At 43.4% G+C, this 72,089-nt stretch overlaps 1 protein-coding gene across 1 annotated transcript; it reads right to left on the bottom strand.

Annotated features, from left to right (window-relative positions):
• Positions 1-15,223: 15,223 nt before the first annotated feature.
• On the bottom strand, positions 15,224-43,360 carry NGF (nerve growth factor). The gene is made up of 3 exons (XM_063177810.1): positions 42,812-43,360; positions 19,824-19,951; positions 15,224-16,043 (listed from the first exon to the last, which is right to left on the bottom strand). The coding sequence occupies exon 3, from the start codon at positions 16,030-16,032 to the stop codon at positions 15,316-15,318; it is 717 nt and encodes a 238-aa protein (XP_063033880.1). The 5' UTR covers positions 16,033-16,043; positions 19,824-19,951; positions 42,812-43,360; the 3' UTR covers positions 15,224-15,315.
• Between the last annotated feature and the right edge of the window lie 28,729 nt (positions 43,361-72,089).

Genomic DNA, 72,089 nt, shown 5'->3' with positions numbered 1-72,089 from the left:
CTGGTGATTAAGGCTGCCTTGCAAAATTGCTTTTGCTCAAAAGATGTTGGAAATCAGGATTTCTGGTACCTCTGATCTTGGCTTACATCTGGCTTTCTTCTGTGACTTTCACAGGTCCTTGAGAATTGAGCACTTCTGCAGGAATTGAGGTGGTGTGGGAGGGTCACCATTCCCAAATCTTTTTTCTTCCCACCCACATCCCTTGGGTGTTTCTGTGCCTGCCAATTGTGTGTCAGTTGTGCCCTGTTGCAAACACTTGGAAAGACACAGATTTGCTCTGGCTCAGGATGTTTTAAATCTTTTAAGGTAAAAAAAAAAAAAAGTGTAAAAATATGACCGTCCACCAACCTTTCCTTCCCTGATGACTGCCAGCTTCTCCTGATCCTGCAGAGGGAAGGACCCAGACAGGGTGGGTTTAGATTAGATATAAGGAAGGAATTCTTCCCTGTGAGGGTGTCAGGCCCTGGCACAGGTGCCCAGAGCAGCTGTGGCTGCCCCTGGATCCCTGGAATGTCCAAGGCCAGGTTGGACACTGGGGCTTGGAGCAAACCTGGGGCAGTGGAAGGTGTCCCTGCCATGCCAGGGGTGGCACTGGATGAGCTTTAAGTTCCCAACCCAAACCATTCTGTGGTTCTACAATTTTACAGCCCCATCAATACAATCAATACAATGAATTCTGGGCTGAGCTCAGATATCAGGGCTCTATTCCTGGTGAGATGTCAACCAACATTTCAATGTGCATTGAGTCCTGCCTGATAAACCTGGCAATTTGCAACCTCCCCATAAGCACCACTTTGCATAGCAAAGATTTTTCAGTCAGTATCATCTGTCTTGCAGGTTTAGTTTCTTTCAGGATAACAAACCCCTCCTCTGTTTGCAAGAGTTTTTGCTCTTTCCAAGAGTTGCAAACTATTTACTGAGGCTACAGCCTCAGTAAAAGGAACCATAAGGCTGAGTTCAGATCCTCCAAGGAGGAATATGGCTGGAAGCAGCTCAGGTCTCTGCACTGAGCTGTTAAGGCTGAGCTTCCAAGTTTCTAATCAAAAGCTGAAACCAGATGGAAGTAAAATGTGAGGATTAATATGAAAAATATGTTTCTGAGGAGATCAAATGGAAGAAAGAAAATGAAAATGTTCTCAATTGACTGCAGGGTTCCTTCAGAAGCAGCTTTGGAGGAGTCACCTCGTTCCTCCTACACCTTTATTTTGTCCCCAGGTGCACCCAGGTGAGGCCAAGTGGAACCTGTGGAGCTGGAGCTCTGTCACAGTGCTCCTGCCAGCACGGAGCAGCTCAGGTTTTCTGTGCCACTAACTCAGATTTGGAAACCTAATAGGTTTTCTGTGCCACTAACTCAGATTTAGGAACCTGTCATGTTTTCTGTGCCACTAACTCAGATTTAGAAACCTAATAGGTTTTCTGTGCCACTAACTCAGATTTAGAAACCTAACAGGTTTTCTGTGCTCTCCAAAGGCTCTCCCTGCAGTCAGCAGCTGAAAGGACAATAATTGAAGGCGCCAGCTGTGCAGGTAAAACTCTGTTCTTGTTTCTTTATTTGAGGCAGTTAGGATGACTTTCTCCGAAGAGCAAGATTTTGAAGGACCTGAAACCTCCTGATCCTGAAGATCCAACAATTCAAGAAGGAGAAGGGAAAATAAATAATTAAATCTCTCTGACAAGCAAGATGTGTCCTTATTCAGAGAACAGGAATACCATTCTTTCCTTCTTTGGGGAATACATGAACAGAAAAATGAACCCGGAGACAATAACATAAGAGTGTTGTCAAAGTATTCCAAAAAATAACTGAGACTTGTGCAGATGCCAAGTCTAACTTTGGCTGATTCTCTTTTTTAGGAATGTTGTAGAGCAATTTTCTGAATTCTATTAATATAACAAGCAAACAGACTTTGGATGCTCTGGATCTACATTGTGGGAAGTAAAGGTGATTTCTTGGTGATTTTATAGAATCCAAGAGCCTGCATGCTTTTGAAATATGAACTTAAATGTTATTTATAAATTAAAAGATGGTTAAAAGTTTAGGGAAAGAGGGGCACAAGGCCTATGGAATATGCTGGTGATGGTACAGGATGTGTGCAGGCCGTGATGAGGGACGATTACAACAATAAATTCTGTTTATTCCAGCCTTGGCAGGGAGGATGGAGAGGGGAGGTCTGTCCATGGCTCTGAGCTGATTCCTTTCTGTAGCACTTTGCCTCCTGCTCCAGCAGCTCTGTGGGGATTACATTGCTGTGTCCTTGTGCAAAATGAGGATGGGAGTGAGCTGCTGAACCTTCCACCACCACTGAAGTGCATTTGCCTCTCCCAGATGTGGTTTCCCAGACTCCTGGTGACACTGGTGTGTCCTCAGATCCATGCAGAGTTTGGGTGGTGAGCTCCAATACAGGAGGCTGAAATGTTTCTTTGATTCCTTGCTCATTCCCAGCTCCCTCAGTGTCTTATATTTATTAAGGAAGAGGCTAAACAGGAGCACAGATTATTACTTTTACAGTAATACCAAAATCCTGTTTAGGTGCTAAAAGCAGCTGGTTTTGGCAAAGTTAAGAAGGTTTTTGGTTTGCTGCTGTTGGCTCAGGGGTCCTGTATCTCTTATCTCTGTTTTTCTCCCATTTTTCTTTCCTATGCTGATAAAATGAACGAAGAACCTTGAAGTTTTCCCCCTCTTTTTGGGACCAGACTGTCCCAAAGGCACCAGAATTGCCATGTTGAGAGCAGTGGGCTCAGCTTTCCTCTGTTACTGCTCCAAACCATCCCTCAGCTGGAGCCTGAGCCCCTGCCTGCAGAGACAGAGCTGTCATGGAGGAGCACCACCACCTTCTGCTGCTTCCATCACACTGATAATGAAGTATATACATAATATATATCAAAATGGGAGTAAAATGTGAGGAATCATATGAAAAATATGTTTCTGAGGAGATCAAATGGAAGAAACAAAATGAAAATGTTCTCAGCTGACTGCAGGATTCCTTCAGAAGCAGCTTTAGAGGAGTCACCTCATTTGTGCTACACCTTTATTTTGTCTATATATATAATAAATAAAAGAAATTTCACTTTGATCTCTGGTTTAGAGAGGAAGGCAACTTAAACACTAGGAATAAACATAAAATGGAAGATAATTGAAGCACCACCAAGTCATTCCTACGTATTCTATCTTTTGCTGTTGATTAAACTCTGCTTGACAAAGGATCTTCTGTGCCTTCACAGCAAAGATGTGAATGAAAGTAACAGGCATTTAACAACACCAGTGAATTAGTTCTTGTAATGTTACCTGTCAGCAGTGGCAGACAAGAAGCTGTCTCCAGATGATTTCAATTTCACACATCTTCTATCTTCTAAACAGCTTTAGGTAATATTCCAGCAATCAAAGAGGGTAGGAAAAGCTGAGTAATGGTGTCACCTGAGTCAGGAAATGTATTCCTCAGCATGCTGTCACAATATGACTGCAGGAATGCAGGTTTCATGAACTTCTAACAGTATGTGTGTCAGATTTCCAGGCAGAATTCACTGTTTCAGTGTTGTGTGGATGTGTGCAGAAGCCTGCAGAGCAATCTGCTGGAGCAGTGAGGAACAAACATGAATAAAACTCATTGGAAGGGGCTAAAAAGGCAAGGCTGTGCAGGTTGCAGAGTCTTCATTCCAAGTGAAGGAAAGGCAAAAATGCCTTTGAGAGTAGAAATGTCTTGAATGAGAAGCACAGCCTTGAGTGGAATCTGCAAACTGAACGAGTCCAAACAACTCTCACAGAAGAAGAAAGGGGAAACCAGAAGGAAGGAGGCAAAAACCCCAAGCAACTGTTAGGAAATGTTGCTCTAAAGTACTTGATGAGGATAAATGAGTAGGGGCTTAAGTTTTTAAGGCCTCAGAGGCTGGTTAAGCTCTGGCTGGTGCAGCACAGGGGAGGTGCTAAGACCATGTTCCTGCTTCCAATTTCATGCTGCATTTGCACTTTCCAGCTCTCAGTCCTGATGTGCTTATCTGTCCTGCTGGATCACTGAATTAGGAGTAGTCTTTAAATATTTCCTAAAGCTCTTGAAATCTAAAATCTAGTGAGTCAGGAGAGAGTGTTTGAAGACAGGGTTGAGTGATACCTTCCTTTTCTGTTCTCCCCATGTTTCTCCTTGTTCTTTATGGTTTCCATTTCATGATATTTGGGTAACATGAGCTGAACCAAATGGTTGGTATTGCAGATCTTAGAATTCCAAAGTGGTTTGGGTTGGGAGGGACCTTAAAGCTCATCCCATTCTAACCTCAAAACCTTCCCCTGTCCCAGGTTGCTCCAACCTGGCCTTGGACACTTCCAGGGATCTCTAGAAGTGAGATCTTCATTTTATTCCAATTCTTATTACTCTTTCTTTTAATTACTATCAATATTTTTTTCTTTATACCCTTTTAAAGTTTTAAACATATTCTACCTTTCTTCTAATCCTATCTCACACCAAAAAATAACATTAATACATTAATAATATTAATAAAATATTATTCTATATTGCTATCATATAAAATATAAAATATATAATATAAAATATATAATATAAATATAAATATAAATATAAATATAAATATATAATATATAATATATAATATATAATATATAATATATAATATATAATATATAATATATAATATATAATATATAATATATAATATATAACATATAATATACTATATATAATATAGTATATATTATATATATCATATAGTATATAATATATAAAATATAATATATAATATATAATATAATATAATATAATATAATATAATATAATATAATATAATATAATATAATATAATATAATATAATATAATATAATATAATATAATATAATATAATATTGTATTATATATAATATATAATATATAATATATAATATATAATATATAATATATAATATATAATATATAATATATAATATATAATATATAATATATAATATATAATATATAGAATATTTAAGTAATATGTAATATATAATATACAATATATTGTATTGTATATATATTATATATTATATATTATACATTATATATTGATATCTAATATAATTAATTATATATAATATAAATATTATAGCATTAATAGAATATTGTTGTTATAAAAATAATATTAATACATTAATAATTAACCAACACCCAACCTGCCACACTCTTTAAACTATTAGCCAAAAAAACCCTCAAAATCGAAAAAATCTCAAATTAACAAACCAAAACCACTACACAGGGGCAGCCACAGCTTCTCTGCCAGGGCCTCCCCACCCTCCCAGGGAAGAACATGAATGTGGCTGCACATTTGCTGGATGCTCCCATTTTTTCTTTTTGCTCCCTAAAACCAGACAGAGCATTCCAAGACACCTCCCTGTGGCACATTCCTCCAGGCCTGGCTGTAACCTTGCCCTGTGTCCTAGGCCCATCTCTCAGGAGTGTTCTTTGCTGCAGGACTTTGTCTAAACATTTTCCCACTGGATCTAATCCAGTCTGGGATCGCAACTGTCGTGAGAATGCAACAAATCATTCTGGGAAGTCTCTAGTTTTGCCCCTATTGGTCAAAGCAATGTTTATGCACAGCCAGAGCCACATGACAGAGGAGAGGGTACTCTTGAACCCTGTTAGCAATGTGTACTAAAAAAATACCAGAGGTCCCAAGTTTTTGTGTGAGTAAATGGCAAAACTACTGTTTCCTAGTTTGAACAAACCCTGATTTGAACATCACTGGCAAAAAGCCAGGAAAGCAACTGGAGCCAGCCCAGAAACATTTTTTATCCTTGTGGCTGCTTTATTTAATCAATAAACAAACAAACAAACAAAGTCCCTCAATAAACCAACAAAAAAGCCTTTTCAAAAATGTACTTTTTCTTTGAAAGGGTGTTTTAGGGCTTTACAATGATGCTTGAGATGTGGTACCTACACAGAGATTGCCAGGGAAATGTGAAACACAAAATAAATGCTATAAGTGCATGTGCTTTTGCTCATTTTCCAGGTCTGCCTCAAATAAATAAAGTAAATAAAACACTGTTCAGTTCCTCTCTAGGAGCTCCTTCACATTCCCCAGGTGTCTGCACAGGGCCAGCCTTGCAGAGAGCTCTCTTCAGCAGTTTTCCAGTGGAGGGGACTGCAGAGCTCTCACACATCCAGGGCAAATGGCCAAGAAATTGATTATTTCCATGGGTTGTTCTGAATCCTCGGGAGGGGTGGGCTTACCTCCAGCTCTAACTGATGCTTGGCTGAAAACAGAGAATTTAATAAATACCTGAGGGGAAGCTCTGAGTGACAGAGGCTGTGTCAGGGAAGAGCACTGGTGCTGTTGCAGCCTGTTCTGCAGGAGCTCTGCAGGGTAAAATGTCTTTTTTTCCCCCAGCCACCATTCATCAGAAACTGACTGGGGTGCTCCTGCCTCCAGCTGCCATTTCACTTTAGGATATTGACAGGGAAGATCTTTTGGGAAGGAATAAAACCTGGTTTGAAGGCTCAGATTGATGGAACACCCACCCTGTGCATGGTCACCTCTTAGGGAAGAGTCACAGCATCTCCTGGGTGACAATTTGAGAAATAAGTGAAGGTTTATGGCACGAGGTGCAAAGCAGGTAACTGAAGTATATTGCAAAAAATAGGGAAAAAAAAAAAAAGAATGAGAGCTGCTGCTGTTGAGGAGCATTTTAGAAATTATATTAATAAGCAAGATCCTGAGCACAAAAAAAAAAAAATTAAAATAAAAGAGAAATAAGAATGGGATGGGGAAAATTGGCTAAACCAAAACAGAAACTGAGCCATGCTGAGAAAGTGACAGTGTGAAGTGTTTGTTGATTCACCTTTGATGCTCAAACACAAGATCCTGTTACAACTGGTTAACACAAATGCAGGGCTGCTTGATGGATGGGAAGATAAGTGCTGTATACTTGTCTGAAGAATGATGGGTTGTTATGAACATTAAGAATAAACTATTACAGTCAACACCATTATTCAGCCCAGTGCTAAAGGAGCCAGAGCAAATCCAGTTTACAAAAATCCCATTTATTAATTTGATTCTCCCTGTTTGCCCTCCATGGCTTTGATGTTCTGAAGTTGGTGTTTAAGCCTTGCTGATGACAGCTGTATTGGGAGTCATTAATCACCAAATGAATCATCTCTTCACTCACATCAGACAATGTCTAAGCAGTTTGATAAAGCTGAAGGTGATCTGAGTTTAGGGAAGATTAGATAAATAATATTTTTTTTCAATTTATCCCAAATCCTTTGTAGATAAGACAATCTGTATCTTAAATTCTCCAAATAAATATCTGGCTGCTTTTAAGCAAATCAGACAATTAGGACCTATAATGTCTTTAATACATTGGAGAAATAGCAGCAATTTGTATTTCAAGTGCAGTTTTCAAGAAAATTTTGGGTTGGTTATACTTGAGATGCTGGGGACTCCATCTTGCATTTCCAGAAAGAAAAATCTCTTGATGTCACTTAATTGGATGGTTCTAAAGTGACAGAGAGTAGGTTAGATCAGATGTTAGCAAGCTATTCTTCCCTGTGGGGGTAGTGAGGGGCTGGAATGGAATTCCCAGAGAAGCTGTGGATCCCTGGAAATGTCCAAGGCCAAGTTGGACAGGGCTTGGAGCAACCTGGGATAGTGGAAGGTGTTCCTGCCATGGTAGGGCTGGGTTGGGATGAGCCTTAAGGTCCCTTCAACTCAAACCATTCCATGATTGTATGAAAATGGGGGTTTGTCACCAGTGCTGAGCTTCTACAGGATCTGCTACTCCTGGAATGTGTAGCCTTAATTTTCAGTTCCACTCTCCTCCCTGTGCTGGCTGTAGAAATTGCAATCAGAGTAACTGATTGCACTCAGGGCACAGCAGAAAACCTTTAACTTCTCCCAGAAGCTTTATTGCCACAGAAAACCTTTAACTTCTCCCAGAAGCTTTATTACCACCTGGTAATTTTTAAATAAATTATTCTCCTGGCTCTGAGCTCTCTCTTACTGCAGCAGCATGGATGAAGCATGGAAACTCCAACAGAAGAACGTCAAGAGCAAGTAACCCAAATGTTTGTTTTCTTTCTCTTTCCCACGTCAGCAATTAGTCACTAATTGTATCAATCCCTTCAATGCATAATGAGCTGCATTCTGTGCAGGTCACTGCGCTGATGTGGCCAGGGTGGAGCAAGAAGAGTTGGAAATGGCTTTTCTGCATCAGCTCCTGGCCTGGTGGCACGAAGGGTTTCTGCAGTTCTGTGGCAGAGCTGAGAGTGGCAAATAATGCTGCAGGAGCTCCTGCTGGGCTCTGGGGATGCTGCTGGTGCCTGGCTGGGCTCTCTGGGCTCACAGCTCCTGCAGCACACAGCTGAGGAGTTGTTTGCTTCAGCCTGACAATAACCCCGGCCAAGTTTGTTGTCTTTGGCTTCGGGGATCTGCTTTGGGAGCGCAATTTGAAAGGGAACTTCAAGAACTCTTGACTTCCTAGAACAAGAGGATTGGGCTTCCATCATTCTCCAGTAAACAGTCCCAGTTTAGAACAGCACTTTCCCATTAGATACTGCTTTTCCTGTGCTACTAATCATCTAAATTTATGGATATGATTCCAAAACCTCTTTTCTGCTCTCCTTGTCTATTCTGATTTATAGTCTTGAGAAGTTAATGGAGGACAAGGGACTTTCCACAATATTTTGCATTCTGGTCACCTTCACTTCTTCATTTTAGCTCATTACAGCTGTTCTGATTCAGAATATTTTTAACAAAGCCTCCAGTTTTACTGTTTGCTAAACAATATTTGTGGCTTAAAATTTCTTATAATTGTTGTCAGTGACGTAAAGGCTCTTAAAAAATTTGTGCAAAATCTGTCTGCTTGGCTTTTTACTACCTTAATAAGAAAATGTTTTCCATGACTTTCTGAAAAGCATTCTGGACCTTGTGTGAGAAAACAAAATAAAAGCTTGGGTTTTACATTTATAGGTTTGATATAGTGCATTGTCTAGCAAATTGAGCACATTCTCTTGTTATTTCCCTGTTGAGCAGCTCCTGCCTGTGTCCAGCATGTTCCACCCCACTTAAAATGTCAACTCACAGTGTCTGAAGGGTTGGACTGCACATGTTTTTAGAAATTTGGGTTCCAGTCTCTGTAAGGAGCCTAGAACCAAAGCAATCCTTTGCAGCTGGTGACACGAACACTTTTCCTTTCCCTTTTCTTCCTGTACATCATCAATCCAAAAAGAAAACAAATAGAGCTTGAATGTCACTACAACAGATCAAACTGAACTTTGGAATGAGCTCCTAAATCAGACAAGCCCTGTTCTAATTAGAACCTGTAATAAAAGGCTCATTATTTATTGCTTAATAGACCTGTCACCAGGGAATTGGGGCTGTGCACACTCCTTCCTTCCTGCCACAGCTTAACTTGTTCTCAGACTTGGACTCTGTGCAGTAGGACTGGAATGTACCCAAATCCAATGATTCAAGAGGAAAAAAGGGAAACGGAACAAAATCCCCAGAGGACACATCTGATCAGGAACAACAGCAGATGTGTTTTGCACAGAGGTGCCACGAGCATCTGTGTTCATCCCCGGCTGAAGGCATCACCTGGGCTGAGGTTACCCAGAGCTTTCCAGCCCCGTGAGTCACTCCTGCACCCATCAGCTTGGATCACAGCCCTGGGGGCAAGATCTTGCTAAATGCCTGTCAGGGCCCCCCCCCCCCGTGTGTGCTGGATTATGGAAATAGGGATGATAAAAAAAGAGGCAATCCGTGAGTCAGTGTGCTCAGTACAGGCTTGCCTTTTCCAGGCAGAAGGAGCCTTCACACAGGCACCACTTTGCACAGTGGGTCTGGTGGGGTTTGTGCTGGCAATATTCTATTTAAAAGCCATGTGTGCCTAAGCAATGCTTCAAAAGAAAAAGCCATTCACATTTGAAGCAGAAATCCATTTCACTGACTGTAAGAGCCTGAATGAGAGATGTGGGACTCCAGGCAGCTCTTCAAAATGCAGTTTATTCCATCCAAGAGGTCACAGCAGTCCAGGGTCATGGGTGACAGAGCTGTGCCCACAGATGTCAGCTCCAGCTGCAGGCAGGCCTGGAGACCCTTTGGTTTTGGTTACAATGCATTCTATACTTTTCTTTTGGTTACAATGCATTCTATACTTTTCTTTGTTGATCATCTCAATACAGCAGAACCAATCTATACCTTAACTTTTATCTATAGCCCATCATAAATACTGCAATTACCATATTCATGTTACTGTTCTCCAATCACTAAAAGTTAGTACATTGCAGTTTAAGCTAGACGTTGTTTCCCAGTTTTCTTGCAGTGGAAAATTCTGAGACCTTTCTTCTACTTATAACTTTGCTGACTTGTTTGCCTGTGCTCTCTTTCTTCTTGGTAAAAACATCTTGTTTGGGTGGGTTTATCCTTTGCTCTAAGCCATATAAACCCCTTCTAACCAACACACCTTTTGCCTCTTTAGTTTCCAGTGAGACTGGCTCAGCAATTCTTTTCTTCTCTATCAAAACTTGCTTCCATCTCTATCCCTTCATCAGTCTCTACATTTAAAGATCTTTCTGCCAAGCACACATATCTGTGAGACTTTCTTGTCAAACTTTCATCCTTCCCAACAACTGACTTAGACATGAGCAGGTCTGGATTGGTTTTATTTTTCTTTTGGTGCAGAGGAAGAAAAAATTTTCCTCCAGAACAGTTTGTCAGAAACACAACAGAATAACCTCCTACTTCATCCCACCCACTTTAATTGTCAGATTGCAGTGTCCCCATCATGCAGACAGCAAAGGTGCACAGCAAAACTTGGCAGCTTCACTGTTCCTCTTCATGTCTCAGAGAGTTTAGGGAAACCCTCCAAAAGCTATGAATTTCTGATTCCCTGGGGAGTATTTGGTGTTTGAAATCTAGAAGGACAAGAAGGAAAACTCAAAAGAACGCTGAGAAAGTGCTGAATAGATTGTTGAAGTAAAAACAATAATGGCAGAACAGTTATCACTGTAAGGATAAGGACTAAATATTTTATCTGGTAATTTGAGGCCTGGGTTCTGCTGTAAAATTGGGCATACAGGAAAGAGGTGTTCATCTGAGCTTCTTTAACACCAACCAAACCAAAGAACATCCATGTTTCTAACAAGATACTGGTCCTGCTAGGATTCCCTTCTGCTGTCTAAAACCAATGGATGATGTCTCCTGGCCAGATTAGAAACTGGATAATTCTGTATTTTCTTAGTTTTAGCCCCATGTGCCAGGCGTCCTGCTGGAGTGTTTTCTCTATGTATTAAACTGCTGCTCAGTGCTAATTCCATATTTTGTTCTGCCTTGGGCTGCATTCAGTGTTCCTTAGGTTTTGCTGATTCCTTTTCACTTGCCAAAGCAGGGTGATACTGAAGTGTCAATGTACAATCCTTGATGGTTTTACTGACCAAAGGATTCAGGATTGAATATCAGGCCCAATGATTTATATCAGGCTGGAGATGCCACAGCAGAACATTCGTAGGCACAGAGACACTGACTTCTCCAGAGCACAGAATCCCTCAGAAAAACAGACCGAGAAAAGTGAAAACACACACACAGCGATTCCAAACCCTGCAAGTAAATTCCCCAGTGGTTGTAATTGCTCTCCTGAGGTGTAGCTTGCTAGGGAAGAGCTGGCAAGGGTGTGGCTGCTGCTTAATTACATGTTTGAACAAGGGATTAGAGAGTGGAGCAGCAGTGTCATGTAAGGGGTGAGAGGAAACCGGGAGAAAGCAGGACTGTTATGTAAACCACCTCTTCTCTGTCAGTGTCAACATTTCCTGTCTGTTTTGCACTGAGTGAAAATAATCACCCAGGCCCCATGAAGTGCAGCCTGGTTACAGGTGTAGGGGTTGGAATGGGTTTTTTGGCAGTCCAGGCTTTCTGGTATTTCTTGGCATCCCCTCAGCAGCAGGAGTGACTGAGTAACCTATGGGGTTTTAGATGGGTTGTTGCCACCTCCCACACTCCCCTCAAAAAAAGCCCCACCAAACTAATTACAGCAGTGATTAGAGGATGAGTCCCATGCTGGCTGATGGAAACTGATTGTGATCCATCTCTCTAGAGATTGATCTGTTTTCCTCCAGGCAAAATTTAATCTCCACTCCTTAGTCAGACCCACTGAGCAGGAGTGAAATTGTGGGTGTCAGCCGTGTGGCATTTGGCTAAAGGTGAAACCAGATTGATCTGATTTGCTTTTTAAATGTAAGGATCTCACTTTTCTGTCCTCAGATTCTAAAGAGAATTTCAGATTCTTGAATTAGCAATGATGTAATTCTCCCAATCAAACTGCTTCATAGCAGTCTCTATAGTTGATCTCCTTTCAGATGAAGTAGCTTTATTTTTTCTTAGCCACAAATGTTTTCAGTCCTTATATTTAGAAGTAGGGCTTTAAGAAGAAATGAAGATGCTCCATCTTTAGAGAAGCAGTTGGTTATCATACTTATATATATATATATATATATATGTATATATAATTAAAACTGGTAGACTTCTTTTCTTAAACAGTGGGAAGAGAATTCATCACTCAGTGAGTAGCACTTGTTCCAAAAGCTGAGGGCACCAGAGGAACTGCTGGGAAATGCAGAGAGCTGTGAGTGAGCAGTTAGTGTTGAACAAAGTTGGTCTATGAAGATCCTTCCTCACAGGTTTTTCAGTTATTGTCACCTTACACAAAAAGCTGAGCAGGGCATCAGCTCCATTCTCCATGCTGAGCTGTAGTCTTGACTCACCATACAGATTTTAATGCAGCTTTTACAAGTGAAAGTAAATAGATAATTTACTTTCACTTGTAAAAGCAGAAACAAAGCAGATGAGGCTGATTTGGGTGCTTTGGCAGCTTTTGTTTCAGCAGTGGGAGTTGAGCTGTGGTGTCACCTGGCCCTTCTGTCCCACATCCCTTCTCCTGCAGTTGTGGGTTAGGTTTGATCACCTGAGATCTCACTCAGAACCCAGGAATTTCTTGCTGAGCAGTTAAATCCTGAAATTGTTTTCTTGTCTCCCTAAAGTGACATTAACAAAAAGATTTCCCCCTTTGCTCTGCTGCGTAGCCTCTTGATGTGATCTCTAATTAGGGATGGCAGCTCCCAATATTGCTTTAATTATCATGGAATCCCAGAATGGTTTGGACTGAAAGGAATCTTTAGGATCATTTTCTTCCAAACCCTGCCATGGCAGGGACACCTTCCACTGTCCCAGGTTGCTCCATGCCCTGTCCAACCTGGCCTTGGACACTTCCAAGGATGGGGCAGCCAAAGCTACTCTGTGCCAGGGCTTCATCACCCTGACAGGGAGGAATTTCTCCCCAATATCCCATCTAAATCTGCCCTCCTTCATTTTAAAGCCACCCCCCCCCACCCATCACCAAGTGTCCTTGTCAGAAGTCCCTTTCCAGCTGTCCTGAGGAAGAAAGGCATCACTTTCAGGGCTTTTGAAGAAATGCCAGGTCGTACACATGTTTGGAATTACCAAAGGCATTCAGAAGACACTTTCAATTGCAGTTCTCTTATGTCAGTGGTAAAATAATCTCAGTCTCCATAAACTTAGGAGTTCTGAATGAGCAGCAGCTCCATTCTTCTCTACTCCCATTGTGTCAGGCTTAGAAAACAGTTCTACAGCAATTTGTCACCTTGGCTTTAAGGGCACTGAGGAGCACAGCCTGCTCGAATTCCCTGCTTTCCTCTGCCTCAGAACACTGTGCGTCACTGATGTCCCTCCATCCCTCCTGTGCTGGTGACAGGGTTCTGCTGCTGGGTCAGGGCACCTGAGACCTCTGTGATTTCCTTGCCTCCCCTGCTCCAAAACAAGTTGTTATTTGGAGGATCAGGACAGCCAGGAGCCTGCCTCCTCCTCAGCATTTCAGATAAGTGATTATTCACAAAAATATTGCAAATATGTTGTTCTGGAGAGAGCCATACTTTCTCAGTGGGACATTGCTGCCCCACACCATAAAACCTTATTGGAGGGGAGTGAAAACTGGCAGAGCAGAGATGCTCAGGGGTGGTGGCTGTGCCCTCCACGTCACACAGACTGGCACTGTCCCACCAGGAAGCACCTCTTGCCTGGCCTGGGTTAATTCCACTGGCACTGTTTTACCCCAGCACGTTTTCTCTGGAGATTTTGCTGCCCTGCTGTGCTGCTTACGTGGAGGAAGCAAAGGTCAGCTCTGCTTTTTGCATTAAAGCAAGAACCATGCAGGAGGGGAGCCGAGGGTGGCTGTGCCCTCTAGGATTTGGAAGGGACCACACTGAAAAACCTTGATGGTATTTGTTTTGAAACAGTTTCTGCAATGGAGAACAGCTGCTCTTCCAAGGGAAACAAGGAGAGGATCTGCAGCTTTTGGAGAGTGCAGTGAAACGCCCAGCTCAGGCCTGGGGCTCTGCCGGGTATTTCTGGAGGTCGATGTCCCCGCCATGCAGAAATCTTGAGCACAGGGTTATTTTGGGTCCTTGCTAAAACACAGCCTCAGTGATTTTTTTATTATTTATTTTTGGGTTTTAGTCTGTCATGCATGAAAAGACTTGCTCTTATGGCAGGTCCCATTACCGGAACGCTGGCTTGAGAAAATTATCGAATTTGGATTATAAGGCACTTGAACTTTTTAAATTTATATAAGTATATTGACATTTGAAATCTCATATTCCGATGTAGTTCTGAAGTAATGAGCTGTAAAATACCATTTTAACACAAAAATACATACTTTGAGATTCTATTCTTGTGTAAACAAATGTTCCAAAGTAATTCAAAATGGATTATTTTTGCAATGAAAGTAACAGTGGGCAATTTGAAAATATGCAGTAATATTCTTACTTATAAAGAATTTATAAATTCTTATAAATTGATCTGGCAACAATGAAGAATTAGTTTTTCTACCAGGACTTCACTAAGATGATTAATTAGATATGATTAATACTTTTATGGATAATTAGTAATACTGGAAGCAAGTTTTGAAAGTTCTGTTTTGGTCTCTTGGTATTTGGACAAAAAAATTTCAATTGAAAATAAACCTACAATAAACTGGCAGGGAAGTTTTCTTGTAGAAGAGAGCAATACGTGTGAAAACTGTGTGGAAAATGTTTTCTTTTTGCTGAAAGCTCGTTCAACACCCCAGAGCTGTAGAGGTGAATGACACTAAAACAAACACTCACTTTAAAGAGCTCTGCCAGTAAATAACTTACAAAACACCAAAGGTTTCCAAAAGAGTTTAATAAATAATGAGGTTCTTTCTGTACTGTATAAACTATAAATATACCATGCAGTCCTTTATAACTTAAAATAATTTACAGGCTGAGGTAGGGGGGTCGGAGGGCGCGGGCTCAGGGCCTGGCCGCCTTCCTGCTGAGCACGCAGACGCAGGCGGTGTCGATGCGGATGAACCTCCAGGCCGCCTGCTTGCCCTCCATGGTCAGGGCCTTGACGAAGGTGTGGGTGGTGGTGCAGTACGAGTTCCAGTGCTTGGCGTCGATGCCGCGGCACCCGCCCGACACCGGCTTGGGGTCCCTGCACTTGGTCTCGAAAAAATACTGCTTAAAGACGTTGTTGTTGATGTTGACCTCGCCCAGCACCGTCACCTCCTTGCCCTTGATGTCGGTGGCCGTGGTTTTGTCCCCGACCCACATGCTGACGCTGTCGCACACCGAGAACTCCCCGCGGTGCAGCACGGGGTGCGTGCTCCTCCTGCTCCTGGCAGTCCTGTTGGGAGCCCCCGCGCCGCTGAGAAATCCCAAATTCCGGCCCTGCCCGGCCAGCGGCGGGGGCTCCGTGCTGAACAGCACCCGGGGAGAGCGGAAACGCCGCTTCCGAAAGATTTTGGGGTCCACGGTGATGTTTAGGGCTTCTCTCCTGCCGAGGCTCCACGCGGTGTGGCCGTGGGACGTCTGCGGAGCCTCCTGGGCAATGCGGTGTCGGTCGCTCCGGGTGCTGAGCTGGGAATGTTCTGCAGGAAACTCCAGTGGGGCATTGTCCTCTGACTTGGGAGCTGCCTGTGTGCCGATCAAAAAAGCTACAGTCAGAGTGTAGAACAGCATGGGCATTACGTTCTGACCTAGAACGAGACAGAAAGGCACTGTTACTGCAGTCAGAAGAGCATGGGTGTTACATTCTAACCTAGGACAAAAGAGAAGGGCACTGTTACTGCAGTCAGAATCTAGAACAGCATGGGCATTATATTCTAACCTAGAACAAGATAGAAGGGCACTGTTATTGTAGAGTGTAGAACATCATGGGTGTAAGATTCTGACCTAGAACAGGAGAGAAGGGCACGGTTACTGCAGGGTGTAGAACAGCATGGGCATTATATTATGACCTAGAACAAGAGATAAAGGCACTGTTACTGCAGTCAGAGCATAGAACAGCATGGGCATTATATTATAACCTAGAACAAGAGAGAAGGGCACTGTTACTGCAGAGTGTAGAACATAATGAGTGTTACATTATAACCTAGAACAAGAGAGAAGGGCACTGTTATTGCAGTCAGAATCTAGAACAGCACATAGGCATTACATTCTAACCTAGAACAGGAGAGAAAGGCACTGTTACTGTAGAGTGTAGAACATCATGGGCATTACATTCTGACCTAGAATGAGACAGAAAGACACTGTTACTGTAGAGTGTAGAACAGCACATGGACATTACATTCTAACCTGTAACGAGAGAGAAGGACACTGTTACTGTGAGGCAGGAGGGCACAAACTGCTGCTGTTCTGGCCATAAATTTATCAGCTACCCAGGATCATACGGATTTCATCAGGTATTCATGTGAGTGCCAGATGTTGTTCTTCCGGAAGAGCTCATTCAGACAGCATCAGTGTTCTTAATAAAGCGAGAACATTAGAAAATAATAGCTAGATTATTATTAATTCCTCTGGTATTTGTCGTTAGAGCACTGTTTATGAAGCACTTGTTTGGTGCTATTAATGTGGAGACCATATGGTGACAGCATGTTCCCAGGAGTCAGATCTCTAGTGAGTTTTGCAGCAACCTTTTTGGCCAGGGCTGGTCTCTTGGCTGCACGGGAGTGAAAGCAGAAGCAGTCCCTTGGCCAGAACAGCTGTCCATTCCCTAAATTTGTCTGCAGAGGTGTCCTTGGGGCTATGGTGGGGGCCAGCAAGCCCATACCTGGTGCCATTATCACACCCTCCGCAGCCACACTCACCTGCCATGTGGCCAGGCAGCCTCCAGCAGCTGCCAGCTCTCCAGCTGCCCTTTCAGGACACACTGCATCACTGAGTTAGGGCAGATAAAGCCCAGGCCCCTTCCTTGAAGAGTTCAAGTATCTGTGTCACAAGGGCAGATGGGATTTTTCCACATTCAAGGGCACATAGGGGAGCACTGTGGATGCCAAACTACCTCTGCTTAGATAGAGCACAGCTACAGCCATTGTGGCCTAAGTACTGGGAATTCTGGACAGGGAATCACCTGTTTATTTTCAGAATGCCATGAGCAAGAACCCCAAAAGTCCCTGCAGAGCAAATACAGTGCCAGTGCTGGTCCTCCTTCAATCCAGAGGACAGGCACATCTGTTTGGGTGTGGAAAAATGCAAGCCAAATGTCCAAAGCTTTGCTAAGACCCATTTCATGCAGGAAGAGCAGCAGCAGCAATACCTCGTTGGGCAACTACCATGTGCTGACTAATTCAGCCACATGTTGGGAATGAGAGACATTCAGAAATGCTCTGGAATTGCAGTGAAGGGCAGACATTGTATTTCCTCTGTAAAGACTTAATGAGCAGAGACAGGGTATAAACAGAAAAGCCCAAGTGAGGCTCCTCCCCGTCTCTTTGCCTTGTTTTCCTGACATGTCTCAGCTGGCCCCGAGCTGTGCCGTGGCTGGCCAGCAGGCAGGGAGCCCCAAAGCCACTGGACAAACAGGGTTTTGTACCAGAGGAATCAGGCTCTGCAGTTCCACTGTGATTTCCCAGAATTTCTCTGTGTTTTTGCTGGGTGTGGGTCAATTATGGTTGCAGTTCCCCCCCTCTGTGGAGCTTTGTCAGATTAGAATCCCAAGCAGCACTAAAGGACTCGAGCAGGGTGCTCTGCCAGAGCATAATCCTGTGGAAAATGCAGAACAACCCTAAGATGTCCCACAGGATCTGGTGTGTCTTATCTCAGACAGGAGCTGAAATGACATAAACAGCAAGGTTTGTGCAGGGCTGAGCAAACATTCAGGGGACCAGCAGGAGACACCAAGTGAAGCAGTGACTGAGGAGGGAGGAGAAGCAGAGCCCTGGAGGGGAGGAAGGAAGAGAAAGGCCAAAAGCCTTTGTGTGAGCACTTGTCTGTGCAACTGCTAGGCTGGAGGCATTGGGGACAAAATGATGACGAGGAGAGTCAAATGTTTGTCACAGAGCAAATCCTCACTGTTCCAAAGGCACTTTAATTTGTTTAAAGCAAGGCTGAGGGTTGCTGCTTTCCCACGTGCTGCTCGTGCTGGAGCACTCGTCATCCTCTGTATAAGGAAACAGAGCTGGGTGTAGCTCAGAGCTTGGCTGTGCACCCTCCAGAGAGTAACCCCTTGTTCCACAACCAAACTGAAGTCAGATGGTTCATTACATCTCTCAAGAGTCAGCTTTCCCGACAGAAATGTTAATGGAAAAGGTTTGCAGAATAAAATCCAGGCACAATTTCGCCCTGCCAATAGCAGCCTCAGTGTATTGTGTTTATGCATAAAGCCCTTTTTTATTATTTCCTTCTATAGGAAAGGGATGCTGCAATGTCAGCAAAGAGCTGGTTCTGGTTTTGTGCTATGCAAGATTTGCTGCTTTAAAATGCAGCTACATTTACCTCCCTTCCCTGGGTTTTTGTGTTGCCTGTGCTGAAATTTTTGATTTAAGGCCATTTACACAAAAGCAGAAAGACCTTGCCTGCCTTTTTTCTTTAATTGCCTTGTATTTCCTCTCCTTGTGCTAAATCATTCTGTGCAGTGTGGCCCAAACAGACAGAATGTATTTGGGATACATGGTAACTTTTCTGAGCATTCAAAATGGTATTTTTTTAACAATTAGTGAGTTAGTGGAGAATAGAAAGTGACACATTGAAAAAGCGAACTCAACTTGATGACAACCCAGGCAAGAGAAGTTAACATTAAAGAATAGGTGTGCCTTGGGCTGTGAGGGTTGTGAACCCTGTTGCTGGCACACAGAGGTATTTTATAGGCTGTTTTGGGGAGTTTGGGGTGTCCCTGCCCATGGCAGGGGGTTGGAGCAGGATGAGCTTTAAGGTCCCTTCCAACCCAAACCATTTTGGGATTCTATGATTTTCTCTCCAAACTTTGTCCCATAATTAGTTATTAGAGCTTCTGATAGTGCTTTCTGGAGATGCTCACAGGGGATGCCTCGTGCAGCCACCTGGACTTGCAGGGGATGTGCAGCTGCCAGTTCCAGTGCTGGGGGGTGTGAGATGGGAACCCTGGGCACAAAGGTGTGCAGGGATAGAATGTAAGAAAATAAAGACAGAGCAGAAGGTAATCTCACACCTGAGAAACTGCAGCTGTACTAATCACCAGAGATTAGGAACAGGCCTGCCCTTAACAGGCCACAGCTGTGTCCAGTAAGAAGACGAGTGCTACAAAAGAGTGGGTTAGCTGTTTGAGGAGAGAGTTGGAGTTTGTTGGTTGTGCTGTGAAGGAGGAGTCAGTGCTGCGAGGAGATGACCATGAGAAATCACTGAGAAGATATGAGAGCTTTGCAATAAGATGACAACACAAAGGTTATCACAGGCATTGTGATGCCAAAATTACACCACTGTGCTGACCTCATTTCTGTGCTGGGCCAGTTACCCTGGCCCATGGGTGGCTCCAGGCTGCTGGGGCAGTGAGTGTGGCTTACCTGTGAGTGCACTGCACGAAGAACTGCTCCCCCAGCAAGGTCCTTATTTCATCCAGAGCTGAGCCGGGCTGGGCTGCTCCTTGCCATGGGGCCCTGCTGCTCCTGCCAGCTGTGTGTGCTGTGGGTCACTAGGGCAGAAGGGTTTGTGTCAGAAATCAGCCACAAATCAGAGTTCTCAGTGCCATCCCCCATGGCAGCAGGGGCACAGGGACAAGCCCCCCTGGCTTTCTGAGCTGTGCCTTTTCCCTGTCACAGCAGCGAGGGAAACTTGTTCCGCTTGTCCAAAGCGGTTCCAGACTTTGCAGAGCAGAACATTTCTAAGACAGGGCTGCCTTTACTCAGCACCTTTACTAGATTATGGTTATTGATCCACTGCTTCCCACTCCTCTCAGACACCTTGCAGGGGCAGCAATATCTGGTGGCACTGCACAGCAGCCAGGCACAAAGCAGGGCTCACAGCCCAACATCTACTGTGGGAAGCAAATCTGGTTACAGTTAAATTCAGGAGGAGAGTCACAGATTGCCAGACAATTATCTGATTATGGCTGATATTTGAGAAGAATTGAAGATACAAAACTCACAGGCACATAAAAGCAAATATTTAGGTGTTTTCTGTGTTGCTGCTGTAAGGGCAGCAATGACTCCAGTGTAAATCACTACATTGGCAATGATCATACAGACCCCAACTAAAGGAAAGCCATTCTTTTCTTCACCAATTAAATCCAGCACACTGACACCTTCTCAGCAAAACACATTTTCTGGTTGTAAAATCATACCACTGAAAGGGATAGAAATAGTATTTTATTAATCTTTTTATTCAATAGCTTATCTGCTCCATTTCATAAGGGAAGTAGAGGTTGTATAAGGTAAATAGGGGTTGGATAAGGCACTCCTGCACTGCAAAAATCCTGCTGCATCAGACTGAAGTGCATTTGCTAAGGAGAACAAGCTGCTAATGCAAAAATATGAATTGGACTCACTTTCCACCTGCACAGTCTGTCAGTGGGAGCACTGACTGCCAGCAAAGGCAGCCACTGGGTTTGGCTCTTACAGCACCCAGGTACAAGTTCCTTGATGTTTAAACCTGCAGCTGAAACCTTCCCAGGCTGTTTCCATCAGAGCAGGGCACCGCAGTCACCCTGGTACGTGCACGGTGGTTTGGGCAGCCTGCCTTGCTTGGGGCTGTGGCTCTGGCTGCCCCTGGTGTTGCAGGCTTTGGAGCTGAGCTGCTTCCACTCCTATCAGTGTGTCAGAAAGGTCACACAGAGTTCCAGAATCCAGAGGTTCATGCTACAGATGGAGTGTGCTGTGTTTTTGCAGGAATGTGAAAGTGAAGTAATAACCCTTTCAGTGAACTCTGGAGAGTTGAGTACCAGTAATGATAGAGCTATAATGTGCTGGCCACTGCCAAAAATATTCCAACAACTTTTCCAACTGTTCTGCCACCCTAAGAAAACACTGTTTCAGTTCCAACTGGCTGGTTTTTAACCACAAAAGCATTTATTTTCAGCAGGACTTTTTTTTAAAAGTTCTTTTACTGTCTTTTTCCCGGATTCCTGGCTGTGGTGGAATCCAGTAAATGATGCAGTGTTATTCAGCATCCATAGACTATTCCTCTGTTCTACCACTCCCAGACATTCATAAAATATCCTGGTGAAGTGAGTCTTTCTTCAGGATGTACCTGTACACAGGATGACAGACCTGTGGGTAAGAAAAACTCACTTCAGTCTTATTTTTTTAGTCTCAGCACATGCAGAGTAGAATTAAAGAGTCCCAGACTGGTTTGGGCACAGGGTGCCCAGAGCAGCTGTGGCTGCCCCTGGATCCCTGGAAATGTTCCAGGCCAGGTTGGACAGGGTTTGGAACACTCTGGGACAGGGGAAGGTGCCCCTGCCACGGCAGGGATGAAACTGGGTGAGCTATAAGGTTCCTTCCACCCCCAAAACATTCCGGGATTCCATAATTCTGGAGAGTGGAGAAATGGATCACATCAAAAAGCAAATGGTTCCGTGTCTTGAAAAGCTCTTTGCTTGCAGGATCTCTACGTGCAAAAAGTGCCAAACAAAATATGTTTAGGGAATTCCCTTTTGTTAAAGTTACCCACAGAATCTGAGGAAAAATGGACAAACAGGGAATGTTGCCTGGAGAGTTATTAGGAATGAGAATTTAATAAATTTACTAAATTAATTGCTTCCAATGAGAACAGCAGTCAGTGCAGCCTTCTCACTGCACTTGACCAGATGCCATTAAAGCAGCTCCTACACTGAGAAAAGATAAATTAATGCTTATTTATCTCAGTCAAGCACAGCAAGTAAATTATTTTCTAAATGAGAATAAACACAGTCAATAAACATAAGCATAGAATGTTGTAATCTGAGGCATTATACAATTTGGAATGTTGTTTTCTGTCGTTCTTGAAGTTGTTGGCATATTTTAGGGATGTGTAAAAAATAAACAGAGCTGCTTGGCTGTCAGTGCAGCAAGTGGGATCGTGGAGGTCACCAAAATAAGCAACAAGTAGTGAATTAATTTTCTCTCATTGCTTCTGGTAGTGAGAGAGAAATGAGGGAGGCAGCTGCTGCTGCTGAAGTTGCTGGTAAAGAGAAGCTGCCTCTGGCACATCTCTCAAGGAAACATTTTCACCAGTATATAAGTTATATGAATTAAAATTTAGCAATAGCAACTCAAGGAAAAGATTTCTGAGCCCTGGGCGGCCTTGAAGGGAATCCTGAAGCCATTATGACTAAGAGCAGTGTCAGAGGCACAGCTTTGCCTTGATCTTAGCTGATGAGCAAGAAAATGGGAATCTCTAATGGACCCAACATTTCATTCCTCCATTATATCTGCAGTGACTCAGCCTGTAAATAAGAGGTTTATGACTGCTGGAGAGCCAGCTGGAAGCTACCTGTGTCTCATACACTTCCTTTTTTTTTTTTTTTTTTTTTCTTTTTTCCAAATGCCTCCAGCACTGAAATGTTCCTTTGAGGATTTCTAGGGAGAGCAGTAGACTGAGAAAAATTCTGCCCTGCAGCAGGGAGCATCATCATGTCACCGTGATCCTCCTCGTCATCAGGATGTGCACCCAGCATCTGCCTCCAGAGCTCTGACTCAGCCCAGGCCCAGGCAAAGGTAATAACAGGGCTGGTTCACAGCCCACTGAGCCTCTGGGAATTTGGGGAGCTCAAGGGGAAATTGCTCCATGAGTCTCAACCCATCCCTGGAGGTGCTCAAGGCCAGGCTGGACAGGCTTGGAGCAGCCTGGGATAGTGGAATATTCCCAATATTCCTGCCCGTGGCAGTGGGTGCAGTCAAATCATCCTTGAGGTCCCTTCCAGCCCAAACCATGCTGTGATTCTGTAGGGTGGGGATGCACCAAATCCAACACTTCTTAATGTTTATTCTATATTTATTGGGGTATAAGTAATGGAAGTGGCTTATTTGCAAGGTCCTAATTTCATCCCTTCTTTCATCCTGAACCAGTCCATCAATATTTCACCTGCTGGTGTCTCTGTAGAGAAGTCCAAAGAGATGAAAAGTGTCTTTCCATCACCTTCATTGACACCCCATTCCCTCAGAGCATCTGGTGCTGAGTGAGGCCATCTGCTGGGAGAGATCCAGCTGGAGCCACAGCTGGAGGCTCCTGACAGGAGGTGACAGCTCTGGTGACATGGGACAGGCACAGCTCACCTTTAGAAACCTTAGTTTAAAACTCCTGGGTGGTAAAACAAAATCCAAACTTCTAAGAATATAATTATTTGTTTTACTTCTCAAGTTTGTTTTACAGCATTTGACATCGTGATACTCTGGCCTGTAGAGCTTGCTCATGGGAATTCAGAGGCATCAACAGTCATGTAAAATGTGATTCCTTTGGGAAAAACCCCATGATCCTAGGTCAGGGTGGCCATACCAGCAAGGGCTTGTGACAGGATGCAGCCCTTGCTGTGACATATTGGCTGTTGGTGAGTGTTAAACATGCACCGAGCCACCCTGACAGAGCACAAAGCTTATCCTGATGCAGATAACAAAACCAAACTGGCAGTTGTTAAATAAAAGACAAAGAAATTGTCTCTGTCAAGATAAAAATCTCTTTAAGTAAAGTGAAGGGAAACACATCACTTAAAAAACTGGTGACAAACTGAAAATAAATGGCAGAAAACAGCTCTTGGAGGAGCATGTGAATCTGATTCTCCTGAAGTCAATAACCTCAATGGCATAGAGCTGGTAAATTAAATGAGCTAGAAATAAAAATCCTGGCTAGGAGTAAGTTATAGGAGCATACCAGGGTTGTATATCATCCCTATGTTATTATCCAGAAAGCAAATCCTAAAATCAATGATTGGCATGTGATGATTGCTTTGGAACTTTCCATATCGCCCCGGAGCTGGGTATATATATTTTTATAGGACTCCAGGGTTTCATATATCCTAATTCATAGGCACCAAGGAGTGACTAAAGATCTCAGGCACTAACTGACAGGGAAACTACTGCAGGATAAATGGGATAAATCCATCCATATAAAGTTGGATGCCTCCATCCTACCCAGCTGCAGCCAGGATGGGATTGCTGCTCCCTCCAATCCCTGTCCAAACACAGCAGGACTCATTCCCTCCTGCTGCTTAAAACAGTGACTCCAAAGACCTTCCTGGGGCTGGAGCATGGCCTGCCCTTCTCCCCTCTACACCCTTCCCAAATGGATTTAAATTTGGGAATAGTTGGCTTGCTATATTTGGCCCCGAGGTTTCCAATACAAAATTACCAGGAATGAAAGAACTGGAATTTCAGACTTCACAACACGACCAAAATCAAACTGGAATTCAGCTGGGAACAGAAAGTATGAGGGCAGTCAGACTGTGATGTTACATCCCCTCTTACAGCCAAGAGTAGTTAAGGCAGAAAAATACAATATCTTTAGGGCCAGTAAACCTTTCCAACTAGTGATCTTATTCCAGCTATTCAGAAGGGAATATAAATCCTGATTCTTTTCCAAACCCTGATTAATAAGAACCAGCTGAATCCCAGCAGCAGTGCTAGCATTTCATTTTTATTCAGGCCCATAATTTTCATTTATATTCTCCTTTTTCACTTTTCTACAACTGCATTAACAAACTTGAACACAGGGGTTTTAGCAACTGCATGTGTTGTAGAGTAAGGCATCAATGCAGTGCCTCCAAAAATGAGGTAGAAAACAAAAATGAGCTGGGATATCATGATCACATTCCCAAAGGTAGACTCCATCATCTTCAGAGTTTCTCTGGATCATGAATTTGGAAAGGAGCATTATGTAAGGACAAGGAGCTGCCATAAATTATGGCCGTGACTTTTCAGACTTTCCCGTTCTATTAATTATTTACATCCAAAAGGAATTTTATCTTCTACAAATCTTCCAGTGTGTTTATAACTATTTTCAATGACTCAATGATATTTTAATAGGGCAGGAATTCTGAGAAGCTCCAAAGGGAAGCTGAAGGCTGTCTGTGCTTGGCAAGTCAGAGTACAGAAGGATGCAGCAAAGAGTAGAGTTGAGAGAATTTTAAAATCTCTGTTCTGCTGAACTGAGGGCCTGGCTGCACCTGATAAAAACTTCTGTAGCTGCAGCAATTCAAACTGATGGGCTGGATTTTTTTCCATTAAAAAAACCCTTAAAGATATAGACAAAAATCTACAAAATTAAATCTTATGACATGGAGGTGCTCTTGTGTTCGCTCAGAGTGCTGAGATAGGGAAGAAACATCAACACTGGAATGGAATATTGCTTTGCTTGTGTAGGATTTTTCCATCCAGAAATGTCGAGTGGTTTTACAAACACTTAATAAAATGATCCTCCCCACTCAGTTATGGTCAGTAGAATTTACTTGTGTAGCATGTGAAGAACCCAAAGAATAACACAGGATTCCTGCCAAGCAGTAGCAATGTTCCTCTTCTCCACTGCCCACCTTCCTTTTGTTGTTTTTTTTTTTAATTTCTAGGATATTCTTTCCCATTTTTAAATCTATTTTACTTTCATGAGACCTACAGAAATCAATTGCCTTCTTTAGGGATTGAATTCCTTCACTTATGATTTACTTTACATTACAATAGGAAAATCATGACAAAACCCCTAAAAATGACACCTTTAGAAATACAAATTCCTTATTTTTATTGCAGCTGGAAATAGGTATTGACCCCAGAGCAGTCACAATCATTCTGTGCCCTTCTTATTATAACTCTCAAGGCACAGGCATAATACTTTGAACTATAGAAAAATGTTAATATTTTTCCTTAAACTAACATACCCTAAGGTGAATTATGTGCTCAAAAAACCTCAATCATTGGGCTGTTGCTCATTAGCTGTTTGATTTCTGTATTTTTTGTCATATCCTGCGCATTTGAGAAGTATATTTCCATATTTTCTGGACAGCTGAACATAAACTTTGTGCCCTGCTGTACATGAGGTGACCTCCAAGACTTGAGCAGATATTTGTCTGTGTGCTCATTTCAAAGCCTGAGTTTTTTCTGCAGATTGTAGAGATGTGGCAATGCCCAAACCCTTGTACTCCACCTGCCTTTCCCGTTTGAAATTGAGTTCAAAACAATTTTTTTAAAAATTCCTAAGCACTCCACTACAGAGGTGTGAAATACAGTGGGTTTTAAACTGAGCAGATATAAATAAATAGTGATGCAGTAATCCATTATAACATTAAAAATATATTAAGTAACAGTCTTAGTGTTAAATGTACACTAAGCAAATGCTTTAGTTCGGTGCAAGAAAAACTTTCAGCTTTGAAGTTTTTTTGCTCCTTGCTGGTGGCTTAAAAATTTAGTTACCAAAGAGGTGGAAAAAGGGTTTTTCTTTCCCTGCACAGCAGGAACCTCTTAGATGTGGTGTAGTTTTGAAATGAGAGGGTAAAAGCCTCCTAAGAAACAGGGTAGAGATTTCCACAAAAAATCTGGAAACATCACCAAATAAAACAAAGTCAACCACAGAAACACTGAGTTATCAGATTGCAGTGTCATCTTGTAATGTTCTCTGCAAGCACAAGTAGTTCTTGCAGGAGAAATAGGAATCTCCTCTCATCTAGGATCATTTACCAAGAAAAACATGAGGTTTTTACAATTGCTTAGACCTTTCAGATATTCCTCCTAATGCCAGGGCTCATCTGAGCACCACCAGAAGAAGGAAACAGCAAAGGAGGTTTCACCTTGCAGCTCCTGCCCTCCAGACAACAGTGCTGCTTCATTTTCATCAAGGGACAGAGCTGCTTTGTAAACTGTGCTGCTGCTGGAATTTTTACCCCTGGGCTTTCATATTTTATATGTCTGTACTCAGCACTTGCTGAGGATTAAAGCCTGCTTTCTGTGCAAGTGTGTTGACACCATCCAAAACGCTCCATACCTACATTTTCCCCCTGTGTGTTTTTCTGAGCTCAGCCTGGGAGATCATCTTGGTTACTTGGCAGCAGAGTAAACCACTGCAAAGCACAAGTGTTCAGGGTGTTTGGGAAACTGATCCTATTTCTTCCCATGCTTTTATTTGCCTTATTGTCCTTATTTGTTCATTGTATTTTAGTGTCTGCATGCCTCAAGTGGTAGAAAAACAAGATTGGCTTTGCCAGTGTTTGTGATGCATATGAGTACCAGCTCCTTCTCTCTTTACCAAACCCCTTTTCTGCACCTTTCCTTATGGAGTGGATGGATTAAAAAGCAGCAGGAGAGTGGGACGGCCACCCCTAAAAATCTCATCCCTGGCTCTCTCACTCCTGCCCTGGGTCGTGCCTATGTGTTGACATCCTCTGTTTTGTTTCCTCTCCAGCTCCAAGTGCTGCTCCACGCGCTCTGACTCTTTATCTGCAGGGCTCCTGCCTTCTCCTGTCACACATTGAGCCCAGCTGCCTCAGAGCTGCTGCCCCACACAGTCCTGTCTGCAGCACACCTGGGAGCTCTTCAGCATCTTGGCTTTCATCTGCTGTGGAAGGTATTTACTCCTTGCTGTGGGATTGTTTGAACTCATTGCTGCATTAACTCGCAATGCCAGACAGCTCCAAAGAAGGGTGGTAACAAAATGTGATGGATTCTGTGCATTAGCAACGAAATATATATTCAGAGAAACTAATCCCAGGAGTGTTTCCTTGCACTGAGCTAGCACAGAGATTGATTTAGGTGTTACTTCATTCCTATGCTCTGAGAATCTCAGCTCTCCTTCAGCTGCCACCCCAGCACCAAACCTGAGGCCAGAGCAGCACAGCCCAAACTTCAGCACTCTCAGCATCCTGAGTGTGTCAGGCAGCTGCTGCACAACAAATCTGCTCATGCTCCCAGGGAGCAGAGACAGTTTGAACTGGGGCCATATTTCAGCTGGACCTTGTGGGCTGCTGGGCACAGACCCAGCCAGCAGTGGGGAGTAGGAGTTTAGGAGTTTTCCATCTTTGTATTATGTCAGAGTCTGAGGGGAGGCAGCTGCTGTGGATGTTTTAAGATAGGAGGTTTTAATTCCCTGCTCAGCCATTTAAGGTGAAATGAAATTTAAGGTGACATTTCAATGTGGGAAGGGGTTTGTTTGTGTGGATCTTGAACCTCTTAGAGCCTGTCAGCTCTGGAATATCCTCACCTCACACAAAGCTTGAAGGGTGTAACACACAGAGAAGTGAATGGGAGCCTGCAGCTGTGTCTGGAATAAATATCTTTGAACATTTATTCAGCTCTCCTGGCCACACAGACCCTCTGTGCAAAAGGACAGCTCAACAGAAGAGTGTCTGTAAGGGAAAGATCAGATCCTGTCCTGTGCTGTGGGAATCCTTCAAGCACAGAACAGAGAGCAAAGAAGTTTAAATGAAGTTCAGCAACCTTTGCTTAAGAACAGGAAACAGGGAGTTGGACTGACCTGGCAGTCTCAGCAGCTCTTATAAATCTGTGTTTGGCAACACTTGTGTGAGGAGGATTTGAAGGGTCTTTACATTTTCTGGCATCATCTGGTGGTTGAAAGCATTTTTGCTTCAGTACAAATGATAATGGGAAAGATGCCTCTTTTTCCTTTAAATCATGCCCTTGAGTGTTTCTGTCACATTTTCTAGAACTCTCTTTGGCCCTGCTCTGAGTCTGAACAGCTCTGAATCCCTGAATTGCAACACAGTGCTATCACTGATAGCACTGGGCATCTTTGAACTGTTCATCCTTCATCTTTCTGTGGGGCTCACAGACTTCCCTGTTATGTGGACTTGGAAATTAGGGAATTCCTATAAAAAGTAAGCCAGGATTAGAAGATTATGTCTACCATTATATGTCTACCAACATATTATTTTCCTTGCTACCTTTTATTATATTAGATATGAACTTTTTTCCCCCCATTTTCACAGTGAGAACAATCAGTGGATTTAATGTGGGAGCTCTTGGACTGGGAAACTAAACTGCTGTAATGGGTTTCCTCAACCTACATTCACTAAAACAATCTTGCAGAAGCTGATTAAACAAAACTGTCTCTAAGTGCTGTGTCACAACCTTAGAGAAAACAGGGGGAAGGAGTGAGGGCAGGAGAGGCTTCTGAAAGCTGTCAGTGGTACTTTGATATAGCAAGGAGAAGCTAAGAACAAAAAGTTTTGTTAATAAAATGTCACTGCTGCTCCTGGTAAGTGAGATACAGCTTGAAGTTTACAGGTTCATAAAGGCTGGGAAAAGCCTTTAAGATCATTAACACAGCACTGTCATGTCCACCACTAAACCACATCTCCAAGCACCACATCTACGTGGTTTTTGAACATTTCCAGGTATTCCACTCTGGTCACCAGTGACAATGCCTTCAGTGAAGAAATTTTCACTAATATCCAATCTTCCCCTGGCCCAGCCTGAGGCTGTTCCCTCTCCTCCTGTCCCTGTTCTCTGGGAGCAGAACCCAAACTCCAGGCTGTCCCCTCCTGTCAGGAGTTGTGCAGAGCCAGAAATTCCCCCTGAGCCTCGTTTTCTCCAGGCTGAGCCCCTTTCCAGCTCTCTCAGCCCCTCCTGGTGTTGCAGCTCCTTCCCCATCTCCGTTCCCTTCCCTGGACATGCTTCACTCAGATCATGCTTCTTCAGTTTAACAAGGAAAAAAATGCTGCAGAAAAATCCACATATGTGTGCTCCTGACAGGACAAGATGTTGGGAGCCTTTGGTTGGCAGGGGCACCTTCGCCACCCCAGGGTGCTCCCAGCCCTGTCCAGCCTGGCCTTGGGCACTGCCAGGATCCAGGGGCAGCCACAGCTGCTCTGGGCACCTGTGCCAGGGCCTGCCCACCCTCACTGGGAACAATTCCTAATTCTCAATCTCCCATCCATCCCTGCCCTCTGGCAATGGGCAGCATTCCCCTTGTCCTGGCACTCCAGGCTGTCCAGAGTCTCTCCCAGAGCCCCTTTAGGCTCTGAAGGGGCTCTCAGGTCTCCCTGGAAGTTTCTCTTTTCCAGGCTGAGCATTCCCAGCTCTCCCAGCCTTCCCTTGGAGGAGGTGATGTTGATCCCAGTACAAAATGGAGCCTGTTATTCAAACCAGTGTGGATAAAAAGTCATGGCCTGCACGGAGGAGAGCTATCTTTGTGCAAGCTTTGATGTTAAAAAATAGCAACTTGAACTCACAGATGTACTGATTACCCTGCTAAAAGAAGACGTGGAATCTCTTCTCAGAATTACAGCATTTTAATTAGAAGAATGTGAGCAAAGCCCTAATCTTGTTAGTAGGGATAGATACGGATGAGGCAGAAACAAAATCCACAGCAACACAGTCCAAACACAAAAAGCTGTCTTGGAGGTTGGTAACAGCACCAGAACTGCTCCCTGCCACTGCTTTTCCTGCAAGACTAAGCTTGACACTGACTAAGTTGGAAGAAATTGCTCTTCTGCCTTGTAGCACTGAGCTACATCACACACAGCTGTGTGAAAAAAAATAGCTGAAATCCGGGAAAGGTGCTTCAGGTTTACAAACCAAACCCACAGATACTTGATTATTCTCTTTAAAGTTCCTTTGAGCCCTTCTAAATTCCTGTGACATTCAAGGATCAATAAGAATCTCATCTGTAGCTGATTCTGACAGATGTTAATCTTCGCCTTGGCTTTGCAGCCTGCCTGAAATAGTACTTGTTCCTTCATGTCAGGCCTCTGGCAATGCTTACAGAGCCAGGATTACAGTCTCCAGTCAATCCCATTTGTACTGTCATTAACTTTCTAAACTGTTCCCCATAGCTGGCAACCTTTCCATGCTTGGAGATCTACTTAGTGGGAAGCTGGGAGAGTGATGGGTTTTGCCTGTCTGGAATCATTGTGCCTTTAATTGAGATTTGTTTAATTTTGTCATTAAGTCCATTTACATTGTAGGCATTTCATGACTATGATTACACACTGTGACTGTACCCTGGCTGTGTTTTGTGCCATTTACCTATTAAAGAAAGAGAAAAACGCTCTGCGTTTACTTAAGATTTTTACAAGTGGCCTTTGTTTTTTTTCTTCCATTAACTTATTTAATAAATTAGTCTGATTTTTGGATTGGAAAAAATCGCTCATCTGCAAGTTCTGTGCTCTGTTTCTAAGAAAGTTATTAGATTTACTTGGCAAAATATAGGTGAGGATTCAGTACCTGCTTGTCTGAAGGAATTGTCAGAACCCATAAACTTGGTGGATTCCAAATTAGGGACAAATCTCAATCAGAAAGCAACAGGAATGGGAACATTTCTCCTGCAAACAAGGAGTTTATGGTGAACAGGAATCCCTGGGTGCAGCTTTGCTGTGTGTGTCCCTCGGTCCCAGAGGTATGGGAGGGCTTGGAGCAGCCTGGTGCAGTGAAAAGTGCCCTGCCCATGGCATGGAATGAGATGAGTTTGAAGGTCCCTTCCAGCTCAGACCAGGGTGGGATCTGTAATTCCATGATTCTCTGACAGGTCAGGTGCTGGTTTTTGGATTTTTTCCTCCAGGACTCCAACAGTCAGGGGTGCAGGTGACTTTTCCTTGTCCCAGAATGTGAGTCAGGGGTGAGCAAAGCTGTGGGAGTTACAACACGAGCTCGATAGTGATCACTGCAGCAGCTGGGAAAGCCAAAGTCTTGCTTCTTAATAGGAGAAAAGAAAGCTGATTAATCAGCTGAGTCATCCTGCTCTGCCTCACTGCTGGTATGAGTGGCATTCCCTATGGATCAGCCTATTCTGAGGGAAAAGCCAAACCATAATCAAGGCTAATTGACTGAGCTCAATCAAATGTTTCAAAATACCACCCATGAGTTTGACATCAAATAAAAAGCAGGGATATTCCCAGTCAGACAGTTAATTGCTTCCTGAAAACCTGTTCTGTGCAATAATGTGAAGATTTTCACCAGGGCTCCCTTTTATTTCCATTTCCTAGGCTTACAGTGCAATGTACAGATTAACAGACTGGAACAAGACATTTGCCCTCTCACCTTTCTTCCTTCTGAATGATGCTGCAGTGCTGCCTTCTCTCTGAGACAGAAAATTTGCAGCCTCCAGGAGTTAAAACAACTTTTTAGATGGTTTTAGAAAGATAAATAATGCCAACTTCTTGCAGCTATTAGTACTAGCACTAAAAATTGCAGTATTTCAGAGCAAAGCCAGTAGGCTCTTTAGTCATTATGTTTAGAGAATTAATCCCAAAAGGATATTTCTATGGGTTTTGTTTCTTACATCCAGCAGAAATTGCTTCAAAGAGGAGCTGAAATGTCAGACCTGTTACAAGAGTTTGTCTGGTGGAAAATAACAGTGGAATTTAAACATTTGTCTGGCTCCCGATGTGGTCCAGGTTGTGTGCAGTGATGAAAAATCAGCAGCACATCTGTAAATGAATCATTTTCCCTGCATGCACATGGTTGCACAATTTTATCAGCTGCTTGCCTTGATGAATATTTGATATTTGTCATGTGTAGCTATCCCATCCCATTGTAATATCAGAAATTCCAAGCACAATTAACAGCTGAATTTGATGTCACAGTTTTCAAGCCACAGTCCTCCTGTGACCCAGGGCAGCAGCACACGGGGTGAAACAGCCTTGAGTCAGCAGTGATGGCAGGGCTGCAGTCACAGCACCAACATCTGGCTGCAAACCCTGCAGCTGGATGGGACATCTCCTCACCTGGCTGGGTGTGCAGAGCAGGTGGCAGGACCTCAGGTGAGACCCAGCATTTGAAAGAATCAATATGGAATCCTGGAATGTTTGGTTGGAAGGGACCTTAAAGCTCATTCAGCTCCAACCCTGACAGCTCCCACTGTCCCGGGGTGCTCCAAGCCCTGTCCTGGCCTTGGGCACTGCCAGGCATTCAGGGGCAGCCACAGCTGCTCTGGGAAACCATTCCAATTCCTTCCCTATATCCCACCTAAACCTTTGAACCTTTCTGTCCAAGCCAGTGTTTGGGTTTCACAAGGAATCTGGGAATGCTGAGTCCAGAACTTCTGGAGGGCTCCTTTGTAGGAGCAATGGGGGTAGCACGGTGGGGATGGATGGAGAGGAGAGATCTCTGCAGCCAGGGCTGGGAACTTGTGGGTTATTGCAAAGGGCCTGGGTGCAGGGCCCTGCTGGGAGCTGCCAGCCACAGCTGGGGCAGGGCTGAGAGAAGAGAGGGGGAGAGGGGATGAGAGAGAGAGCAAGGTTCCCATTACAATACCATAAATCTTCTTCTGTACTGAATATTCTGATTCTCACTAACCAATCTAGTACAAGATACAAATCCTACAGCATTTCCATACAGCCTATAAGAATCATTACATTACCACACTGTGTTACATTTTAAACCCTAAAACTCCTCTTTGGGCCCTTCTGCCAAGCTGTAGTGTCTGCTCTGACCCTTGGGCCTGTCTGCAAGCAGAGGGTGTTGTTCCATCAAAAGGGGATCACCTTCAGCTGGCCACACCATTGTTTTCCAGTTGTTCAGTACCTGAGGGATCTCAGAGCTTGCTTTCATTTCAGTCTCCCTTATAGTTTCCATATTCTCAAAATCTTTTGCCAGTCAATCATATTTATAAGGCTTTCCTGTTTCATCTTCCTCAACACTCATTCAGTTTCTGGGATGCCCTGGGAAGGTCCTGCTGGGACCCCCCAGCCCTGGGGTGTGGGTTTGGCCTTTGCTGTGGGGCATTGGTCACAACAGGGGCTGCAGAATGATTTCATGGGTGTGGTGGTGTTCAAGCAAAGGTTGGGCTTGATGATCTTGGAGGTCTTTTCCAACCTTAATGATTCTGTAATAAATTCCATTATCTTTTTCCCCACATAATCATAATTCTGGTTCGGATTTCACTTCAAAATCCATCACTCTTGTGCAGCGGGACATGAACACAGGTGCCACAGGCTTCACACCTTCTGTAGCTCCACAAAACACATCCAGAAAACTCCCAAATCTGAATTTCCATGTGGGTTGTGCCAATATCAATTAGTACAAATAACCTGATAGATTTGAAATTAGCTGTCATTATAACACTTCACCCCATATGTAACCAAGTATTTTCCTTGTCTGGGTATTTGCTGTGCACCTTGTATGTATTACAGTGTTATTTGTTAATGCTTTTGTGTGGTGAATCAGTTGTCAGGAAGAATCATTGTGGTTACAAAAAAGCAGTTTTATTGTGAACTGGAAGGAAGAAAATATGGATAAGGATGGAGTAGGAGGAGACAGAAGATGACATTTGTAGCCCGATGTGATTTGTAGTATGAAAATATTAAATGCTGTTGAAAAGTGGGACTCCACAGATTATTGACATAATTGTGGCATTAGGAATAAATTTTTCTTTGGTATTTGTCTATTTTTGCTACAATTTTCCTCAGATGATGAATACATGAAAATTTTACATTGTCTAACGCAAAAAAAAGGCTTTTTATTCAATTTTTTAAAATAACATATGTCTAGCAGATTTCTAACTGAACCATCTTTTTCAAGAAGCCTATTGTGACTGAATTTTGCATATTTCAACTTTTCTCTGGGGTTCCTTTGCATTAGTATTAGGTTCAAAGCAATAATCAAGGTCTAAGCCTCACAAGATCATTTTTTCCCTGCTTAAAATGAAAACCAGAGGGGAGTTTTGCTGATTAGGTGTGTATTTTATTTCTGTGCACAATGCCAGAGTTTAAATACATGTCACTTGGAAATGAGCTTTTGCAAATTCAAAGGGAGAGAGATGAACTTTAAATCTAAACTTTAAACCTCACATCAGTTTTCCTGTGGCACAGGAGAGGTGTTATTTTCACAGAAAGCATTTCCTTTGGCTTTCAAGTGATGGCACAAGCAAGTGCTGAAGACTGAATTCAAATTACTCAAATTTTTTAAAAAATTTGAAATCCTGAACAAAGGGGAGAAATTCTGCAGGTCATTAAATTGTTTTCTAATTTCTTTGCTTTCAAAGAGAAGGGAAGGAATGAGAAGGAAAGGGCCACACACTTTTCTCTCTCAGAACACACAGAAAAAAGAAATGGTCTCTAGAACAGCCCTGCCCAGCACCAGGAACGTGCACCCAGGCAGAGCTCACGGATCAAACTCCCTCTGATGCTTTGGATTCTGGAGGCTTTGCCAAAACCAGAAACTCACACTTTTGGCATAGATAAAGTGTCCTGGAATGTGAGGCTGAGCAGTGACCCCTTGCACTCTCCTCTTTACAGCCTGTGCCTGAGAAAATGATGAGAGGAAGGTTTGGCAGGAGGGACTGGGCAGGGAGTGTTTGGATCCAGGCAGAACAGAAACGTGGATGTTGAATGTTCAGAGCACTGATAGCACCAATCATGGAATTCCAGGATGGTTTGGGCTGGAAGGGACCTCAAAGCTCATCCCATTCCACCCCTGCCACAGACAGGGACACTTTCCCCTGGACCAGGTTGCTCCCCAATAATGAGGGAAGGGATGGAAAAGATTTTTGATGTGGAAAATAAACGCACACCTCGCTTCGGTGGCTTGTTCTGTGCTGATTTGTTTCTCTTGACACACTTCATGTAATTTTTCCTCCCAAGTAAGAAATGCAGATACTGTGATCAGTTTCTGATTTCCTTCAGTTTTGCTGAGGGAAATGGAGAAAATTGCTTATACTGAGCAGAAACAAGAGTAATCAACTTATTCCTTTTCAGAGAGAGCCCTTCAATGTCCTCTCAGTACAAGACAATGACCAGGTGAAAGGCTTGATGTCTCTGGCAGGAGCAAACAGAAGATTCTCAGAGCAAGGTGAGCAAAGTCTCAATAATTCACATAAACAGATTGTATGGCTGTGGGAATGCACCCACCCCAAACCCCTGGCTGGCCTGGTGCTGGGACAGAGAATGTCCCAAAAGGATCATGGAATAATGGGCAGGAAATGATGCACTGGGAAAATGCAGGCTGTGTCATCCACCACAGGGCAAAGCTCTTTGTGAACAAGCACAGGTCTTTTCTCATACCTGACTCATCCAGCACAGAAAGTCGTCAAAGAAAAAAGAAGAAAAGCTATATTTCAAAATAGAAAAACATATATTCTGTGAGCCAGAGCTCTTAAATGTATCATAATCAAAATATTACGTAGCAATGAGGTGCCTGGCAAAGCTATGTTTCAAAATAGAAAAACATATATTCTGTGAGCCAAAACTCTTAAATGTATCATAATCAAAGTATTACGTAGCAATGAGGTGCCTGGCAAATCCCCATCACAAAAATTCCTGAAGAACTCTTTTTTTTTAAAAAAAAAAAGAGCCTGGATCACATATGGTTGTGTCAGGAACAAAATAAAACAGCCAAAGTGAAGCAGTGAACCAGACCAACAAAAAAATCACCTTTCTACTTCTACAACAGAGGAAATAAAAGTGATTAAAAACTGGAAAAATCAAAATAGTAGTTTTTCACCTTGCAAAGCCATACTTGGCAAATAGAAAATTATCAAACACATGATCTGCTTCCCAGCTGTATTACCCTAATTTACTCATTGGAGGTCAGAACTGTCAAAATCTGTGTAATTTTATAAATTTCCTGGGCTGTTAAGAAGTTAATGAAGGCAATTTTCACTGCATCCTCTCTAAGGCAGCAACATTTCTCACAAATATGGCAGATCAAAAGAAATGACCAGCCCTGAGTTCCAAACCAGATTCATTTTATCCCTTAGTCATTCATTTAATTAATTCCTTTGATTTTATTCTTGGAAGAGCTTCATGTTTGCATAACATAAATGGTCATTATGGTTTAGTGGGCATCGTGGTGTTTGTCAAAGGTTGGACCTGCTGACCCTGGAGGTCTTTCCCAACCTTAATGACTCCATTATTCTGTGATTTTGTCAATAATACGTCAACCAAGGCCCAAAAAAAAAAAATCAAAGAACTGGTTTTACTTTCTGGTTGTTTTCTGTCTGTCTTTTGTGCTTGAACCCCAGTTAGGATTTTGATTCCTAGCAAGTCAACAGGAGCAGAATCTGAACTTTTATTGGCACATTGTTATGGAGCCCATGGGGACAGGAAATTGGATTTTGGAGCCAGGAAGATAAATGAGAGAAAGAATTTTTGGAACCAGTGTTGATGCTCAGTTTTAGAAAACTGAATTAAAGAAGCCTTGAACTACCTCAAGTGGTCTGATCACTGCAGGTTTGATTTCTCTCACACTGAACGGAAATTGTGTCAGGGTTTGGATGGAAGTCCAGGCCAGGGAGCTCCTACCTTGGTGCACTGTCACCACCTCCCTTGGTGCACTGTCACCTTCTCCATTGGTGCACTGTCACCTTCTCCATTGGTGCACTGTCACCTTCTCCCTTGGTGCACTGTCACCACCTCCCTTGGTGCACTGTCACCTTCTCCGTTGGTGCATTGTCACCACCTCCCTTGGTGCACTGTCACCACCTCCCTTAGTGCATTTTCACCGTCTCCCTTAGTGCATTGTCACCATTTCCCTTGGTGCACTGTCACCACCACCCTTGGTGCACTGTCACCACCTCCCTTAGTGCATTGTCACCATCTCCCTTGGTGCATTGTCACCATTTCCCTTGGTGCATTTTCACCAACTCTCAGTTTCCTCCAGGAAATGCCACTGTGAAATGTGGAAGTCACGTCCATGAGAGAGGACAAGGAGGAATGGCTTTACACTGAGAGAGGGCAGGGTTAGATGGATACTGGGGACAAATCCTTCCCTGTGAGGGTGTCAGGCCCTGGCACAGGGTGCCCAGAGCAGCTGTGGCTGCCCCTGGATCCCTGGCAGTGTCCAAGGCCAGGCTGGATGGGGCTTGGACCAACCTGGGACAGTGGAAGGTGTCCCTGCTATGGCAGAGGGTGGGATGGGATGAATTCCCTTCTCACCCAAACCATCCTGGAATTTTATGTGATAAAACCCATGCCAGCGACAATGTGTGACTGCTACATCCTGATTTGGGTCACCTGGTGGTGTCAAGCACTGTGCCATAAAATCTCAAAGCATTGCTGGAAATGCAGGAGCCTGGGGGAATAAAGGAGAAAGGTGATAAAAGCTGCCTCCAGCATAAGGAAAAGTTAGAGGTGTTTCATTCAGTCACCACTGGCCTGGGGCAGCTCAAAGGATGGCAGAAGAGCCATCAAATGTTATTTCAAACTACCTGCTGCAGCTTGAATTTAGACATTATGGCAGAGCCTCCTTGGTGTGTGTGTTCAGGGCCTGATTTCTCCTTGCACTGGGCAACTTCCAGCTGTGTGCAGGCTCCAAGGACTGAGCAGCACTTTGCTGATTTTCTCCTGCTGTTCAGCCCTGCTGTGATCTCAGTGTCTCTCCCAGGAGCTGTTCTGACTCTGGGCTGCTGGAGCCAGCTCTGGATGTCCTTGGTGACTCCCCAGCTCTCTGCCAATGCACTCAGGTTCTTGGCACCCAGGATTCTCTGCTGGCATTGCCATTCCCTGCTGCATTTCTCAGGGTGATGCAGTTCTCAGAGTGAAAGGTTATTGTCATGAGGCATTGCCCTGCTGCTTTTTCCTTGAGATTTATTTGTGCATAATATTTTTAGAGGAAGCTGTTAGAATTTTTACTGAGTTCAGCAAAAATTTTCAAATAAGATGCCAGCTCCATATGAAGGCCACATTGAGATGAGATAAAATGGTATTTCCCCATTTCAGTGAATTTCACAGGATGCCCCAGGATTCACAGGCCCTTCTCCACTGTCTCAGAGAGAGAAAATCACTGTAAATCTCATCACTGATGTCTTTCTATAGAGGTAACATCCATGAACACTGGCCTACACCAAATCCTTGAGCAAACACCAAAATGAGGGATGCTATTTCACCTTTTGCCATTCTTTCACCAATGAACTGGCAACCCACAGCAAATACTACACAGTCACCTTTTTGGGGTGGGGTAGGTGGAGTATTTGACAGCTGAAGCACCAAGGAGAAGGAATTAGAGCAGCAGGTCAGGAATTCTGCTTCCTGCAGCCCCTGGGGAGTGGGGGAAATGTGGGGAGCAAATCCTTGGGCTGCTCTCCCACCCAGAGATGGTTCTGGAAGCACAGACTGATGGAGCCACAGGCAGCAGCTTTGCTCTCAGTGTGCCTGAGTGCTCCCTGAGCCCTGTGACATATCCATGGGGAGGAATTCCAGAGCTCCTTATGCCCAGAGGGAGGAGCACCTTGTTTTGTTTGCCTCCACTTTGCCACCTGCCAGTTTTATTTCCTGCTCCTCGGTTTTTGACAACAGCCATTTCCTCTCTACATCTTAAGGACAACTGTGACTATAAATATCTCCCTCACACCCCTGCTCAGCCATCTCTTCTCCAGACTTAGAAATCATAATCTCTGTAGTTTCTCTAAATACAGAAAACGTTCCAGACTTTCATCATCCTGCAACTTTTCTTGTTTTATCCTTGTAACCAGTGACCAGAACTACCAGCAGTACCCAGGATTTGGGGTTGGGGTGAGTTTATATCAAGGGTCTGAGATCTTCTTTCCCCCAGATTCCTTTAGTGTTGGTGGCCCTGGGCACACATGAGTGCACATAACTCACAGTGATTGATACTGCGATCTCTTGGCAACAGCAAAAATGATCTTGCTTTGCTTGACCACATAATTTTTGTGAATAAATTCACATCCCCACACACACACACACACAAATATTTAATGAATTCTGTGGAGCTGCACAAAGGGCATTGTGGGGAGAGAAAAAGCCACAACACATCCCACAGGACATCTGTCCCCGGCCTTTGGCTGGAGAAATGTTCCCAAATGCTTTGGCCTCTGTGACCCTGCTCAGGTCAGACCCAGCACAGGGAGAATTTCCTTCTGGCCAGGGCAGGAATGCAGTTGTAGGAGCGTTGGTGGATGGCCTTTTGCTCCCACAGGAGCATGGAATCATTCGGGTAGGAAAAGACCTCTAAGAAGATTGAATCCACACAGCACCACTGAGCCAAGTGCCACACCTGGGCATTTCTGAACACTTTGGGTGTTTGGTGACTCCAGCACTGCCCTCAGTCCCAAATCTGGCAACCCTTTCAGGGCAGAAATTTTCCATAATATCCAACCTGACCCTCCCCTGGCACAAGTTGGGGCCAATTCTTATTGTCCTGTCCCTGTTCCCTGGAGCAGATCCCGATCCCCCCAGCTGTCCCCTCCTGTCAGGAGCTGTGCAGAGCCACAAGGTCCCCCCTGAGGCTCCTTTTCTCCAGGCTGAGCCCCTTCCCTGCTCCCTCAGCCCCTCCTGGTGCTCCAGCCCTTTCTCCATCTCCAGTGCTTTGGGACAAGTTTCTTTCTTACTTTCTTTCTTTCCACGATATAAATTCTGTGTTGCCCCTTTCTCAGGGAATAGAATGAGATTTAATAAATATTCGGGTGTAACAAATCCTTTGCCTGAGCAGCTGCCGGCAGAGGTCAGCGTTGCTGTAGCTGGGCTGGAAGGGGTTGAGTTTCCCTGGCTTTTATTGGCCCCACATTTGGCATTGACAAACATTTCCAACCCCACCAATCCAGCGCTCACTGTTGCTGTTACAGCACTGAATCTTTTGGAATGAAGCCATGGGTTTTAGTAACCCTTTATCTTTTTCTTTTCTTTATCAGCAGTTTGTTTGTAAAATGTAGATGAAAAAAAATCAAACATTTCTCTTAACTTCTTAAAATTACCGGTATTTTTTCCAAGTGCCTTTAATTTAAGTCAATAATGCTAATTAGTATGTATTCAATATTCTGTTAGTCCTAAAAGCATTTTTTAAGGAAACAGAAAACCAATTAATAGAATCTGTACTTAAAGAAACATTTATATGGCCAAAGTCATGGAGCAGTAGGGAAATAATTTATGGGCTTTATTCTATTGATTGAAACATTCTAGTTTTTAATGTGTTCTATTTGACCCTTGTTCTAGACATCCCAATAAATAAAGATGTCTTTATTTGAAAATGGTAATCTGAATATGTATTTTAGGTATTTTTGAAGAAGATGCTTGAAAATGCTAATCTGAAATGTATTTTAGGACTTTTACTAAACTAGTTTTTCAATTAATATCTTGTGGTTATTTCACAGGCTGCTCAGTTACCCTATGAAGTAATTGTTTATTTAGCATGTGGGTTAAAATGATGCTTGTGTTCATTGTAGCTCTCCACTGAACTTATATGAAGACAGCTAAAAATATAATTTCAGACTTTGGTGGGGAAAAGGGGCACTGCTGAGCTACAAGGATGAGGAAATAGAGCCAGAGTTACTTTCTTTAGCACCTTGTTGGGAGGGCCAGATCCCTCCGGGGTGAGTGGCTGGGATTGATCAAGCTGTGAAATCACTGGTTCTGCACACATGTGTCAGGGGGCTCCTCTCCAGACCTCGCTGAGATTTGTTTTAAAATGATTCATATCTATGATTATTAATACATTTTAAGGCCTTTAGAGTCCTTCTTATCATACTTGAGAGCTCTCCAATATATTTGATTAATCGGTCAAATCCCTTCTTTCCATCCCTGTAATCTCTTGGGGAAGTGCAGAAAATGTTGTAACCCTCTGAATTTCAGGCAAAACTGCCTGAAATGGCAGTTGGCAGGGGGATTTTAAAAGCCTGTTTTCCACAATATCTGAACCATCTCAGAAGTGCCACAAGCAGGAATGTACAGACAAGTCAGCTCCCTCTCTGTCTTATTGCAGATAATTGTCACATTTTAGTTTGGCTTAGCAAAAAAAGTGCCCCAAAAACTTTATAGTGAGACTCTAATGCATGAAAACATCCATAAATTATCTGTCTAACAGCCACAGTGCATCTTCCAAGTTGTGACAACTTGGAAAACCAGCCTGACAAGCACGCTCACTTTTGGTGTTTTTCTAAAACTTCCTGAGCTTTATAAGGAGAATTTAAATTGAAGAAAGAACCGAAGCACAAACACTTTTTGTTCTCAGCACACAAATTCCTTCTGTCTCCCTGCCTGGGGTCCCTGTTTTTATCTGTGAGCAGTGTCTCAGCTCAAACAGTGTTATCACCAGCTATAAATCAATAAACATTGTCAGCTCCATCCTGTCACTACACACAGGCAGCAGGGAGGTCGTGAGCTTTCCCAAGTGGACATCCCAGAGGATACACGGTCTCTGCTGAAGCACTGCTCTGTCTGCAGCTAAAAGGATCCTGCCTTGGGTCAGTCACGCTTGGATTTAGCAGAATTCCTATTTATTTATATTAGTCAAGAAAGAAAGGAGTTTTTATCTAGACTAGAATTATCACAGGGCGGGGGAAAAAAAGGAAATAAGAAAGCCTCAATATTCAGAACAAAGCCAGCAAAGAATTTTCATATAGGCGCAACTGCCGCAGAATGCAAATAAAACTAAGTTCCCATATACCTGGATAAAAAGAGTAAGGCCACTTGCATTTCCCTGAGATTAAGCCTGCTCTGCCTAAAGACGCTTTTCAAGCCCTAAGCTTATCCACAGCTGCCCCGCCAACACCTTCCAGATGTGCGTGCGGCCGAACCTGCCTTGAGCAGATGCGATTTTCGAACCCCAGCAAGCAGCGAGCGCTCCGTGCTGCACAGACATCCCATCCCAGCTTATCCCAGCTTATCCCAGTGTATCCCAGCGCATCCCAGCGCATCCCAGCGCTCCGGAGGAGGCTCTGGCCGCGCTCCGGTGCCGCTCCCGCCCCGCTCGCTCACCTGGGAGCCGCAGCGCTGCCCGAGGCTCGCCGAGGCTGTCCAGGCTGTCCAGGCTGCTGTGACACCGCTGTCCCCGGCCCCCGTGAGCCATTCACATCGCCGCTGCCGTGGCAGCCTCATCCAGCGCTCGGGGCTCCGCTCTGATTCACGGCGAGCCGGCTCCCTCTGGGTCCTAGCGCTTGTGGACGTGTGGGAGCTGCACGGGCTCGCAGGAATTCAGCGCTTGGCCGGCTGCCGAGCGCAGGCAGGGATGCACAGATGTGCAGTGAAAGTTTCAAAGCCTCGGCTGCTCTGCGAGAGCGCTCGCACAACGCCCCGAGAAGGCTCCGGCTCGGCCGCGCCGCTGGCAGCGACTGAATCCCTCAGCGAGGGGGGCTTGTCCTCTGCCTTCCCTCCCTGCATCCTAATCCTTGCCCTCGATTTAAAGATGAGGGCTCCCGCAGGGAAACTCCCAGCTCCCCGGTGGGAAAATCATCTCCAGAGCCCTCTGCTCCTCTCAAGAGCGGGGAACGAACCTGTAGGAACGCTAATGGTTAACTGGGGAAGGAGTGGACTGGGTCCCTACAAAAACCGTGCAGTCCCCGTTATCATCTGGCTGAAACTGGGGTCAGCCAAGCGCTGGTTGAGAGTAGCAAAGAAATATTTGACCCTGACTTGAGGCAGAGGAAAAGATTATATAAGAGCCCTTCCAAGTGAAATATTCTGTGTTTAACACGCTTACATTCAGCAACAAAGGGATATGGAAATGTTTTCCAGCGTGTTTGAGGAGAGGGATTAAGTAGTTTACAAGGGAGCAGCAGTGGGATTCAGGCAATGGTAAATACAGGAAAGAAGTGTAAAAATTTAAAACTTTGTAAAATATATATATAAAAGGCAATTTGGCTAAAAACTCTACTCTCAAAAAAGTTGGCAGCTCTGTTGAGGATTATGAAGCAGCCCCTTAGAATTTCATAGTTCTTGTTCTGGCACAGTGGAACCTTTGTGATTACACAGACCCAAGGAAAAAAAAATTAAAAGCAGATCACTGCATTTTATCTAAGTGGAAGTAATCAAACACTTTTTGATTCCATCCAGGAGAGGGCAGCCAGCTGGAGAGACTGGTCCTTAAATCCTTTGGGAAAAGGAAAGATGTGTGGAAAGAAGAAGAGCAAGGAGGCAGAGAAGCCTTGAGATAATCAAGTTCTCTGCCATGAGGATGTGCTGCTTTCTGAACCTGGACCACCCTTATCCTCATATTTCATTAGCACCAGCAGAAAATCCTTAAATTCCTTCCCAACAGAGTCAAAGTGCCTTCAGTGCTAGATTGATTCTGGGAGGGGATGTGTGTTTAAAATTGCCTGGAATATCCTTTAGGAAATTGCAGCACAAAATGCTGGATGTGACTGCTGAAATTGCCTTTCCCATTTGCCAGGATTATGCAGATTGCTTTGTTTTTCTCCAAGAAAAATTATTCTGCACATGGTGGCAGCCACAGGCCAAAGTGTGTCTTCATTTACACAGGGAGAATTTCTTCAGATGTTTCCTGCAAACCTTGACCTGGGGATTTGGCCAAAGCCTCAGGGTCCATGGCAGAACTGCCAGGCTGTGCCAGTGCTGAGCATTCCTCTGGCCTCATTAGGACATCCTCAGATTTAGGACTTTGTGCTGGAAAATTGGAAAGAGCCTTAGAGCTCATTGTGACTGCAGTAAACAGCATCAGATGAGAGCTATAAAATGATAGGATTTCTCTTTTCTTTACTTAAAAGTTAGTGCACGCTTGTGTCGAGCATCTCTAAGAGTATTTCTTGGCAAGAACTGCCTGTTTTTGCTTAAAACTGTTCTAAGAAAACTGCCTGTATTTTCTTAAAAGCTCCTTTGGACACAGTAATCAACAAAACATTGTGTTGGTGTCTAATCTGTATCAGCAGCACTAATTTCTGTCTTGAAATCCTCCCCTTGTCCCACATTCTCGTTCCTCCTGAGCAGGCTGGTGTGGGATCTCAGCACCTCAGGACTGATGTGCAGAGTGACCGAGACCACCCTTGGGGGGCTCGGGAGTCCTGGAATGTTGCCAGAAGTGTCTGGTGGCTGGACTTTGATCCTGCACAGGAGACAACACCTGTATGAGGATGGGAGGATTTCACTGGGGTAAATGGTGAAGGGATAAGTTAATTAGAGTGTGAGACACAGGGTTTAGGATTTCTGTACAGGGGGGTCTAGAGAAGTAAGATGGAGGAATTGGAAGGTGTCCTGTTCTTCTTCTTCTTCTTCTTGGCCTCCATCTTCTGTGGTGATGTTGGCACTTTGGGATTGGTTATTACTAAAAGTGCACTGGTTAATAAGGGTGAAAGGTATTGGGGAAAAATGATAAATATTGTATATGTAACTTCGAGTATAAAGATAGGTGACCGCCCCGGGGGCTCTCAGTGTGCTCATGGCTGGCTGCTGTGCAGACCTCTGTCGGGCCGAGAGAAAATCTTGTAGATAAAAAACTAATAAACACTGAAGACCGAGAAAAAACCTGGAGACTCTTTTTGTCCTTTGGAGCGTGGGCTGCCCAAGGCCACCCCGAGCCTTTCCAGGTTATTAAAACAGCCGAAACAGCGACAGGCTGGGATCCCTGGGAAGGAGCAGGAGCTTGTCTGCCCTCCCTGACGTTCCCATGTCACCCAAACAAACACCAAGGCAGCTCCTGGAGAAGGTGTGGCAGCTCTGCAGGGAGGAATGTCAGATCCCAGGGCATTGCTGTGCTCAGAGGTGAGCCCTCCTCCCTCAGCAGTGCTTGGAGGCTCAGATTTAAGGAGGAAAGCCTTGCTCAACCCTCCCTGAGCTGAGGCTTCTCTTGCTTTGCCAGGTGAGGGGTTGGAGTGTTATGGGTGAGGAAAGGATGTGCTATGGAGTCAGAGGGGCAGCTGGATAAAGAGACTTGTAAGCACAGGATTAATGAATCCTAATTACTGCTTTGCATCCAGTTATTTCTCTGCTTTTACCACAGTTTAAAGTCTCCCATGATCTCTTGGATGAGCTTCTGTGAGAAGCTGGGGCTGCCCCTGGATCCCTGGCAGTGCCCAAGGCCAGGCTGGACAGGGCTTGGAGCATCCTGGGATAGTGGAAAGTGTCCCTGCCATGGCAGGGGTGGGACAAGATGAGCTTTAAAGTCCCTTCCAACCAAAAATGTTAGATGATTCTGCTGATTCCTCCTGGAATCTGTGTCCTTTGTGCTGCTGAAAGTCTTAGACAAGGCATTTGAGAAGAAGTGTCTGTGTTCTTTTGGTTTAGAAGAAACAGCCTTCGAGGAAAAATGTTGCTTTTGATGAATCCTCATTTATTTCTGAAATCTTTGTGGGTTTGGAAGCAACATGGGCAAGTACAGCTGCTGTTCATAAAATCTTGGCACTTCAGAGAGGTGTCAGGTCACTGAGAAAGGGACCCACAGAGCATCAAACAGTTTTCAGAGGTCCAGTAAAAGTATAAAGGGATGGGATGAGCTTAACAAGTTTTATTTTCTTAAGATACACTTATTTAAATGTGTGTGTGCATTACATTCAATATTTCCTTGTAATGCTAAGTCTTTACATGAGAAAAGCTGCGTCACAAGCAACCCTCTTCCCCTGCCTGTCCTGGGGTGCTTTGATGTGAGTGTGAGGAACAGTTACAAACAGCTGAAATTAAACACTCAGAGTGGAAGATGGTGTCTGTTTTACCTGAAAGAATATTTAGCTTTTACACTTCTACATTTGCAGGAAGCAGAACGCTGTTAACTTGTGTAAACTTGTCTGAGAGCTGTTCCCAGGGCTGAAGTGAGTGGAGAGAGATCACGGAATTCCAGACTGGTTTGGGTTGGAAGGGACCTTAAAGCTCACCTTGTTCAACCTCTGCCATGTCAGGGACACCTTCACTGTCCCAAGCTCCATCCAGCCTGGCCTTGGGCACTGCCAGGGATCCAGGGGCAGCCACAGCTGCTCTGGGCACCCTGTGCCAGGGCCTCACCACAATCCCTTCCCAATATCCCATCCAGCCCTTCCTTCTGACAGTGGGAGCCATTCCCTGTGTCCTGTCCCTCCCTCCCTTGTCCCCAGACCCTCTACAGCTCTCCTGGAGCCCCTTTAGGCTCTGCAAGGGGCTCTGAGCTCTCTCTGAAGCCTTTTCTTCTCCAGTTGGGCACCCCCAGCTCTCCCAAGCTCCAGAGGAGATATTCAATTCCTACACCACAGCTGGAGGAAGCTCACCCATGTTTGGCTGAGTGGAAGTTAATCCAGAGATTGGGAGGAATGATCACAATGCAAATTCTCTTCTCGTGTTCATTACAGAAAATGGAAAAGTTGGTAGAGGAATTGGGAGTGTGTTCTGATAGAGGAGCTGAGGGTGTACTTTGATGGAGGAATTGAGGGTCTGATGGAGGAACTGAGGGTGTGTTCTGATGGAGGAACTGAGGGTGTGCTTTGATGGAGAAACTGAGGGTGTGCTTTGATGGAGGAATTGAGGGTCTGATGGAGGAACTGAGGGTGTGTTCTGATGGAGGAACTGAGGGTGTGCTTTGATGGAGAAACTGAGGGTCTGTTTTGCCTTTGGGGGTTTTGCAGCACCACTGTGGGGTTGTGTATGAGGGAGATGTTTCCAGCAAAAAAGCAGAAGCTCACTTATGGGTCATGAATAAATGGGTCAGACAAACAAGTTCATTACTGATTTACTGTAGGGCTCAGTCTCCTGTAAATATTTTCTTAACTGTCTCTGCCTCATGGCTGCCCAGCTGAGTCGATACCACATGGGGAGAGCAGCTTGGGCATGTTGGAAAATCGATGGGAACACGCTGAATTCCAATAGCTGCAATCCAAACTGAGCAGGGACAGCCACTCATCTGTGCTGCTCTGCTGAAGTGATTTGCACTCATCCTTTCTCTCTCTTTTACTTGGTTCTGCTCTGCACAGGAGAAAGAAACCCTTTGACTCTAAATGAAAACATCTCAAAAGCCTGAGCTGACTAAAATGTCTGCTGATGGTTCAAGTGCTGGTACAGACAGAACATAATTGTAGTGGCAGTGACATATAGACAGAGCTCTGAGAAAAACTTCACATTCTGCTTCAGACCCTGCACACATTTGGCCTGACAGTTGTTTGAAGAGATAACAACCATTTCTTTCTGGAATGCACAGGCTCGCAGGCAATACATGCTTTATTTAATAAATGCTTTTATTACTGGCTCTAAACTGAAAGAGAATGGGTTGAGATTAGATGTTAGGATGAGATTCTCTCTGAGGGTGCTGAGGCCCTGGCACAGGGTGCCCAGAGCAGCTGTGGCTGCCCCTGGATCCCTGGCAGTGCCCAAGGCCAGGCTGGATGGGCTTGGAGCACCCTGGGATAGTGGAAGGTGTCCCTGCCATGGCAGAGTTGGAATGGGATGAGATTTGAGGCTCTTCCCAACCCAAACCATTCTATGATTAATTATCAGCTACTCATTGGCAGAGAGGATCAAATGAGAGCATATGTGCTATTTAAAATATTAGAGGAATTATGGATTTTGAGAATCAGCACTCAGATGTTTATTCCATGCTCTTCTATGAAAGAATGAATATTTTAAAGAAATTCTGCTGAGTTGGTGCGAAGTTTTTCCCCAGGACTGAGCTTTTTGTGCTTGGCTGAGCCAGGCTTGGGTGGAAGTCTGAGTTCTCCTTGGAAACCATTGTTTGTCAGAGTTTGCTGATGCTGGATTTTGTTTGAGGTCTCTCTCCTTGGACAGAAGCTGCTCTGATGGATTTTTAGAAGGAGAACACCTGCTCTGGTGCACCTTTCACATTCATCTCCTTGACAGAAGCTTTTAAAAAGCCAGCAAAACCCATCCCTCCCTGGTGCTGGGGTTGGGTATTTTTGCCTGGTTCTGTGCTGCCAACACTGTGCCAGCATCAATCTTTGAAACACCCACAGCCTGACAGGGGGATCCTGTTTTGGGGGGTGCCAGCACTGCCAGAGAAGCTCAGCAGCTCAAGGACTCGTTCCCCCAGTGGCAGCAGGAAATGGGACCATGCTGGGGGAGGTCTGCATGCTCACAGAATTCACAGAATTTACAGAATTCACAGAATTGAAGAGCCCTTCAAGATCATCAAGTCCAACCCAGCCCAAACACCTGAACTAAACCCTGGCACCCAGTGCCACATCCAGGCTTTGTTAAACACCCCCAGGGATGGTGACTCCACCACCTCCCCGGGCAGCCATTCCAGAACTTCATCACCCTTTCTGTAAAAAACTTTTTCCTGATATCCAACCTGAATTTCCCTGGGTGCAGCTGGAGACTGTGACCTCTGGTTCTGTCACTTGCTGCTCCTCCTGCTGCTGGACCACAATTCCAGATCCCCTGGGAATCCATGGCTCCAGCATCACTCCTGTCCTTGCTGCAGAGGGTTTGGAAGCAGAGAGGAGCATCCCTGGCCTGGAGTGACTCCTCCCTGCCCTGATGGATGAAATGGCCTCGAGTTTCCCCTCCCTGCTCCCCAGTGCAGGAGCTCTGGCAGGAGCTGTGCCAGCCCAAGCTTGGCACAGTGGGAATGGTTCTCCTGCAGGACCCTGCTTTGCTCATGACCTCTGGCAGCTGGCAGCTGCTTAAGGGATTTTCTATCTGCAGGGGATGAGCATTACAATCTGATCCTTTTTGCCCTGTTAGTGGGCAGATGACAAATGATCATGGCACAAATCCTCCTCCTTTCAGGGCTGGATCCTCGTGTGCAGCAGCGCTGGGGCCACAGCTGTGGGATCAGGTTGTGCTTGTCCTCCAGGGATGCTTCCATGGCCCTGGACGGCAAATTCATGTACACAACACCACAGGAACTGTGGCCACTGGGCCAAGGATTCTCCCACAGAAGAATCTGCTTTTTTCAGAGTGCCCCAAAACATCCCTTCACCTCCTGCTGTAGGACAGACCCCACGAGAGAACGTGCTGCTCTCAGGGAATGTTGCTTTCTTGCTGAAATCTTGTGGAGGGGGTGGGACAAACACTTTGGTGTTTGAGTTGCTGGTGTATAATTTTTTAAGGGTGGAATTAGGCTTTTCATGGAACACCTTCTCCTGCTATTTGGTCTGAACATGGTCTTTTTCTATGAACACTCTGCTTAAAGCTTCCTTCTCAGGCACTGGTTTTTCTGGAAGTTTTTAAGAAAGCTTTTGTGGAAAGGAAACAGAAATACTAACTAGCAAAATGTCGCCAAGCTGTGGAATTGAGGTACAAAAAGGTAATTTGTCAGAGTTAGCAATTACTGTGCAATAACAGGAATTACCTGGCTGATTTAAAGTTCATCCAGGATTTGCCCAGGCTCTGCTACCAGGACACGCTTTACCGTAAATCAGCCAATTTCTTCAAACATTTCTGCCCTGGAAAAGTTTTCCAGCTACCTGTGCTTTACCATAAATCAGCAACCATGAGAGAGGCCACACTTTGAGGAGAGCCCCAGATTGCCCCCCAGTCATTCAAGATTTAATTTCCTTAGGTTGAATTCCAACTTTGTAAAAGAATCCCATCTGCAGGATTCTCCCTGGCCAGCCCTTCTCTGTGTTTCCAAGAAGGAGCACACTTAGGAATTGCTGTAAAACATGGCTCTGTGTTCCTAGCACTGGTGCGGGGCAGTAATTAAAACCAGGACTGTTATTCACTCTTTACATACCAATGCCTGGAAGCTGAGCTCTGTGGGGCTGTGTTCTGTGGGAAATGGACTGGCTGGGTTTGGCTTGGAGTTTTGGTTGGATTACTATTATTATTATTATTATTAGTAGTAGTAGTAGTAGTAGTAGTTGTTGCTGTTGTTGTTGTCGTCATATTTTTATTTATTTTATTAATTTTTTATTTTTAATTTGTTATTGTTATTATTGGCTACCATTATTACTTGTTACCATTACTATTTGTTATTTAATTTGTTTATTTCTTACCATTATTATTTGGTTTTTGTGCTGTTGTCATTTGTACTATTTATTATTGTTACTGCTACTCGTGTTTCCTTAGGGACAGAGAAAAAGTTTATTTTCATTTTATTTTTAATTTATTATTGTTATTATTGTTTACCATTATTGTTTGCTACCATTACTATTTGTTATTTTATTTGTTTATTTCTTACTATTATTATTTGGTTTTTGTGCTGTTATTATTTGTATCTTTTATTATTGTTACTACTACTCGTATGTCCTTAGGGACAGAAAAAAAAGTTTACTTTAATTTTATTTTAATTTTATTATTTATTTATTTATTATCATTATTATTGGTAACCATTATCATTTGTTACCATTATTATTTGTTATTTTATTTATTTTGTGCCATTATTATTTGGTTTTTGTGCTGTTATTATTTGTATTATTTATTATTGTTACTACTACTCGTATGTACTTAGGGACAGAAAAAAGTTTATTTTCATTTTCTTTTTAATTTGTTATTGTTATTATTGGTTACCATTATTACTTGTTACCATTATTATTTGTTATTTTATTTATTTATTTCTTACTATTATTGTTTCATTTTTGTGCCATTATTATTTGTATTATTTATTATTGTTACTACTACTCATATTTCCTTAGGGACAGGAAAAAAGTTTATTTTAATTTAATTTTCATTTTATTTTTAGTTTATTATTGGTTACCATTATTGTTTGTTACCATTACTATTTGTTATTTTATTTGTTATTTTATTTGTTTATTTCTTACCATTATTAGGTTTTTTTGGTGCTGTTATTATTTGTATTATTTATTATTGTTACTACTCGTATTTCCTTAAGGGCAGACAAAAAGTTTAGTGACTACAGCAGATTTAAAAGAATTTAAAATGCACTTTGTGCCCAGAAGTGACAGCTGGAGGTAAGATTTACTCCCAATGGTTGCAGGAGGGATGTTGAAGGCACACCCCTTTCCTAATTCCATTTATATCTGGACGAACCTGTTGTCCATGAACTCGTGTGCCCAAGGCACCGTTTGCTTCCAACCCTTTCCTGGCAGCAATTTCCACGTGGTGCAGCCTCTCTGTCAATGCTTGTGCTGCTGTCAGTGAGTGCCCCCAGGTCTCAGCAGTGCCAGGGTTCCTCTTCCTCCCCTCCCCACCCATCACCTTCCCCAGCCCAAGGAGCCCCAGCCTCTCAAAGCAGCTCCTTCATCTCTTTAATATCTTCATTTGCCCTTTTGAGAGCTTTTCCTCACTCCCCTGTGCCCTCCCAGAGCCTGGAGCTGCTCATGGATCCAGTGGTGGATGCAGAGAGGCGCCCCAAGGTTTGTGCAGGTGATTTCTGAGCCTCACACGTTTCCTGATTCATTTGCAAGCAGTGATGATATCCAATATCATCATTTTGATGTGCACAGCATCAAGCCATCTGTTGCACTAAATGTTCATTAAAAAACCTCAAGGAATCCCTTCTCCATGTGGAGAAATCCTTTTCTTCCATGCTGCAGGAGTAAAATCCTTTTCCATGCTGTATTCCAGGTCTCTGGGACCTGTTTGTCAGCCCCTACAATCTGATCACCCCAGCTGCTGGGCTGATCTTTGTTCTGTTCACAGGCCAATTGCCATTTCAAAATTATTTTAATTTCAAAATTAATTTCAAAATTATTTAAATTTCAAATTTAATTTCAAAATTCTTTTCAAAGTTATTTTCATTAAAATGAAAATATGCTTGAAGAGGCCTCCCCTGTGTGAGGACACCCAGGTGTGTTTAACCTGAGTGAGGGAACAGCCCAGAGTGGGCACCAGGCTCACACCAATTCAGAGGGAAATCACTGGATTTTATTTGTGAAATAGTGCAGTGTTACTGCTTTGTGAGGCTGATCCCTTGTTTTTCTGGTGGTTTAGATTCTGCAGATACTGGAAAAGCTTTCCTGCTCTCACACAGGGAGGTCAGACCCAGCTGCAGTTTTTCTTTGGGCATGTCTTGTCCTACCAAACACCTCTCACCTGGCTCAGAGAAGCTGGGTCTGTCTCTTTTGGAGGGAACCCATTTTTTTGGGTGGTCATCACTGGCAAAACCACCTTTTTGTCACTAAGAATCAGAATATCAGAATCAGAAACATTTTTCTGGCAGTTGTAAATGTTCTCTCCCTCAGTGTGGGTCTGACCCAGGCTGCTGCACTCAGCTCTCCTCCTTCCAGCACTCCCTGTGCAGGTACAGGGGATGCAGGAGGGAGTTCTGCTGTGAAATTAGGAATATAAACTTAATACCAGTCTTAGGGGGATGCATTTGACAATTTATCCATCCCTGGAAGTGTCCAAGGCCAGGCTGGACAGGGCTTGGAGCATCCTGGTCTAGCACAATGTGTGGAACGAGATGAGCTTTAAGGTCCTTTCCAACCCAAACCATTCCATGATTTTATGATTCTTTTGGGGTTGGGATATTTTAAAGTAGCTGAAAAAAATTTCCCAGTTGGAGGGACCATGCCCTGACACCAGGGCCTCAAAGGATGGACTTGCCCTTCATCATCTCTCTGTCCAGCATCTACTTCTCTTTATTGATAAACCCTAATGAGGCTTTGGGGAAGGTTGAAAAGAAGTGCAAATAATCACTTTTAAAGCAAAGCTCAAGAAATATTTCATATCCTACACATCTTCCAGGACCTGACAGTGTATTGTATAACAATGGAGATAATGAAAGTGTAAAACACTGCGGCTCCCTGCCAATGTTACAACTTGTTTTTACTACTAAAAAAGGCAGTAAACTGGGAGGGCACATCCACCAGTGAATTGCTTTGCACTTGCCCTGTTTCTTACACTTGTTTTCTACACTTCTTCTGGGCTCTGCTGGAGGCAGAACTCCAGGCCAGAACTACCCCTGCTCTGAGCCAGTGTGGGAATGCTCAGTGTGTTCAGCTGTTTTGCAGCAAAAAGCAAAATTCTGCCAGTGAGAATTATTCTGAGTTGAAAACTGAATGAAAACAAAGCTTTCCAGTTGTCCTGGGAGGAAAATTAGGCATGGAGTGAGCCCCTGGTAGGGCCGTCACACTCATACACCAGGTTTTTATTTCAGTATCACAGAATTTGTCTCATCTTCACTGTGATTTCCACCTCTGGTAAATAGTCTGCAAAATAAAATCCCTCAATTATCAGAAGTGTGTGAAGCTCTCAAGCAACTTTTATGTATCCTGGACTTCCGTGGACTTTCCAGGTCCTTCCTGGGACCACAAGGATTGGGGGAGACTGGGGAACACAAAGCTTTTGGAGAAAACACAAAGCTTTAAGGAGAAATAGTGGAACAGCTGGAGCAGTGGGATGCTACAGAGATGGGATGAAGTGGTGAGAGGCCAGGTGAGGTGGGGAGGATGCACAAGGAACCAGCCAGAAATAACAGTGTTTTCCATTGATTTCTAGTGTTTTCCATTGATTTCTAGTGTTTTCAATGGAATTACAGTGTTTCAATGGAATTACAGTGTTTTCAATGGGCTTGTAGGAAAAGGGACAACTTTGGATTAAGGAAAATAGTTTTTTATGTTTTTTGCCAACCCATTGTAGTGGATCAAGCCTTGCAAACAGGAACAACTTTGGATTTCAGAGACACTTGGACAAACCCTCCCAGGGGTGTCCTGAGGATTCTCTGTGGCATTGTCCCCAGACCTGCTGTGACATTAAAGTCCACCTGTGACAATCAGCCACCCCCCAATGCAGGTTTAAGCCATGCAGCTGCAGCAGGAGTTGGAATTGCTCTTTGCATGCACAGAGGGAATCCAAACCAATTTGGGTTTGAGGAGAGCAGGGTTTACTCCAGGACACAACACAGATCATTGGACAGCTCACTCTTGTACAGAGCATGCCTTTTTATGGGGACATTCCAGCTCCAAAGAGAGCAAATTCTTCTCAAACACATTGTCTTAGTTAAACTTTTAATATGTTTTGATATTGCCAGCAGCAGCTTTATATAATGCAGTCGTGTAGCAAACAAAACTCACTCTGTGCTCTTGAGGAATGGGAGCCCATGGATGGAGGGGATGGGGTGGCACTCTGGGGTTGGCAGTGGTTCATGCCTGGAATCAATGGGTTAATGAATTTCCAGCACAGCCTTGGGACTGGGAAGCACAGAATGTTCTGGAAGCAGGGGCAGAGGGCGAGGTTTTGCCAGCTCACCTTGAGCCCAGGCTATAGATGGCAGGAAAAGCCCACTTAGACCAAACCAGATACAGACTGGGCTTGTGGTCCCCAAACCAGTTACAGACAAGGGCTGTTGTCCCCAAACCAGTTACAGATTGGGCTTCTGGTCCCCAAACCAATTACAGACTGGGCTTCTGATCCCCACACAAGGACAGACTGGGGTTCTGATCTCAAACCAGTTACAGACTGGGGTTCTGATCCCAAACCAGTTACAGACTGGGGTTCTGATCCCAAACCAGTTACAGACTGGGCTTTTGACCCCTAAACCAGTTACAGACTGGGCTTGTGGTCCCCAAACCAGTTACAGACTGGGGTTCTGATCCCAAACCTGTTACTGACTGGTGTCCTAATCCCCAAACCAGTTATACACTGGTGTTCTGATCCCCAAACCAGTTACAGACTGGGCTTGTGGTCCCCAAACCAGTTACAGACTGGGGTTCTCATCTCCAAACCAGTTACAGACTGGGCTTGTGGTCCCCAAACCAGTTACTAATTGAGGTTCTGATCCCCAAACCAGTTACTAATTGGGGTTCTGATCCCCAAACCAGCTACAGACCTGGTACTCTGACCCCCAAACCAGTTACTAACTGGGCTTTTGATCCCCAAACTAGTTCCTGCTTCTAACCTGGACATCAATACTATTCTTTTTCCTTGTGCAATGCACAGGCCCTGCACTTCCCAAACATAAAGAAGGTAAGACTGGAGCAGTCATTGCCATAAAAAGGAGTTTGGATGATGGCACCGCTCAGTTTCTGGGGGCTCTGTCTCATCTCCAGAGCCTGGCAGTGCCCTGGGTGGCACCACGGGGACGTGCAGCTCCTGGTGGGGAGCATCACGCCCGGCTCCTGCCTGGCTGCCCACCATCTGCTGGGGGTTTGGCTCTGCAGGAGCTCCTGCCATGCTGCTGTGCCTTGGCACCCTCCCCTGGCTGGGCTGGCATTGCCTGGAAGCACAGAGCCACGCTGTGTCCTGAAGCTGTTCCTCGTTATGCACCAAGGGACAGTTGGTGTTTTGGGTTGTTCTCTTTGTACTGTTCTTTTCAGGAGAGCAAAGACAATTTTGTGTTGCGTTTGTCACTCCACGAGCCTTTCCAAAAAATCTGGGTCGTTCCAAATTCAAGGTGTCACTGGGTAAGGTAATTCTGCTTGGGAATGAACCTGGGAATTTTAAGTGTTACTACATTGAGGGCAGAACTCACACTTGGAAATCTCAGGTAATACATATGCTTTATGTTTTCCTGTAAAAAACAACTACTCAGGAGTTCTGGAAGTCCAGGGGAACTTAGAGGATATTCAAAGAATGCCTCTCTTATTCTTTGACTCCAATACTGATTTTATACCTGCAGCTCTTTTGTGGCACCAGAGTTATTTTACAACACTGTGGTCAGTGGGAAAAGCTGTGTTGTGCGTGTGCTTTTCCTTTTTCCATCCTGGATTTTCTGTTTCCATGTGTGCTGTGGGTTCCTCTGCCACCTGAGCACAGCACAGTGTCCTTTGGGACTGGAACCAGGCTTTGAGTCAGCTCTGACAATGAGGAGGGGGCTTCCATTCCCTGCACTTTGTTTGGGATGCTGGGGAATGAGGGAGGTGTTGAAATTATCATCCATAATCTCGGCTCTAAGTGATCAAAAAAATCACCACCCACATTTGTAAATCTGTAAAATAAGGTTTGTAAATCTTATTTTAAGTTTTTAAGGGCCTTGTTCAGGTAAAGCAAAAGGAAAGAGGGATCCAGGAGTTGTCCTCAAGGTGGTGGAAAAATCTGTGACTTGTCTGAAGCAGAGCAGGCAGGGCATGGAGAGACTGCCCAGTGCTGCAGTGGAAGTGTTCATCTCTATTTTTAAATTACTCCATTTCTTTTAGAATTATGTTCAGCACTGTGATGCCTCTGGGTGTCCAGCAGTTGAATTATTAGCATTAGAGCACTGATGAGAGCCAGCAAACCGAGCTGGAGCAGGGCTGGCAAAGGAAGTATTTGTGTAAGAGGTGACTGACAGCAACTTGTCCCTGTCTGCTAAGTTTCTTCTGTGACTTCTGTGCCAAAAGTGAGTTCTTCAGAACCTCCAGCTCCCTCAATTTTTTAACCTGCTTGCTGGGAACAAGAAAATGTCTCTTTCCCAGCATTCTCCTTTTCACATTGGCCTTGTTGCAAGCAAGAGCTGAGTGAAAAGGAGAAAAACCCAAAGCAGAACAACAACAAAACCCCCCCCCAACACAACCTTCATTCCAGAGTCCAATTTGCAATGAGAATCTTTGAGTCTATTTTTGTCCAATTCCATTTGGACAAAATTCAAGAATTTGATTTTTCCCATTGCTTTACTTTGTACTCTGGTTGACTCGGAAAGCCTGGGCTGAAACCAATGCTGAACCACAAAATTCAATTAAAACACAGGGAGTAAGCAGGGAGGAGAAATCAATGGGTGGATTAGTCTATCAGCTGCTGTTCCCATGATCTTCTTATCTTATCCTGCACTACGAGAAGAGCTGTTGGGAAGTGGAGTTGTTCTAAAATCAGCTCAGGCTGCTGTGTTCTCTCAGAACAGAGCAGAAAATTGGATCAATAGCCTGAGCCTATTCCTCTTTGCTTTCCTTCTCAACAGCTGGACTGCCAAATCCAGCCAGAGAATGGAGGCTAATCTGGGGTTTAATCCTCTGCTCTCCCACTATAAAGTTAAACAACAGAGCCTGAAACAAGCAGAAATCAGTACAGATTCCAAGCCAGGCTGCTTAGGGTTTACATAGATTTATAATGTTTGAATAATTTTTTTAACATATTTTGCTGCTGTTCTTGTGTCTATCAGCTACATCAAGATATTTGGAACAGAAATGTTTATAAATCCTTGAATTACCTGTGGGTCTATCAAAAAAGAAAACCTAAGGCAGGAGGAAAATGTTCTAAAATGAGAATATTTAATTTTTAATTTGTTCCTACTTCTATCATAAATTTCACTTTTTATGTAGAAGATAATAGGAGCACTTCTGAAGTTTTACATCAAAGGTCCTTGATATGAGGGGAAGAAAGGAGCAAACACATTCTTGACCTTGCATGAGCTGTTTCAAAAACTGCCAATTATGACCTTTTCCAACCTCAATGAGTCTATGATTGGTACCTGGACCTCTGTTAAAATATACAAAGGAAAAGAGCAAAATATACTCTTTTTTATGATTTTTCTTTTACTTACTAGCAATATTAGGTTGGTTTGCTGGTGGAAAACTGAATGAGGGGTCCTGACTCATGGAATGGCTGGAAAACAGGAGGGAAAAGGGATTGGTGGTGGGTTTTTTCATATAACTCACTGCAGGGATCTGCACCGAGCACAGCAACCCCCACACGTCTCTGGTCTTGGACAAACTGGGACATCCACTGCAGGAAAGGCAGCCCAGCACATCCATGCACCTGCAGTGATTGGAACCCCCAGTCTGGGGTCACACAGGGCCAGTTCTGATCCCTCAGTCCCTGCTCACAGCTCGGGCTCACAGAAAATTGGATATTTTTGGCTGGATTAGATGCAGATGCATTGCAGATGGCAATGATTTGGTGTTGATGTGGGAGAGGTGATGGAAAGCAATGGGGTGGGCTCTAAGATCCCTTCCAACCCAAACCATTCCATGGCTCCTCCAGCTGAGGCTCTTCTGGAGCATTTATCACCATGGAAAGAGCAGGTTTGGGATGGGCTGTTCAGGTGGCTGCCCCAAGCCTTGATGTTGATGCAGGAGATGATATTTGGGGTGTAGGATGACCTGCAGCCTTGTGTAAGGATGGACTCCACTGTGTCCTCACAGGGAATCACAGGATCAGGAAGGATCCCAGACTGCTTTGGGTTGGAAGGACCTTAAAGATCATCCTGTTCTGCCTTGTGAAGCAGTGCCATGAGGTGATAATTGTGCTGCTGGAAAGTGGCTGCTTGTGTTGGTGCTGAAAACCAAAGGGTCCCACTGGGAACTTTTATAGGAGAGAACCAGCAATTCTGGTTCCTTCATAGGTAATTCAGATTGTGAGTGTCACTGGAGGGAGCAGCTCCCTCTGGCACCAGCAGAGGCCAAAGGCACACATAAAATTCATTTCCCCACGTTCTCTGGGAAGAGCTTCCTGGCATTTGGAGTTCTTTTGTGCTGGGAAGAGATGTGCTCAGCTGGGGCATTTCTCTACCTTGAGCTTTGGATGAAAACAGTGTTTCTATCAGGAGTTCCAGCTCTGGCTCTGCTCTCCAGCACCCCAAATCTCACCTGGCTGAGTGGGAGCCATCCCTGCCCATGGTGGAACCACTCCAGGGTTCTTCCAGGAGTTTCTCTGCTGGAATTTTTCTCCCTGTGGGAAGAGCGGGTGTTTGGAATGTGGTGCTCCAGTTCCAGCAGGAGAAGGAAAAAGCAGAAATGTCTCAGCAAACTTCAGCTACAGTCTGGGGTGTTGGAAATAAATCTTATCATAGAATCCTGGAATGGTTTGCGTTGGAAGGGACATTAATGACGACCCAGCCTCACCCCTGCCATGGGCAGGGACACCTTCCACTGTCCCAGGGTGCTCCAAGGCCTGTCCAGCCTGGCCTTGGACACTTCCATGGATCCAGGAGCAGCCACCCTGTGCCAGTGGGAGCAACACCCCTGTGTGCAACCAGAAATGGACAATCAGCCTCGCTCTGGGTGCTTTCAATGTTTTCCTGAGCGTTCCTCCTAGAATATCTCATCTCTCTTAAGCACCTCCAAGCACCCATAAACAACATCTTCCTTTCTGCACTTCCCTCAGTGCGTTTATTTTTGCAGCAGGGAGGGGGAGATGGAAAATCCTCGGAGCAGTAGCCACAGAAGCTGATCCACCAGTGAGCAGGCACATGGCCAAGTGGATGCATGGGCATACATGCAGACAGCCCAAAGGACAGATGTATCAAATCAGATTTATGAGGTCAGTTTTCCCAGCCAATAAAGCCCAGATTGCTGTCTGCCCCATTATAACCTTCCTGTGTTTAAATGGATGTGAAACAGATAATCCAGCCTTTGGCGGGAACAGCGCTGATAAAACACAAACATCATTTCTGTAGCCACATAAGATTATTTTTCCAATTCAGCAGAAAGTATTGGCTTGAAGATTGTTAAAGAGGTCACAGTATTTTTATACTGGTTGTGTGTGAATAAAAATTTTCTCAGTCTGAGAGAAGGATCAGAGGATGTGGATTAATTATTATTATTATTGTACAGTAGAGTACAGCAGGAAGGGAATGAATATCTTGGTGTGATGAGATCTGTCCTGGGCAAACCTGTATAACTAAGAGCTGCTCCTCAAACCCCAAATAAATTGTTCTGAGTCCCAGGCCAGGCTGGTGTTTCCCTCAGGTTGAAGGTTGTACCTGCCAAAGTTGTTCCATGAATGGGACAGGACTCTGAGAACATTCCATCCCACCATTTAAATGATTATTGATCACATCATTTCCCCAAACCTATAAAATAAAATGCAAATCTCCCATTAGGAGGGTGGTCTATCCATTATCTCCAGGATAACTGCCTGAAAAAGTTGCATTTTTCTTTTTATTTTCAATAAAACAAAGCATTTTTCCATTCTATAAGATCCCTTCTCTCAGCAAACAAACCTAAATTGGTTCAATATTGTTGTTTGAATCTCTATTTACTTATCCTATGGGAAAGAAATGTAAATTAAAATATGAACATTACATGCAAGACACTTCAAGAAGATATTGAAATTGTACAGTAAAAATAGCTTTCTGATGGGAATATATTAAATAACATTGAACATAAAGACTCACTGGCAGTGTCATTTGCCAGCTGCAAAAACAGTATTGGGATGGGAAACATGCTAGGAAGAAGCAGGCACTTGGGAAGAATACATTAGTAAAAATTCTATTTTTATTTAAAGTTCTATACAGTCAAAGTTCATCTTCCAATGTTTTCTAAGGATTAGGCTTTCAGTGACATTGAAACTTTCGGCCCAAACATTCCTGGAATCACATTGTCCTCTCTAGAACCAAATGAGGAGAAAATAATGCGTTCTATTAAAGCTTATTGTTGTGAATTTTGTAAACTGGGGTTCTTTTCCCCTTCAGATTCTTTGTTCTGCCTTGTAAAGCAGTGCCATGAAGTGATAATTGTGCTGCTGGAAAGTGGCTGCTTGTGTTGGTGCTGAAAACCAAAGGGTCCCACTGGGAACTTTTATAGGAGAGAACCAGCAATTCCGATTCTTTCATAGGTAATTCAGAGCTAATTCAGGTTGTGAGTGTCACTGGAGGGAGCAGCTCCCTCTGGCACCAGCAGAGGCCAAAGGCACACATAAAATTCATTTCCCCACGTTCTCTGGGAAGATCTTCCTGGCATTTGGATTTCTTTTGTTGTGCTGGGAAGAGATGTGCTCAGCTGAGGCATTTCTCTGCCTTCAACTTGGGATGAAAATGTGTTTCTATCAGGAGTTCCAGCTCTGGCTCTGCTCTCCAGCACCCCAAATCTCACCTGGCTGAGTGGGAGCCATCCCTGCCCATGCTGGAACCACTCCAGGGTTCCTCCAGGAGTTTCTCTGCTGGAACTTTTCTCCCAATGGAATGTGGTGCTCCAGTTCCAGCAGGAGAAGGAAAAAACAGGAATGTCTCAGCAAACTTCAGCTACAGTCTGGGGTGTTGGAAATAAATCTTATCATGGAATCACAGGATCCTGGAATGGTTTGGGTTAGAAGGGACAATGATCACCCAGCCTCACCCCTGCCATGGCCAGGGACAATTTCCACTATCGCAGGCTGCTCCAAGTCCTGTGCATCCTGGCCTTGGACACTTCCAGAGATCCAGGGGCACCCACAGCTGCTCTGGGCACCCTGTGCCAGGGCCTGCCCACCCTCATAGGGAACAATTCCTTCCCAATATCTTATCTAAGTCTTCCTCTTTCCATTTAAAACTCTTCCCCCTCGTCCTGTTACTGTCTTACACCTGGAGGAGGAGAATCAGACACAAATCCTGTGTGTGAGGTGGTTGCACCCCGGAGGAGAGAGAGCTTTTGTCCTTTGGCTTTGGGGTTGCAGTTACTCCATTAATTTTTGTGATGGAAATGTGAAGCACATGGTGAAGATCACTCCAGACTTCTGACCTTTTCCACTTTCTCATTCCCCTTCCTCAGCTGGATGGGGGAGGTGGTTCTGGAGCTGCCAGCGAAGCCTGTGAGGAGCAGATAACAATGAGGTGATAGCACACAAATGTCAGCCCCCATTAATCCCAGGACAGCCACCCGGATGCGTTTGCAGCAGATAATCTCAACACAAACACAGCGTTCTAATCTCTGCCCTGGTGACTCACCAGCACATATTGACCTCAAGGCAAAGATCAGCATCTGTTCCAGAGCTGTTCCAGCCTCTTTGGAAGGTGTTGCTTTGCTTTTCACCAGAATTGCAATGTTTCTCAGTATTCAGGGGTCCCTTGGAATTCTTGGAAGTGAGAACAGCCAGCGGTGGAAAACATGAAGGAATTTCAGGTCCAGTCAGAGAAATCAAAGAATTTTTCCCCAAAGGGTGCTGGGCAGAGCCCAAGGATGCCAGAGCTCCAGGAGGGTTTGGACACCACTCCAGGGATGCCAGGGTGGGATTTGGGGTGTCTGATTGGACTCAGTGATCCCTTCCAGCTCAGGATATTCTGTGAAGTTAAGGATATAATCCTGATGTACAGCACTCCCTGGCTTCCTGTGGATGTTTTCTCTTGGAGAAGGAGAAGTCTGTGCTCCAGAGTACACCTGTGGCTCTTCAAAACTGTTTAGACTGATGTGTAAATGCCTGGTTATTATCACAGCTATTCCTTTTCCATCTTTTTATCCTGGGTGAAGTGGTTCCATGGCCTGCAGCTCTCCAGACACCTCAAGTGTGGATTTTTCTTTCTTTTTCTGGAATTTGGCTGCTTGTTGGCACACAGTGCTGAGTGAGGGAATTCTGCAGGGTCTTCCCAGCAGAGAAAAAAAGGCTGCTCACTGCTGGCTAAAACTGGGACTCAGAAAGGAAAAACCAAGTCAAATGCCATTTCTGAGGATGATTTTCAGTGATTTTCTTTCTGCAAAATTAAGCTCCAGAGCAGATCACCAAGTTCAGCTTTTAATAGGCTGCTATGCTTGAAGTTATCATAATGGGATATTATTTGGTATTATGACATTTTAGTATTAAAAAATAATTCCCTATAGCCATTCCCTGGAAAAGAAAACCAAGATTCATTGTCTGCCACTAAGAGATGAGAACAAGTTCTATGTAGCTCCTGAAACATTGCCAGATGATCAATATAATTTTTATTCTTACATTGTGTCTTTTTTGCACCTTTATTTCTCACTGGATTTCAAACTTTAGACTTGAAATATGCCAGGGTGGTTAATCTGTAGCCTCAGAGAATTAATGTTGAACAATAAGTTCTCCAAAGAGGGGTAAAGAAACCCAAATTCAGTCCTGGGAGGGGGAAAACGTGACTGAATGACACAAAAAAGGAGCTAAATGTTCATTCAAATACCGACCAAAACCACGGCAGAAAGTTCTCAGACCAAAGCTCCCAGGGGACAGGGACACACAGCTATAAAATAAATACTGAGGAATATGGGACATAAAGAAATTCTAGAAAAAAAACCCTTAATGCTGCCAAAAATATCACCTCCCATCCAGGCCAGATAAAAGGTGACATTTGTACATGGCCTCTTGCATTCAAAGAGAGCCAGACCCTGAGTGCAGGAACCAGAGGTCGAAGTTTGGTCACCTAAATTTAAAACAGTGATGTGGAAAAACCTCTGTGTATCTGCTGCACTCCCATCTGCTGTCATCCTGCTCTTTTATTTCCAAGTTAATTAATTCCCTGGGGATGCAGCAGACTTGGAAGGGCTGAGGGGCACAATCCCTGCTCTGAGGGCCTCATTCCCTGGTTTATTTGGTGTATTCCATCTCCTAAACATGGCTCAGAATTCCACAGCTGAGATCAACCACGGAAAACTTCACTGTTCCCATCACAGATTTAAAGTTGTCTGGAAAGGTTTAAAATGATGACATGTAGGATTTGGTAAATTTTGGATTATTGACATCAAGTGAGACAAAATGTTCTGGAAATTATTGACAACATTGGTGAATTTTGGTGTCACTGTTTTTTGTTAATTGAGTTATTTAAGAATTTAACTGCCTTATAAAAATATGTAAAATTATAGCATAGAATTGAAGTTGATAAATGTTATGTATTCTGTTTTCCTGACAAAATCTAAAATCAGCAAAGGGAGAGGAGCTCCACAATTCCTCTCCATTCTTCTCTTCTCTTCTCTTCTCTTCTCTTCTCTTCTCTTCTCTTCTCTTCTCTTCTCTTCTCTTCTCTTCTCTTCTCTTCTCTTCTCTTCTCTTCTCTTCTCTTCTCTTCTCTTCTCTTCTCTTCTCTTCTCTTCTCTTCTCTTCTCTTCTCTTCTCTTCTCTTCTCTTCTCTTCTCTTCTCTTCTCTTCTCTTCTCTTCTCTTCTCTTCTCTTCTCTTCTCCTACAGAACATCAACTACAGCCCCAGGCTTGGGGGAATCCAAATGCTTTTCTCTGAGGAGCCCCTCTTAAAAAGTTATTTATTTTCCACTTACTGACAACTGTAAAATCAGTTACCTTCGGGAAAAATGATTCCTTAATCTCCCTGACTCTAGCAGGATGTTCATTATTTGTTCCAGTGGTGACAAAGCAATCTACTGCTAAGGTATGTTTTTGTTTCTTGTTTTAAAGGATCTTCAAACAAAATTTCACTTGTCCTTGGTGTGATTCTCCATGAACTGATCTCATTCTGCTGGCGGGTGAGCTGTTCCTGCATAGATAGAAATATTTAAGTCTGTTCTGTGCACTCAAACCTCAGACAGCAGAAATTCCCCTCTTCTTAAAGTGCTCAAACAGAAGTTCTGTAAGGAGCTGTAGAAATTGAAACTACAACAAATCTGGGTTGAGTGAACACTCCCCTCTCTTTTCCTCCTCTTCAGCCTGCTTGGAATTCCTCGTTTTCAGCAACCCAGCACTGCCAAGGCCACCACTAATCCACATCCCCACATGGATTTTAAATCCTCCAGGGATGGAGACTCCACCACTGCCCTGGTGGTGAAATATTCCCAAAATCCATCCTGACCCCCCTGGACATTTCTCTGTCCTGTCCCTGTCCCTGTCCCCTCCTGGCAGGGATTGTGCAGAACAGAAGTTCCCCCTGAGCCTCCTGAAATGCTTCCGCTCTTTAGGTGGTTTCACTTTAATAGAACAAAATAAAAATACGGAAATCTCCACTCTGAAAGTCTCTCAAAATCACAGCCATGTATTTCAGAAAAGCAATTTCTGTGCTGACACTGCTGGGCTGTCCTGGTCCAGAAAAGGAAATTCCTTATGGATCTTTTAGTAGGTAGGAAGAAAAATGGATTAAAGATTTGATTTACAGCTGGTCCTGGGGTCTGAAGCTGGGCTTGGGGTATTCAGAAGGGATTTGGGAATGGGAAAATAGCAAGGAGACTCTTTCTCATGGTTTTCATGGTGAGTTTTGGTCTTCAAACTCCCTGAGGAATTGCAGGAGGATGTTATTACATTTTCTGTCAAATGGAATGAAAGGTAAAGGTAAGTGCAGGGATGTGAAGTGATGCACCAGGATTACTTTTTTTTTTTTAAAACCTCAACAAAAATGAACAAAAAACCCCTTCAAAAACCTAATTTTGCACGAAGAGCAACTGGCTCTGAGCTGACTGTTCAGAATCAGGAAAATTAATTACATTTGGATGATTTAATTGGTCTCTAACGTGAGGCGACCTGCAGAATAAATTCTGTGCCTGTGGAAATTGCCTGGGCACATGTGCAGGGATTCCAGTGCTCCAGGGGAAGGGAGGGAGCTGGGAGAGGTCTGAACAAGGTGGAGCTGAAGGGGATGAAGGTTTTAATGCAGAAAGAAAGGAATATATGAATACTTTAGTCTGGGAGGGAGTAAAATGATGAGAAAAGGGAGTAAAAATTGGGAAAAGGGAGTAAAATGATGGGGAAAATCAGTAAAATAATGGAAGAAAGGAACAAAGTAATGGGGGGAAATGAGTAAAATAATGGGAAAAGGAGTGAAACAATGGGGAAAAGGAGTAAAATAATGGAAGAAAGGAATAAAATAATGGGGGAATGAGGTAAAATAATGGGGAAAGGAGTAAAATAATGGGAAAATTAGTAAAATAATGGGAAAAGGAGTAAAATAATGGGGAGAGAAGTAAAATAATGGGGAAAAGGAGTAAATTAATGAGAAAAGGAGTAAAATAATAGGGAAAAGGAGTAAAATAATGGGAAAAAATTGGAGGAATTTGATGGAACTGAGTCCTGAGAGCCATGGCAAAGGTGATGCTGTGTGCTTTTACAGCATGGGAAGCAGGGGGCAACAAATTCCACTTTCAGGAAAGAAGATGGATGAGTTTTCTTCCCATTGCTGTAGAATGTTGTGAAGATGGGAAATTTCTGTAGATTTGAGGGAAATGAACCCAGGTAGGACCAAGGCTGATTTCTGATTTGAGAAACCCCTAAAATGCAACTTTCTGAGGAAGACAGAATACTCTGGAGCTCTTTAATACATGTGTGTCTTACTCTTATACACTTCCATGTCCTTTAGATGATTGTAGGGAAAATATTCAATTAAAAGGGAAGATATTTAATTAAACAGTGTTTGAGCTGATCCACCGCTTGTGTGAAGCCAGCTTGTGTTAAATATTTGTTACATTTATCTGTCACTATGTCATATGGAATTCATTGAGAAAGGAAGCCAAGTTTTGAGTTTTGAAGTTTTTACATTAAGCAAGACAGATGAGAGCAGATATTTGATTTCCACTCCTTTTTTTTTGTTGTTGTTGGTTTTTTTTTTGTTTTTTTGTTTTTTTTCTGCCTTTACAGAGGTTTGAGTGGAAGAGGGAAACCTGTTTTTCTGTCAGTTATTTACTGTGCATGATTTTTATACTCTTCAGTTCTGGACAAACACAGCACTTAAAGCACTTGCCTACCTGAGGTACCTTAGACTGTCAGTGTAAGCACAAAAACCAGTAAAAGGGGACAGAAAAACAAGGATAGTTACTGTAATACAAAGATTTATAAAGGTCAGAGAGTAATTTTTACATCTTTTTATGTTTCTGGTGATTGCATTTATGTATTCTGTAATGTATTGCATATATAATACAGTATATTATATATATATATATACATATATATATATATAAAATTGGTTATATGTATTTATATATTTTTATATATTAAAATTATATATTTATATATATTTATATATATAATATAAATATATAAATATATAAGAATATAAAAATTCTATATTTTATACATTTATAAATTTATATAAATATATTTAAAGTATAGAAATTTTTATATTTAGAAATATATATTATATATATTATATATTCTATATATATAATTTATAGGATATATATATTCTATATTATATATAGAATATATATATTCTATATTTTATACATATATTATATATATACTATATTCTAGATATATATTTTTATATATAGAAATATATCATTATTTTACTTTTTTTTTTTTGATGGGTCTTATGACTTAGTTTTAGGTATCCCTGCAGGAACAGGTAGTTGGGCATGATGATCCTTATGGGTGCCTCCTAATTTGAGATATTTTATGATTATTTAAGGAAAAATATTATGACTTTTATGGGGTCACAGCCCAGGGAAGACTCTTGGTATGGCCTTGCTGATTTTCATCAGGCACTTTGAGCCCAGGTTGTTCCCTCCAGGGGTGAGCTGGGACCCACTGTGGATTTTCTCCTGTGTTTCCCACATTCCTGCAGGAAAATCCTGCAGAGGAGCTTTTGGAGAGCACAAAAGACATGCTCAGGGTGTGGAGGCTGGGAATCTGCTGGAATCACAGCACCTCTGTGTTTGTGGGGCAGCAGCTGCCAAACCTTGCAGGGGATTTCTGCTGATTCTGTTTTCCCCTTCCAAAACACACCTGGAGCTCCCTGGGAGCAGCTGCTCTCCCTCTGGGCCAGGTTCTGCTCTGTGTGGGACAAAATCTCCCAAAATCTCCCCAATCCCTGCATTTTCCCAGAGCAGGACAGGAGCTGGAAGTGGTCACAAAAATTGGACAAACTGTTTGGTAGCTTTCACCTAAAACCTTTAATCATAACCCAACAACTATTGACCTGAACTTAAAAACATTACTGTGCTGCAGCTGGTTATTTGTAATATCTGATTTTTAGTTTGTTGGACATACTTGGGGTTTAGTTCATTGCAATATCTCATTTTTTAATTCATTGGAGAATTCTCCATGTTTATTATTTCATCTTGTTGTGGTGACTTAGGATAAAAACGGGGCTATAATAACCAGGGATTTCTCTAAGAAATTATACAGTTATCACAAACCTTCAAAAAGCCTTAAATAACAGTTATAAGTCCAAAAATCTTTGGAAAAACAACTCCATCATGGAATGCCAGTCAGGTTTGTGTGAGCAGCGGGGATGAGAGGTTCTGGATACTTGTGAAGTGTTGGGAAGGATGAAAGTTTGACAAGAAAGTCTCACAGATATGTAGGGCTGGCAGAAAGATTTTTGAATGTAGAGTCTGATGAAGGGATAGAGATGGAAGCAAGTTTTGATAGAGAAGAAAAGAATTGCTGAGCCAGTCTCACTGGATAACCAAAGAGGCAAAAGGTGTGTTAGTTAGAAGGGAACTTAGAGCAAAAGATAAATTTACTTTAAACAAGAAGATGTTTTTACCAAGCAGAAAGAGAGCACCGACAAATAAGTCAGCAAATGCTGCAAGTAGAAAAAAATCTCAGAATTTTCCACTGCAAGAAAACTGAAAAACAACTTCCAGCTTAAACTGTAATGTACTGACTTTGAGTGACTGGAGAACAGTAACATGAATATGGTAATTATAGTAGTTATGATAGGCTAGAGATAATAGTTAAGGTATAGATTGGTTCTGCTGTATTGAGATGCTCAGCAAAGAAAAGTATAGAATGCATTGTAACCAAAAGAAAAGTATAAAATGCATTGTAACCAAAAGAAAAGTATAGAATGCATTTATAAGCTAAACCAAGGGGTCTCCAGGCCTGCCTGCAGCTGGAGCTGACAGCTGTGGGCACAGCTCTGTCACCCACAACCCTGGACTGCTGTGACCTCTTGGATGAAATAAACTGCATTTTGGAGAGCCACCTGAAGTCCTGCATCTCTCGTTGAAGCTCTCACAGTGAAGTGCTGCTGTTCCTCAGCTCGAACATGATTTTCTTGCTCCATGAATCACAGGCCAGGGCTTGGCTCTGCTCCTACCCCTCGACAGCTGCCTGAGCGTGTCTGGGCATTCCCAGTGTGCTGTGGGAACCCCTCAGAGAGGGACAGGACTCTGCACTCACAATTCCCTCTTTCCATCCCTCATCTCACTGAGGAGGGCTTTGGTGTAAGAGTAAGAGTGTCCCTGGAGAAGATTTCTAATTTTGCTGCCTGGTTGAGCTGAAGCTTTTCCAGAGCAGGCTGTGGGGTGGAGGAGGGCTGGGAAAGGTCAGGGATCCCATCTTGGCTCCTTTTCCAGCAGCTTGGATGGTAAAACCCCCCCAGACATTCTCGTGGGCTCTCTGCCGGCTGCGACAGACAGATCATTTCCCCCTCTGGATTTATAAAACTCTTTGGGGTTGTGGCATCCTCAGGAGCCAGGAGCAGCCAGCATCTGTGGAAATATCTGGGAAAATTTCAGCCACACAAAGGGAGTGAGTGAATGGCGCAGGAAGAACCTTGAACCATCTATACTTGGAAGGCAAAATGCAGGAAATTTCATTCCTCCAGCTCCAAAACATTCCCCATTTTTTTCTGTTTGGTTTTTAAAAATAATATTGTGTCCTTTTTGGGCACACATAAATATAGTGATGCTCCTTCTGTGCCTCATGTATTCCGGCAAACAAGCTGTCAGATTGCCCAAGTGGATGGTATATGTGGCAGGAGATTTATGAAACTGTTCCATCCTGCTTCTAAATAAATTAAAAAACGTCATGCCTTTTGGAAATCAAAGCTTTCAGAGCAGTGTTGTGGTTTTTTGTTGCTCTAAATTAGTGAGATGAAGCGTTTCATTTAAAAAAGTTCCCTCCTCTGACAATTGTCGGGGAGTTCACACGAATGGAGCTTTTCATTTTGGTGGAGAAAACCCAAATTGTGTAAGTGATGTCATCTATTTTCATACTCTGTTTAGACAGCCTTGCAGACTACAAAGGACATTTTTTCTCTGGACCGTGGATCTGAGATTTCTGAGGGAAAATATCAGATATCTGTGAGGAAATGTTAGGGTTTTGTGACCCTCTGCCCAGCCACAACCTCTGTGAGCAGGGAGCACCCAGGAACCCCCCGTTTGCAAAGCAAGGTTAAAACACACCAAGCTCAACTTCACATCCCAGCATTTTTTATGGAAAGTGGAAACAGATGGACTAGACAAAGGCTCAGTAATCATGTGTCTAACACTAACCAGAGGGAAGAAACCAAAGCAGCCATTCCCACATGGTGGTTTTGCTTCTAGAAGATGTTCCTGCACTTCAACATTTGTTTGAAAACCTGAACAAGGCCGTGGATGTCTCCTGGCTGCTGGCCTGACAGGGAATTCCACAGGGATGGCCCTGCAGAAGGGTGAGGGGTTGGGGGGAATTGGGAAAGGCAGGATGGTTTCTTAGCCTGAAGCAAAATCTTTGCTTAAAGCAGGAAAACGAACCCCAAATAACTGACTGTAGGAGTGAGCACAAGTCTGATTAATCAGAAAATAATAATTATTTTGTCCAAGACAAAATAATAATTTTGTCCCTAATTTTTACATGCTGAAGAGGAAATTGAGTAGTGCCTTACTTGGTAAGTTTAAGGAATAGGTGACAATATTCTGCACAGCTCTCTGTTGACACAGAAATATCTTTAAAAAGTTGACAGAGATGTCAAAAACAGTAATACCTAATTAATAAATAATACCAAATGGTATTACGTAAATATAGTAAATACAGTAAATAAATAAAAAGAAAATAAATATAGTAAAATAGTAAATAAAGTATATAAATAGTATATACTTAAAGTATATAAATAAAGTAAATAAATATAGTAAAAACAATAATACCCAAAAAATGTCTGTAATTGAGAATCAGTGAATGAATTGCAGTAACCCTTAAACAGTAAAGCCAAATGACAGAAGTTCAAAAACTTTCTTGTTGAAGGAACAACTTTTTTGGTACATGCAAGGTATGCACCATAAATCAATGGTTTTGAAAAAGTCCATCTAGAACTGCTGTGTTTTACTAAATTATTTGCCTTAACCCATCCTATTTAATTCCATTATTCTGTTAATGTAACAAAAATTAAAATTCTGAGCTTGGGTTTTGTTTCATGGGGTTTCTTTTGCTTTCACCACCTGCTTCTACTGCTCATCCCTGTGAGTGAGACTTTTCCACATCTAAAATATTTCCTGACACCAGTTCATTCCTTTGTACCAGGTGGGTACTGACACAACAATTTAATAATTTGTATTGATTAATTAATTACTAAAATCAAACTCAGAAATTAACCAAAGCTTTCCATCCTTCTTTTATTGTCTCTTTTAATTTTTTTCTTAACTGTGCCATATCCTACATCTTATTACTGCTCAGCATTTCTATATATTTGGATTTCTTCGGAGCAGGAGCTGTTTGATTTGACAGATTCTGTATTTGCAGCATCAAAATATGTTGCTATGGAAAAAGTTACGAGTTCTAATTAAAAATGCAGAGGTCACAAGTTCCCAGAGCCAGCAGGGCATAGATCCTAGGAGAAAAGAATCACAACATAAAAAATCCAGAGATATGTCATTCTGCAACTTTCCAGATCTGAAAAGGGAACAGCAAGCATTCAGGACAAAACAGGAGGCTGAGATTCATTCAGATGCTAACTTCTCCTTCCCACTGGCACAAGCTGCTTCTGGAACTCATGCAGAGCACTGAGATTTGAAATGTCATAATCCAACTGAAACTGAGGAGAGAAATTAGATGGGCTTTAATAAAGAGAAATCAGAGCAGAAATCAGGTCATCTTTTCAACTCCAATACCAATATTAAATTAATTTTCAATTTTGAATTATTTATTGAATTAAGGTCATCCTTTCAACCCCAATACCAATATTGAGTTCATTTTCATGTCATGGTGCTGGAGTTTTGATGAAATACCTGTGTCTGTCAAAGTGGCCCAAAGTTGATGAAAGCTCAGCAAGGCCATACCAAGAGTCTTC

Source organism: Melospiza melodia, chromosome 28 (assembly GCF_035770615.1).
Source record: "Melospiza melodia melodia isolate bMelMel2 chromosome 28, bMelMel2.pri, whole genome shotgun sequence".
In the NCBI taxonomy this organism is placed as follows: Eukaryota; Metazoa; Chordata; class Aves; order Passeriformes; family Passerellidae; genus Melospiza; species Melospiza melodia.
The sequence above is the reverse complement of the archived record's forward strand: the minus strand, read 5'-3'. Positions and strand labels throughout refer to the sequence as shown.

Excerpts from the sequence above, each read along its gene's own strand:
- NGF (XM_063177810.1), bottom strand. The coding sequence starts at position 16,032 with ATGCCCATGCTGTTCTACACTCTGACTGTAGCTTTTTTGATCGGCACA.